This window comes from Ahaetulla prasina, chromosome 2 (genome assembly GCF_028640845.1).
Source record: "Ahaetulla prasina isolate Xishuangbanna chromosome 2, ASM2864084v1, whole genome shotgun sequence".
Classification (NCBI taxonomy): domain Eukaryota; kingdom Metazoa; phylum Chordata; class Lepidosauria; order Squamata; family Colubridae; genus Ahaetulla; species Ahaetulla prasina.
The window spans coordinates 57,507,656-57,579,744 of NC_080540.1; the positions used below are offsets into that span (position 1 = coordinate 57,507,656).

General features: G+C 37.6%; 1 protein-coding gene across 1 annotated transcript; it reads right to left on the reverse strand.

Annotated features, from left to right (window-relative positions):
• Positions 1-1,667: 1,667 nt before the first annotated feature.
• Positions 1,668-28,578, reverse strand: TXNRD3 (thioredoxin reductase 3). The gene is made up of 16 exons (XM_058170022.1): positions 28,290-28,578; positions 21,827-21,887; positions 18,879-18,988; positions 18,074-18,193; positions 15,366-15,438; positions 12,928-13,047; positions 12,183-12,325; positions 9,318-9,433; positions 9,006-9,231; positions 8,752-8,844; positions 8,379-8,455; positions 7,741-7,897; positions 6,793-6,900; positions 5,032-5,127; positions 4,273-4,407; positions 1,668-2,903 (listed from the first exon to the last, which is right to left on the reverse strand). The coding sequence occupies exons 1-16, from the start codon at positions 28,410-28,412 to the stop codon at positions 2,841-2,843; spliced, it is 1,821 nt and encodes a 606-aa protein (XP_058026005.1). The 5' UTR covers positions 28,413-28,578; the 3' UTR covers positions 1,668-2,840.
• Between the last annotated feature and the right edge of the window lie 43,511 nt (positions 28,579-72,089).

Sequence of the window (72,089 nt, forward strand, 5' to 3'; positions counted from 1 at the left end):
AAATCTGTCCTATGTAAATAAGCTTGTTCTTGCAGTTTTGCTCAAGTATATATTACCATGCACTTGTATATTTCAGCTGTTTTAATTTATTGATTGTAGAACTCAAGAAAGTAGCATGACATTCTATTTTTAATGAATTACTAATCCATTAATTTGCATTTAAGAAATAACACCTCCCCTATTTTAAAATGAATCATTTAAATTGTTTGAACTTGTTCTGAAGTATCTAAAATCCCTTGCCTCTGGGTACACATTCCGATTATGTTCCCTGTGTCATGGCTATGTGTGTATCAGAATTTTTTTAACTGCATAAGGTTCGTATGGCTCAGAAATGTTTACATTTTTAACTATCCTTACCATTGGCCATTCATTAGGTCCAATATATTGATTTGAATAAGTAACAGGCTAACTTCAAACCTTAAACCTGAAACATGATCAATGAAATCAAAATTCCAGAACTTAAAACACTTTTTAATGCAAGTACAAATTGGACATTGCCACAAAGACTTCCAGCCTTCATTATTAGTGCATTCATTAACGTAGAATATTTTCAGATATTTTGTATCTACAGTAGTCTTAAGAGAGGTTTTACAGCCTGGCTGAACTGTCAGCTACTAAACAAACTCCTTCCTTCTCCTGATAAAGTCTAACATTCCTCTCATTACTTTCCGAAACTTCTCACAATCTCTCACAATATGCAACTTTAAAGTATGAATTGAATCAACATATTTAGAATATGTCTATAGAGTGTGTGGGAGGAATTAATTTTTTAAGTAGGGTTACATTAGAAACAGATAGTCCATCTCTCCTAAGAGTAACCCCTTTCAAAAATACCCAGCTCTAAAACTAATTTCAAAATATCAAATTGTAGAACAGTTGAGTTGTTCTAATTAGCTACTGATGAAAGATTGTTTTTATCCAGTGGTTGGAGAGCTTGAACTAGATATGAGAAAGTAAGGACAAACATGAGGGGAAAAAAGCAGAATCAGGCATGGGGGATTTGTTTGGGTGAGGCACAGAGCCTTCATTCCCTATGGAATGTGGAAGATGGGTAAAATACTATACCTGCCCATAAGCATTGTAATGATTAATAAAGAAAATCTGAATGGAGTATCTCAAGAAAGAAGTGGATACATATCTGAAATATTAGCACATTCCTGAGAAACTCTTGAGAATATACAACAGTTATGATTCAATGGGGGTGAGAATGGAGAAGGCAACCAGAAACTCCTAACACCCATTTTAAGCTGGAGAAGGGCTGAAGGTTTTGGTCTTTTCTATACTGGGGTTGTTAAGTAACAACACTGGTGCCTTGAATAGATATATAAGACACTTATTATAAATATAGTAATGTAGAACACCCCCCCTCCAATGCTGGGCTGATTTTTCCATCTGGGGTTTAAGAGACAAAACTGGTATCTTAAATCACTGCAAAATTAATATTTGCAATTTCAAATGCATATAATTTAAAACTTCCTCCTCAACATGAAAGTGAAATCATTTTCAGCCCCATCCATTCTAATTATATCTGAATATCACTGCCCAGATCCCTGCACCCCTCCTCAGGCAGAAGAGAAAATCCTACTGTATACGCCATGGTAAAAAAAAAAAAAAGACATCTAAATCCCTCCTAGCACCAAACGTTTTTAGTTTTGAAGAATACAAATGCATACTTATTTTAGCAAAAGCTGCATTCTTTAATGAATGTAACAATTTACATACATAACATTGCTTATTGGAACTTCTCTTCCATGATGCATCATAGTTTAAAACTCTATGCAATACAATTTTTGAATTGAAGCATTTAGAACATACATATTTGAATACATAAGCCTAACCTCCTCAAGCTATCCCAAGTAGAGGATTGCCAAGGAGATCTCCGCAGATTAAAACTATTTACTGTAATAGGAATTTCACAAAGCACAAAACCTAATTGTCACTGCTATGGCAAAGTAGAGACAATGTACTTACAAAGTAGCAACCTAACCAAATACATTTCAATTCTATGGCTGAAATTATTTGCTTACTGCATAAACAGAAAACATCATAAACAGATGGTTTCAATTTTATTTGGGAATATTTTAGAATAGATAAATATGGGAGATGGAGGAATTTTTTAAAAAAGAAATGCCAAAATAGTAAATGTTCCCCAAAATTAGTAAATATAATTTCATGTGTTAACATTGCTTTTTCTGATAACTAGAATTATAGGGATTTTATTTTTAAAAAACACATACTACATTTCATGTCGTTGGAACTTTAATGCCCAGGGGAATACAATGCATTAACAGATTTCTGATAAATGAACTGGAATATTTATTTAAAAAATGCAAACAAACCATAGCATTCATATTAACAAGTAACAAAATGCACTAGTGTCTGAATGAAGTTAACGGGATGCTAGCAAAATTTATATCGACCATACATTCAACTGTGCCTGAGTGTTCATACAAAACCACTACAACTGAAAAATTTCACCTGTGCAATACAGAAGTTTCTCTGAAAGAAATTTTTCTACTTGTTTGCCTGGACGAATAGGTTTTCCCAACTGATATAGAAATCATCAGCCATGACTCGCCTCCAGATGAGGTTCAGAGCTATAACTTCAAAAATACACTTGCGTGCCATTCTAATCATGTTGGGATTACTGTTCACCCTGCTGTTTGACTATTTCTGGCAAAGACCACCATCTTTTATAAAAGTTTCAGAAATGCATCACCTGTAGTATTAAAATACTACAATCACATATTACTTATTTACCCGTGTATTTGGTATGCATTATGAAACTTCCAATAGGTAAGTGGCCCATCAGAAAATAGTTTAAACAGCAGGGCTTAACCTCAGCAACCACTCTGACTGATATCTTTTCCTGAAGCTTTGGTAATTCCCATTGTAGTGAATACCTGTAAGAGAATGAAATCGCAGAACTAGATTAAAATCCTAACAACAAAGCATATAAAAAGTTTTCAATTATATAGAAATATATTTGAACAGAAACATGGATATCCATATCTTACTCCTTAATGTCTCCACTGATTCAATGTAACTAGAAGGAAGCTCTAAAAATGCTAAATTAAAAAACAGCATCTATATGTGGGAGAATTATTTATTTATTTATTTATTTTTTCGTATTTTTATACCTCCCTATCTCCCTAGGGACTCAGGGCGGTTCACAGCCAGATAAAAATATACAAATAAATACAAAATAAAACATCCATTAAAAAACTTATTACAAATGGCCGAATAATTAAAATGACAATACAAATAATAAAATCCCCATTAAAACCAATTAAATTTAAAATCTAGTCCAGTCCTGCGCAGATAAATAGATGTGTCTTAAGCTCGCGGCGAAAGGTTCGAAGGTCAGGAAGTTGGCGGAGTCCTGGGGGAAGTTCGTTCCAGAGGGTGGGAGCCCCCACAGAAAAGACCCTTCCCCTGGGTGTCGCCAGCCGGCACTGTCTGGGCGACGGCACCCTGAGGAGTCCCTCTCTGTGAGAGCGCACGGGTCGGTGAGAGGTATTTGGTAGCAGCAGACGGTCCCGTAAGTAACCCGGCCCTATGCCATGTATGGAATGAATATTCTCTTGCTATTAATACAGGTAGTTCTTGACTTGGCAACTGACTCATATTTATTATGGTTGCAGTGTCTCAGGGTCATCTGGCCACTTTTGCAACCTCAATGGGGAAGCCAGATTCACTTAACAGCCGTGTTACTAATTGAACAACTACAGCAATTCACTTAATAACTGTGTCAAGAAAGGTTGTAAAATGGGACAAAACTCACTTAACAGATGCCTCACTTAACAACAGAAATTTTGGACACAGTTGTGATCATAAGTCAAGGACTACCTGTATTAAGCCGAGTTTCCTTTCCTTAAAAAACTACTCTTGTTTAAGATTAATGCACTATAGTATCTTGTTTCCTAATATAATGGCATGTGGGAAAGAAGTTGAAGAGCTGCCAAGGAAATAGTCAGGGAAGAGAGAGCATAATTTACAACTGAGGTTGTAGTTGGCAGGGCAAAAGACAATCCCTAGTTGTAAAAGAGATTGTGGGGGGAGGGTTGAACTTTCAAGATTTGCAAGATACTGTCAAATACAGCTTTACAATGAAATGGCATTAATTCATCTGGTTGTGATTTCTATCTGGTTTACCTGACACTTAAACAGCAAGTAATTCAACCTGAAATGATTACTATTGTTCTAGAAAACAATAGGGTGTATATATGCAACATCTTTTAAGCAATATTTTAAAAACGCTATAATTATTACCTCTGCACAAGTTGGATGTATGCCAATTGTTTCATCAAGTAATTCTTTTGTGATACCACATTTCATTGCTGCCCCAAAACCCTGGGTTATTTCCCCAGCATTAGGTCCAAGTACATGTAATCCAATCACACGGTTCTATAATTAGGAAGCGTGAGGTAGAGGAAGAGACAAGAATAGATATCAGTTACTTCATTTTTTCTCCCTTTCTACTACTACTCCACTAAAGAATGATGATCAAATTCCATAAGTTAGCCCTTAAATCTTGTTGAAAATAATATAAACATTTAACTTTTAATCTGCTCCCTCAAAAAAACTGGAACAAGTAAGATCAATTCTAAAGTAATAAAAGTCTACATAGATGTGTTTATTAAGGTCTACAAAGATATATATATTAACAGCTTTATATATAATGGTATTTCAAAGCAATTAGATGGATTTGGATAGGGTATTGGAAAAAGAATGAAATTCTACATATGATACTACTAATAAAATAAACATTGAAATTGTCTGATATCATGTTTTACTTTACTTTACTTTACTTCCCCAATGGAAAAACTGCTTCAGAATAATGGGAGGTAGCAAAACTTAATTTAACAATCACTTCTACTAGATCTCAGGCCTTTGAAAGAACCCTTCTGTTTAAGTATCCAACCTACAGCAAATATTTCAAGGTTATTGTACATATCAATAGAGCAGTACACATAACATTCATTTCTGAAGATACGAACATAAAAAATTATTTTAGCGCAAAATACATACATCATTAAGCTTATTGCAGATTATTTTTGCATAACAGGTATTGTTGTCTCTATTTGGTATTGTCCATTCAAGTGGCCAGAAGTAAGTGTGATATACCTGAAGAAAAACAAATTTCGGCTGTTATATAATGTTTTTTTTTAATCTATGTGTTTGACATAGGGCATTTGCTGACTAAAGCTAGAGGTCTGCACAGCAGAAGTCTAAACTATGAAATGAAAGCATGAAGTCTTCTGCTTTTATTTTATGAAAATGATGATTGCAGTGGTCTCATTCTGGAAAAAAAAACACAACTCCACTATTTTGGATACTTTAGTTTTTTAATAGATTACAATGTCTTCTTGGCATGATCTTCAATACTACGTTGTTTCTCTCATCACATCTTTAACAGAAAAACAGTGTTGGAAGGGGCCTTGGAGGCATTCTAGTCCAACCCTCTACTCAAGCAGGACACCCTATACCATTTCAGACAAATCTCTCTACTCAAATCTCTTCTTAAAAACCTCCAATAATGAAGCACACACATTCTCTGAAGGCAAGCTGTTCCCCTGGTTAATTCTAACTGCCAGGAAATTTCTACTTATTTTTAGATTGATTCTGCCTTGATTAGTTTTCAGTTGTCATATATACTTTCTTGCTGAATGACACTGGGATCCAATACAGCTAGTCATCAATGACAACCACAATTGGTACTGGAATATTGATGGTTGAATGAAATGGTTGTTAGGCAAGATGCCCATGTAATTGCTTCACTCAGTAACTGCAATCTTGGCTCTCCCATTTGTGGTCATTAAGTGGATGGAGCAAAAGAACTACCTGGCAAAGGAGGGCAGGCAGCTCCTCTACATGCGAGGAAAGGAACTCCTGCAGCGGGTCGCAGAAATAAACTATGAATCATCAGGTTTTCAAGATTGTTTAAATAATAATTGAATTATTATGGATAACCATTTGCAGACACTAGTAATGAGATATGCTTTGATAAAGGTATCTAGGAAAAAAAATTCCCCTGTGAATTCCATTACTGGATTTTGTTGATCCAAGAAGCAATCAAACTGGAAATTATTGGCTCAAAACATTTTACTGTAGGAGCACTGAATCAAAAGGACATGGAATGCTGAACGTTTTAGGCAGTGGGGGAAATACCCAGTATGTAAAGCAGATTTAAATAGTCAGCTTATGTAATGCAGATTCAAATAGTTAGCTTGTGTAAAACTGGATGATCTGTTGTAATATATAGGTCGACTTTTGATTTACAACCGTTCTTTCAGTGATTGTTCGCCAAGTTACATGAGCACTGAAAAAAGTCACTTATGACCATTTTTCACACTTATGACTGTTGCAGCATCCCATAGTCACGTGATCAAAATTCAGATGCTTGGTAATGACATGGATTTATGACAGTTACAATGTTCCAGGCTCATGTGATCATCTTTTGCAACCAATGGGGAAACCAGATTCACTTAATGACTGTATTACTAACATATCTGAAGGTATTAATTTGACAACTGTGGCAAGACAGTCATAAAATGGGGCAAAACTCACTTATGAACTGTCTTGCTTAGCAACAGAAATTTTGGGCTGAGTTGTGGTCATAAGTCGAGGACTACCTGTATATTTCCATCAATGATAGAATTTATGTCACATTACATCAGATCATACAGTTTTACACTCGCTAATTAAAAAGTATGATGGATTACATGACTGGCAATGTGTTATACATGTTCTTTTATGTAAAGTTTTTCAAATAAGAAGTTTCAAGTGTACCTCTATATTTTCTTGTCCAAATAGTTCAATAGCTTTTTCTTCGGGGAAGCCACAACAACCATATTCCAAAGGTGTAAACACTGTAGTTGGCACATTAACATAATCACACTAAAAGTAGAAGGACAAAATAGGTCTCAAACATGTAAGAAAAATAGCAAAGAAGCCAACAATTGTATTCTACCCTAAATACTTCAAAACCAAATGTATAGATAGTGGTCTACTCTGTAGTAAAAACAACAACAATTTTCAACCCTTTTTGGGATATTAGGTAAAGGGTATGCATACATATTTAAACTTTATGGAAGAGAAAAAGTTGAGATATTATCCAAGCTTATTTTTTCCTTGTTTAGCAGTGATGCTAGATCAGACAGAAGTTTTTAATGTAATTTTTTAATGTATTTTTTAAAAAAATTGATAATAAATACTACGTTACATGTGCTGCCAAATTTTGCTATTTTACTTTAAAAATAGATGATTTCTAAAGCAAAATATTATAATCATTGTTAGTATTTTTAATCATTGCAAATCTTAAATTGAGAGACTGCAATGTTTAGCTTTTTGACTATTTGTTTCTGAACATGGTGGCTTGATATCACAATACAATTTAATTTGAATTCTGAATGTTATTACTGGAGTAGCTTAAAACATAGACTTCCTCCAGTTCTATTCTCATAAGAATTTATACAGTACTATATAGGTCCTGTGTTAGATTTTATTCAAATAAATAAATAAAATAAATTTTTGAAAAAACAGTGGCTGATGTACTGCATTTCAACTAAATTTAGAATCAATAGATGGATTGGTTGTACTTTCCACCAAAATTATTAAGTTTTATACTAAAATCCAGTGCAATAGCTAATGGAAATTTCAAGCTCCTGAATATAAGATTGCCAGCCTTTTGCCTAACTTAAATGTCTTTGTCTACTATGACTAAGAATATACATTTACCTTTACAGAACTTCCTCCAAAAAGTCTGCGAGCTAATAGCTTGCCTGCCTGTATGGCAACTGGTGTAAGTTCCAGCTTTCCTTCCAAAATATCCCCAATTGCATAGACGTAAGGTACATTGGTTTGTTCTTCATCAGTCACAGGTATCTTCCCATTACTTGTTATGAAAGAAAAAGATAACAACTGAAAATCACAGCTCCATTACATAACTGCACCTTCCCCCACTCTCACACACAATTTATCTAAAGATTTATGCTTAATATGTTCAAGCAAATAATAAAATGTTTCCAAAGTAAATAATTTCAGCGTTTGTCTACAACAAATTGAAAATTAATTTAAGGAAGTGGGGTCTTCTACTTCATTCATAATACTCATCTAAAATCAGTAAAATAAAAAATATGAAAAATCTCAAAATTGAAAACAGTTGTGCATTTTCATTACTGGGAAAAAAACCTGCAAGCATTCAATCATAATCTGAACTAATCTAAAACTAATTACGATCACAATGTTTAAGATTCAGTAGTTAACCTTATAATTCAGGACTTCTAAGTAAACCTGTGGAAGGTATTCTCGTGTTTTTTTAATAGAATTTGAAACATGAGTAGGTTTTCAGGAAGTAAAACAGTTCAAATATTTACTTTTCATTCATTTTCACACCAATTTTATCCAAGCCAATAGTCCTGGTGCAAGCATCACGGCCAACAGCTATCAAAACCTAAATAAAAGAAATCATGTTTGAAATATAGTGTGGCAGTCCTATATAAGAAGTCTTTTGCATACTCAAAAGCAGTTTTGTTTAAAAGCAAAATAGATTTTGCTACAAAACAAATTCAAAAGTGTTAGTATAATTCATTTTTTTAACATTATTAATGGATAGATGTTAGCAATTAAATCAAAAGGAGCAATCCAAAAACAAAAGTTCAATGATTTTTGCAAAAACTGCAATGGCAAGCTAGTGCTAAACTCTAAGATTTACCAACCATATGCACAAAAAATGCAAAAGTGTCTTACAGTGTTATATTCTCCTTCAATCACTTGTGATCCTTCAGTGGATTTTGCAATTACTTTGAGTTTTCCGGGCATGCCATCCTCCAGCTTTATAATCTGCATGGAAGAAGAATGAACAAAAAACCTACAGCATACTGTATTGCTATAGTCTTTATTCTGATTTGTTTTTTAGCCATTCCAAATTAAACCATTTGTTTATGCTTATATCACCCAATCCTGGAAAGAAAGAAAAAAACCTTACACTGAAGAATACTTGCCTCAATAGGAACAAACTTTCTGATGAATTTTACTCCATGTGTTTCCATGTAGGCACCTGCTTTCTCTGCCATTTCTTGATCAAAGCCACGAAGAAGAATTGAGCGTACCATAACAGTGACATCCAAACCAAGGCTAGTAAGAAATCCTGCACATTCCAAAGCTACATAAGAGGCTCCCACAACTAGAGTCCTTCCAGGGCAATAGGGGAGGGAGAAGAGGTCATCGCTGAAAAGAAAAAATATTGGTGTAAATTATTCTGTCCAATATTCTGTACAACAAACCAAAAAAGTAATGATTTCATTTCAACTAACCTCGTGATACAATATTCTTTATCTCCTGGGATACCCAAATATCGCGGTCTTTCTCCAGTAGCAATCACAAATGTCTGTGCTGTATAGAAAGTTTCTTGTCCTTTTCTGTTGATTGCCTAGTAAAATGAATCACAGCATCACATCTACTATCCTTTTAAACATGAAATATTTTCCAAAAGCTATTTCCAGCAGCATATACATTCATACAACATTCAAAGGTTGCTATATTTTGTGCTTAAGTTGATCGTTTTATTTTGTTCTGACTTACATACAAACTATCCTACTTTGGATCATAATGTGAAGACCTAGCTCTCAGAAAAAGCTTTAATGATGGGAAAAGTAAAGGAAAGAGAAGGGACAAACAGAAGCAAGATGGCAGATCTCAGCTCCTGTGGCAATGAATGCACAGCTGGAAAACCTAAAAGAGTAGATTAAGATCAGACTGTCAATCTATGTGGTTGCTAAGAGTCTACAGTGAGTGATGGCACACAATTAATCATCAATGGATGACACAGAAAAAACTGTTGCTGCTTTTACTATCCAAACCTTCCTCTCCTTCTCTTATCTACATCCTTTACTATCTAAACCTTCCTCTCCTTCTCTTATCTACATCTTTTACCAGGATAGTAAAAGAAGGTAGAAGAGGGGAGTGTTAAAAAGGGGGGTGGTGACTGGGCAGGCCCGATTAAATGTATATAACTGTACATTGAATGAATTGTTTGACATGATTGTAAAAATAAAACTTTTTTACTAAAAAAAAACAAAAAAAACTGTTGCTGCTTTATTTCTGATGAGATTTGCAGGCAGGTAGTCATAGTGTCAGAGCTGCCACAGTCTGATCCCTTAGGGAAGAAAAGCCCTCAACTCCAATTGGTGGAAGTGAAAGGTACTTATACTAAGAGATGCTGGTTGCAGTAAAGTCAGGCGGAATCCGAGTTCCCCATGCAACAATACAAAACTATTTCCTTCAGTCCCATCCCTCCGCCTATGAAAATCTAAACCAAGCCAATGCTGGGATGTTTTGCGAATGCTGACGTGTTTGGGCTGGTTCCTTTCCACACTCAGGGCAAATGGCCTTGAAGATGCCTTGGCACCAACTGGTTCTATGTTGATCTGCTTTTCTTCAGCTTTCATCTCCCTTCCCGAATTCCCCCACACAAAAATGCATACAGGTTTATTGTCCATTTGTTCCCTCCATCTCTCCTCTCCCCGCCCCCCCCCCCGTTCTTTGACTACAGAATACAAGTGTGGCGCCAAGCCAAAGATGGTGGACCTGACACATACACTACATGCACAAATTCTCTATACACCTCTAGACAACAACTAAATAAGTATTGTTGATGTTGCTATGTTGTCCATATATGGATGTAAATCCTTAATTGTGAATTAAATATTGCTTCAACTCTTTCTGACAGGGATTTAAAAATATGTAAATTTTATATTAAAAAGTCACTTTCTTAACCAAGTTTTTTGTAAGAAGGAGACAGGCACCATACTTATTTTTGTTACACTTGAACAAAAAAGACTGACATAAGGTACTTGTTTTAACTCCTTCAGTGTTACTTAAGATGGGACATTTGAGAAGTTTAGAGTTTAATTGCAATGTGAATTATGTTATGATGGAATATTTTGAATAGTCCTGTTTGATTTTAAACTTGGAATATTTTTTCATTATGTATAGAGCCATTTTGTTTATAGAAGACAAAGAGAAACAGAAATTGTAAACAAATAAGGGAATCGATATAGAAATTAATTTTATTATCCTAATTTTAAAAACATGCATTTGAAAAATCAAAGTGTTCTTACTAACATAGGAAAGTAGTATTAATCTCTCTCTTCACATGCATTCAAAACATTTTTATTTAATTGCATGCTATCTAATGGGTTTCAAGCTTATTCTAATTACAGTTTTAGAACTACTTAGTTGGTTTTGGTTACCATAAGTATTATTCTTTATTGAAACAATGCCTAAAATGGTCTTAGTCCAATAAGAGTTTTAATGGACTAGATCACAACCTTCATTTCAAATTTAAATGTCCTTTTTCATTTTCTTCAAGTGCATAGAAAGTCTCTTTGAATTCTCACTACTTTACATTACTTGTATATGGAGGTTCACCACTCAAACTTATAGTAATAAAACTCAAGTAATAAAAACAGAATGTAACATTAACATGCAAAGCACAGCAACAGCAACATAATCAGATACTTGCATTTTTAAAAACTGATCTTTACTTCAATATTTATAACCAAATGTAGTTTCAATTTAATGCAGTCAGAAACACATCTCATTCAAATGCACATAATAAAATCAGCAATGAAAATTGCATAATGTAATATCAATTTGCAAATAAATATAAATGGTAGATATAAAAACCTTAAAACTATTTTCCTTTTAGCAAAGCTCCAGTTAAAACTTTGTACCTATTCTCTACAAGTGCCTCCAAAACTGATTAGAATATGTTCATGTATCTATTGATCAATGTCTTTTGAGTGAATTTAAGATAAATGTAGTCTGCAACTGCAAGCAAGGTTAACAAATTTCAAGTTTTTTCTGACCCACATTCATTTTGACCCATTTAATTGACTTTTTACACTAGTATTAAACATAAGGTTGTACCAAAAGTCAGACTCCATACGCCAATTTCAATGTTTCATGATTTTTTTGGTTTTCAAAGAAAATGTTACTGTACTTAGGAATATTCAAATATCATGCATCAAATGAATATGTTTAGAAATAGATGGCAACCAGTCTAAACATTTAATGTAATTTATGTGATAAATTATTTATGGGCCCTGGCATTTGGTACACCCTGTAGATTCAGCCAATTTGGGAAGGTTAAAACTTATGTAAATTTCTGCAAGTACCTTGATTTTATGTGGTCCAATAAATTCTCCATACGCATTGAGGTATGTCACAGTCTTCTCACGTAAAGCCACCCGATATCCCCAATTCAAAGACCCTATGTAATTTTGAATTCCTTCAACCATGGTTTCCCAATTGTGTTTAACTGAAAAAAGACACAAGAATCACAGGTAAAACGGTATGCAAACAGATTAATCCATATAACTTATAGCGAGCTTGTACAAGTACAGTGCAATATTTAATTGGAAAATATTTAAAATCCAAATGCTTTAGAAATAAGAAAACAATAATATCATATTGAATACACGAACAACTATTTGTTTGTCTCTCTCAACACACACTAGTTCTCTATATATGACCAGTTACTTATTGGGACCTTATAATCCAGATTTGAAGTAACAATGGCCAGATCCTGTGGCCATATGATAGGACTACCTGTATTCATGGATAGCTAATATACCTTTTGAAAAACTTTACAAAGAAAACTTCAGGGACTAGTCCAGGCAGTCTTTCATAAATAGATACTATTGAAAGGGAAAAAAAATACACACATATACATGCATATGAATGATAAGAAATATTCATTGTTTTTTAAGAGGCAATGTACAGAACAAGTCTATTCACATCAGATTGCCAAGTTTGAAAATATTCAATGAAGAGACAAACTTAGTTTTACATTATTTGCAAAATGTTACATCCTAGCATCACCATGAGTTCTTAGCTTGCCAGATAAATACGTTCACAAACCTTGCTGATCATATTCCCAGCCAAACTTTCTTGAATCTTGCAGTGCCTGACCTAATAAAGCTGCCTGATGCATCAACTTTTTAGGAATGCAGCCAACATTTACGCAAGTACCACCAAGCCCTGAAATGGAAAGTGCAATTTTAATTGTTTTGTTTAACATTACAAGTATTTAAGAAACGTTATTGTTAATGCATAGCCATGTTTATGTATCCTAGCTGCATTTTAACATGGTAATAATATTATCATGTTAAAGGAGGGAAGTCATCTATATATATAAAAGCAAAAACCAGTCATGCAGTAATCACGAAATCTCCAGAACTGTAAAGCCTACAAACTTGAATTTTGCCACATATGTTTCTCTTGGCTTCTAGGTACTCACTAAGAAAGGATTTTTCAAAATGACCATCACAGCATTAGTATTTCCTATATTATTATTAACACACTCTGATGCTAAGGAGTTCTACTCCCCCTCCCAACCTGAAAAGAAAACTGTTCCAAATGCAAAACACAAACAGAGGAGAGTAGTTTCAGTTTCAGTTTTACTTTCACAGCAGCAAGCAGCTTTACTACAGAACAGTTGAGTTAAACAACACCCAGCCTCCTTCCTGTCTCCTTCTTCCTCACACAACAAAAACTGTTGGAGTTTCCAAATACCCCTCAACTCTCTCACACAGTGACAGGATGCTAGCCAGATGAATACCAATGGATGCTGTGGACCGGGACATTCTATTTCCTCTCCCCCTCTGTTCCAACTGCCAGTTGGATACTATGGAGTTACACATTCTACATTAAGTTTCAGGCTATAAGTGTCAATTTATCAAGCCCAAGCATATAGTTTTGTAGAGAAGCACAGGCGTCCAGCTAGTTTCTTTATATATTTCTTTTTTTTCTTTACTATATTCTTACTTTTTTCTACACCTATTTTTTTCTTTTTATAATTAGGTAAAAATAACACCATATACCAGACTTGACTATGGGCCTAGAAGATGTAAGTATGAACTGAGATTAAGATGTAAGTATGAACTGAGATAACTATGGATAGACCATAACATTAGTAGTTTTATGGCTGTAAAAATATTGTTTTATTCCTTCCCAGTAAGATTAGAATCCAACTCTCAACAAATAAGAAGCATCTATGAGGTCAACAGTTTATTGTATGAGTTCCATGATGATACTAAAATGTTGCATGAGTAAGACGATAGTAATATTTTCCTAGCACAATATTTAAATACAACTTTTAATGTACTTATAGGGGAATGAAAAATAGTGGTTATTTTAGATCCCAGGAGGGCCTAGGCCCATGATGGCGAAGCAATGGCATGCATGCCAGAGATAGCACACAGCGCCCTCTCTGTGGGCACGTGAGCTGTCGCACCAGTTCAGCTCCGCTGCACATGTGTAGGGCCAGCTGGTCTTTGGGTCTCTGCCGTGCATGCGTGGGGGGGCAGAGCGCACACAATACGGGGCTGTGCGCACATTGCATTTTGGGGGTTTGGGTGCGCTTTGGGCACTCAATCCAGAAAAGATTAGCCATCATGGGTCTAGGCAATACAATCTTTTGGGGGAATGTTATTCCAAAGGGCAGGACCTTGGAAAAAAGTAACAGCAGAATGGTATAATTAATTCGAGCACTTAAGCATGAGTGAAAACACAATGTATGGCTTAAATATGATAGAATAATAAAAATTCACCTATACTCAGTTCTGATCATATTTTTCTATTGTAAACAAGCAAACAAGAATTTCTTCTTTACAACAGTTTATACCAAACTATAATTAATACCACTTATATGGAAAGCTTATTTGCTCTAGCAGTTAAAAACACTGAGTTGGACCCAGAGACTGGATTCTAAAACTGCTTTATTAAGGACAAAGCTCAATGGTAAAGTTTGGCCAGACACTTTTTTGCAAGAAAAATGCAATAGCAAAACACATCCCCCAAAAAATATTGCCTTATCCATGTAATCGCCAGGAAAGAGACTTATAGGTATGTGCACACATAAATTTATGTAATAACAGCAAGAATAATAATATTGTAAAAATGTTCAGGCCATTTAGCATATAAATATGTGACATAATACATAATCAGGAAGTGACATTGCAGGAGAAAGTCAAAGCATATCAAATATATCCACATGCAAAGTGCCTATCCAAGTAGATTTAATGCATCTGGGAAAAAAACTTTTTCCAGATTTGTAGAAAATGTTTTTAAATAACAATAGTTATATGAGTAACTGCTTTATGTAATTATATATATAAATATAGAAATGGGCTTGAAAAAGAATTGAAATATGCTAACGGTTTTTCGAAGAAGCATACATTTGTGAACTCATTAGACACAGTAATTTTACTGAACCGTTTAGAATAAACAGAATCAGGAATGTCAGCAAGTTAAGCAATACATGGCATTAATAAAGTTAATGCAAGCATGAAACATACCCCATGTAGTACCCAATGGTGTTGGCACAACGTAGTCTAAAACCATGACCTTCTTCCCTAAGGTGGCAGCTTCCTGAAAAGAACAAATGATAAGCAGAATAGATTATGACTTAAACTACAGAATTTAAGAGTTACAACATGTTAACAATAGTCACTAATTAAAATAAAATGCCAAACGTATGATTTCAGAAGTTACTTTAGCATGTATCAGATTTATTAAAAGGATGATAAATAGAATTAAACAGAAATAGAATATATACAGAAAGAAGTTCTGTGCAGTGCTGTTTCCTTACGTTATTAACCTTGAATTATTAAATTTAGTCAAAACCAATCCTGGAGATTTCCCCTTCTCTATAAACATATGCAAGTTACACACTTGTGTATATGGGTATGTATATGTTAAGAGTATATATGTATTAATAAATTTATATGCTGTCCATTTCACTGCTGAATTGACTCTAAGCTGCTTAAAAAGTAATAAAAAGATAATATAAAACAATTACAATTAAGAGGGATTAAATAAAGATTTAAAAATCATTAATTCAATTAGGTACATAAAGTGGTGTTTGTCATGATCATCTCCTTTTTTGCAGTGTACTTTCAGGCAGATACTTTTCTTGTTGGGAAGAGAACATTCTGGGAAACTCCAGAACATTCTGGGGTGGTCCTGAGGGTTTTGTTGTGGGGAGTTAATCCTCTGCAAATGGTTTGGGTACCTAGAACATTGTAAATAGCTTTCAGGTTTGAGGGTTAATTTCTGGAAGACTGCTGGATCATCTCTAGAATGGCTGGAACAATATCCTCAGAATAACAAGATTTTGAACACATACTTCTTAATTTTAAAGATTTTTAATCTTTATTTAATCCCTCTTAATTTTTGTTGTTTTATATTAACTTTTTATTACTTTGCAAGCCACCTAGTTACATATAACGAATCCATTTATGAAATTAATTTATCCTCAACTTTATATATAAAACTTTCTCTCACATACAATACATAAGAAAATGTATAGACATTTTTCACCCTGCTTCAAGCAAAAAAGAAAAATGGACATAAGACAATGTTGTGAGGAAGAAAAGAGAGAACATTAATTAGCATTACAAAAGGATTAAAATAACTAGGAATTAGGAAAAGGCCTATCGCTCCCAAAAGGCTAATTTTCTAAGGTGTCCTAGGCAACTATGATGTTTTTTGCATTTCTTCTATTCATTTTCATTCTCACAGGTATACATTTTTATTTTCCCCCATGGCCTCCAAGAAATACAGAAAAGTACAAAGGGTCAATTTTTTAAAAGAAAAAAAATGGATTAATTTATGCATGAACAATACATACTGGAGCTTAGAAAGCATAAGCCAGTTTTTGCAATATTGATTATGTGCTATCAAGTCCGTATTGACTCATAGTGACCATATAGAATTTTTCCGTATCTGTCCCAAATCTTGTCCTTCCAGTCTTCCAACAGTGCACCCATCACTGCTGTAATTAAATCCATCCACCTTGCTGCTGCTTATTGTCTTTTTCTCATTTGTTTAACCTTTCCCAGCATCATATATTTCTCAAGTGGTGTTTACACTGTAATAATTTGAACCTGGTCATTTTGGAGCTGAGTGAGAACTCTGGGTTTGATTTGTTCTATTACTTTTGTTCTGTTTTGTTTTCTTAGCTATTCGTGGAATTCTCAGGAGTTGTCTCCAATATTAATTGTAGTCTCCTTGATAAAATATAGGAGTGATTTGTCACTGCCATCTCCTGAGCAGTGTGAAATGAATCCTTTGCCATGATCAGTAAAGTGATATTCTACCTCCAGCCTCTTTCGTTATTCCTGATGCCCAATATAGGCGACTACTTACTTTACCTGAGCAGATGGAGTGTCGTTCACATTCACATGACTGCTCTTGGGATACATTTCCAGCACTCTTCACTCATCCTTCCCAGGAACATTCACTATCATGACAATGAAGTAGCACCACACTACTTGGGGCTTGGGAAAGAGTTTTTTTTAAAAAAAATTGCATTTATATCCCGCCCTTCTCCGAAGGCTCAGGGCAGCTTACACTATGTTAGCAATAGTCTTCATCCTATTTGTATATTTATATACAAAGTCAACTTATTGCCCCCAACAATCTGGGTCCTCATTTTACCTACCTTATAAAGGATGGAAGGCTGAGTCAACCTTGGTCCTGGTGGGACTAGAACCTGTAGTAATTGCAGGCAGCTGCTGTTAATAACAGACTGCATTAGCAGTCTGAGCCACAGAGGCCCCTAGTTTGCAAAGTTTGCAATATCTATAACTTTGAATTGTTAAAATTTTCATGATGGATAGGACTGAGGAAAATCTTAGTTCAATATGAAAATCACCTAGTCAAAAAAGGCCAATACATGAGTATCTGTATCCACTTGCTGCAAAAGCTGATGTGTAGTGGCTAGGGTACATGTTTCATAGTATTTGGTGAAATTTATGTGTAGAACTCTATGCAGGATTCTCGCTTCACTCTATCTCCCTAAGAGCTTCTTTAACACTATGATGTAAGCAAATTGGTTTGCCTCTTGGTTCAACATCCATATGAAATACTGATGAAGTCAGTCAGTCAGTCAGTCAGTCAGTCAGTCAGTCAGTCAGTCTGTCTATCGATCAATCAATCATAACCAGCAGGATAAATCAGGATTTTAAAAAACTAAAACACAGAAGTAACATTGAGTACATACCTTGGAACAAGCAAGTCCACCAGAACCACCACCAATAATAATTAGGTCATAATCATATGATTCCATCTCTTCACCCTTTTTATTCCCTAAAAGGTTCTGCAATGTGCCATCGTGGTAAGCCTGCAATAAAAACATGGCTTATTAAAAAAGGATGAATCTTTTATTAGTTTTCTTAAACTTCAAATGCATAACTGTTAGATTATATCTAATGGGTTTCTTCCTTTTGGGACTGGCTGTTTGATCCCATGAATATTTCTGGAAATGAAAGGGACTTTTACAATTTCCCCTTCAGAAGTCAGATGATCCTCTGGAAAAGTGAAGGCGGGTCTTAGTAGAAAAAGAAACCTGAAAATTGCCTTCATTCCCTTTATATCCATATAAACTCAACTTCTATGAGCAGAAGGACACTAGATAAATCTTGATGCTGATCCTCAAGATTTGTTTAGCTAACAGAATGCAACTAACCAGGTCAGCAACCATACTAAATATCAATGCTTTCTTCAGCTTTAAAAGATAATAAAAACTAGAACTGGAAAATTCATTTTAAAGCAATTAATGTAGTCTGTAGCTTTAGAGAATAACAACACAAAAAGATAATATTAGGAAAAGCTAAGACTATATTCTCAATCTACAAAAAAAAAAGAATATGTTGTATGCACACAACTTATTATAAGTGAGCAGGCTATTCTTTACATTAATTCATTTCAATAATAACCAGAATTTGTGAAAGTAATCTACTGAGGAACTGCTTAAAATGTGAGTTAAGAGTTATTTTCATATATAAGAGAAGGAAGTTGAAGATTACTTGAAAAGTTTGATCACATCCACCAATATGGTTTCCATTTATAAACACATTGGGGACAGTCCTTTGGCTCGTCAGTTCTAGTAATACTTCCTGGATAATAGGCCCATCATCTAGAATTAATCAAAGGGAAAATATTATTTATAATAGTAAAGTTCATTGATTTGCTATGCAGCATAAAGAGCACTATACAGCCTGTTAAGATCCATTCAAGTAGTAAGGCTTCTCAAATTAAAATATCCATGTCTATTACAAAATAAGACTTGAAAGAATTAATAAAAATGTTTATTCACTGAAGATACAACATTAAAAATTGGTTAATCTAAATTGAAATATGTTTTAAAACTCTACTAATAAAAAAGTCTTTCAGACTTGTAAATTTCTGTGGAGATGCTCAGTCATCCAGTCATAATTGTCTCAAAGGTGCCTTTTAAAAAGATAACTGGACTTCTTTCCCCCTTTAGATGTTTCACTTCACATCCAAGAGGCTTCATTGGTTCTGGCAGAATGGTAGGAGTGTTGGAAGGATTACTTCTACATAGTCCTGTCAGAGCTAATCCTTTCATCGCCCCACCATCCTGCCAGAACCGATGAAGCTTCTTGGAAAAGAAGCGAACGTCTTCCTCAGGGAAAAAGTCTAGGTGCATTTTGAAAAAACAGCTTTGAGACTTCAGACTTGTAGCATTTAAATGCTGCAAATCTAAAAAAAATAGTATTATTATTCTCATACAGTTTAGTCATAAAAAGGACAGACAATTCCACCTTGGGCTAATTTTGTTTCATATATTATAGTTATTCTCAACAATAGCTAGTAAAAGCACAAGACAGCTTTATTATCACTGATTCCCAAAACAATGTTAAAGGATTTATATACCAATTCCACCCTTGATACTATAACTGTCAAACTCTCCAGATTTTTAAAACATAGTTTTGGATCTTTGTAATTTAAAAAAAAAAGGAGAAGGAGGGAAAACTAGAATAAAATCATCACTCATTTTTACTTTTAAAAATGCTTCTGAGCTCATAAAAGTTCCTAAAAAACAGTTCCTACAAATAGCAAGGAGTTATAACTACTTATATGTACCTTTAAAATATAAATAACTTTCTGAACTTGGTTTCAAAAAGCCCAGTTACTGGTATGTCTAGTAACCCAAACAATTAAAAACCTTTAAGCCCCAGTTTCAAACTGGCTTGATAAAATGAAAGCAGATATAATTAATCAGTTTTACTAAGGTTCAGATAAGGCAAAACACAATTCATATAAAATATAATGGAAACAAAGTATCTCAAAATCTTTACCAAATTTTCAACTAAACAAGGAAGATAGGTGGAAAAGAAAGATTCAGACCTTCCTACAACTTTTCTTCTGAGTCAGCTTTCTATAGAAGAATCAGGGCGAATCATTTTCTTAAGAAGTATTTTCTTGCACTATAAATTTATTAGGAATTAAAAATTCCTATTTAATATTCCATCTCCAGATTTATACAGTAAAGTTGTTTTTAGGAGTGAGCTGTTCTGCAACATACTAATTTTAGAATCAATCACTTTTTGGATGCTAACTAAAACACAAATAAGTTAACAGATAAAAATCTTTCTTGCAGAATTCAAAATCTAGGAATGCAGAGATGGAGATTAAAAGTTTTCTGTACAGCCTCCAACTTAGTTACCACATCCGACATTTATACAGAAGACAGAACTTGTTTATCCCATCTGGCTGGTTTCTCAATTAATATATACATTAACACCCGAGACTTAAACAGATACCACCAAACAAAAGATGAAGAGCTAAACAGAAATACCATAAACATATTGCAACATAGGACAGAAATTTTAGCTTATGAAGAAAGCATTTCCTCAAAGCATTGGGTATTTTTCAGTCAAGTCCTTATGGCAAGTGCATTATTTTATTTTACACTGAAAATATATATCGAGAGAGCTGTAAGTCAAACTGTAATACACTGTATTTGAAAAACATTTTTAGATAATCTTTTAGAAAAATGCGATAAAATAATTTGTTATATTGTGTAGTATACAACATATAAAAGAAACAAATCAAAATATTTGGTTTAGTCTGAATATATGATACAGTAATAAAGATAATTTACCTGTTATCTGCAAATTGTTTTTTATTCCGATAGCTCTTAAAACAAACCTAATCTAAACATTTTGAGTAACCTACTCAACACAGCAAAATTTACAAAAATGTGCCAGGTATGTGCTAAAAATCATAATTCTTATCAGCAGTATTCCAGTCTCAGTTACTTAAAGGAACAAGCAGGGAACCTGATAGGCACAAAATAACTGTCCACAGGTACTATTTGGGAGTGACTCTAGTTGAGGTTATTTTATAACAAATTATCAAGCAACATACTCACTTTTGCGGGGGGGGGGAGGAGGAGGAGGAGAGGGACTATATAACTGCTATCCCCATGCTGTGGAAATGCAAATGTTCTGTTGGTTATTGGGCATCTCCCTTCCTGACCACATCACAAATGACACCATTCAACAACATTTTGGTATGGCACCAATTATAGAGAAAGTGAGAGAAGGCCAGCTCTGCTGGTATGGACATGTCCTGAGAGCAGCATCTTCCACTGTTGCCAAGACTGCCTACCGACTACTAGAAGTCAATGGCTGGCAACCTTGAGGGTGCCCAAAACAGAGATGACAAGACACCATCAACAAAGATATGCAAACCACAGGCTGGAGACGCAGCTAACCATGCAAAATGGTGTTCAATGATCTGAAAAGAGGACCCTGCACGTACGGGAATATGTTAGGAAGAAGGAGGAACTGTATAATTCCAGACACGAAATAAATTAACAAAAAGCTTCAGTATGAATTATAAGAGTTATTTGTTCAAAACAAGGTCTTGAAAAGTTGTGGCATTTTATTACACATTCTAGTTGGAGGAAGTTTGAATTATATATAGAGATTGATGTTATCCTTACCGATCTTGTCAAGCTCCAGAGCACTATATTCTACTCCCAGAGTATGAAAGAGATCTTTCACCTGTAAAAAATAAATTCTATAAGGAAATAGGAAAAGACATAAAACTAGAATTTATGCTCCTCTTGGAACAATGCTGCTCTTTAGATTAAGCAAGCATTTAAAATAAACAATTAATGGCAGCCTACAGTATTGCTTAAAATATACTGTACATAGGGATGCCAGTTTTGATCGTGTGTGTGTGTGTGTATTTATATATGTATAAAAATAAACAATTTGTACACAAAATCATTAGCTTTTAAAAAAAAATACACATAGCCATTTAAAAGTGTGGGGAAAATGCTCCCTTAAATAAGGAACCAAAGCATTTGGAAACAGATGCAACAAAGCATCCTTTATTTTCATGTACAACTACAGTGATTACTGGGCTCCTTGCCAGAAGAATGCAAAAGAGCCCTGAGGGTCACAAGGTTACAGATTATACACCTTCTTTAAATGATATGTAAGACTTACAAAAGCAGAGTAAATTATAACAAAACCTTTATTACAGGAATCTGATAACAATATGGGAGGTTCTTACTATGAGATAACTCAGCTCTTCTGGGGTTACATTCTGTTCTAAGAAAACTTCAAATCCACCTTTTTTACTGATGCTAGCACTTTTCTAGGATAAACAATGCCTTTTTTTGTACCCATAAAATATTGTTTGTCCCCCATAGCAATTTAATCTAAGGCCACATTCAAACAATAATATTCTGCTAGATCATCTTCCAGTTATCTATATACTACTAAAAGTCTTGTGTCTGTTTGTGACCTTCAATTAGTCCAGATCGTGCATCATAGAACAACAATTTTTGAATGAAGGTACCTAAAATCTGCTAACTTAAAAAAATTATGTACACAACCATGAGCCCATTTCACCCTTGTAATTGAAATTCCAAGGATCTTCACATCAGGTGCATTTGCAAAGTTGCGGCCACTACAACAACATCATAGCTGTGGTCACGTGATTGTGATTTCTAACACTTTGTGCCAGTTTCCCATAAGCAAAATCAGTGAAGATGAGGACTAAGGATAGAAACTACTATGCAGGAAAGAGTGTGGCTTTTTAGAGGAGAGAAGAGGATTTGAAGGGAAAAGAATATTGTGAATGTTCTAGCTGTGAGATGTTGCCACTAAATTCTAATTAAAGCCCTTGGTTAATTCTAAAATAAAATTAGTAATTACTTTACATAGCAACAGCTTATTAAAGACATTACACACTCTAATATTAGAAAAAACAAAACTATTCCAGATAAAAAGATTGTTAATCTCAGAATGATAGAGCAATTTGGCCATAAAACTATTTACTACATTCCATCTTCCTCTGAGTCAGAAGGGAGGTGAAACTGAAGTTCTTGCATGATATAGTTGAATGTCACTTGTTTCATTATCTGAAGCAACCAATCTCTCAAAGAAATCAACTTTCTCATCTCATATAAAGGAACTGACTGTTTTACAAGAATACTTTTGCATTTTGCCTTTTGTCTGATGAATCCAAAGTTCAATAAAGTTCTGCAAATGTTTCTAATTTAAAGACATAATTGTTTTAAGTTAAAAAAAGGGCTTTTATTGCTTCAATTTGTAAAAATGCCTTAATAGTAAACTATATTAAAAACCTATGATGTCAATGAAGTACAGAATTGCTTTTACATCCATGACCTCTTCAGAAATAAGCAATACAGAAAGTCCTTGGGATACAATCAGCAATTTTTAAGTTACGATGGCACTGAATATGGGGGACTTATGACTGGTCTGAAATACTGTGCCATTGCAGCACCAACGCAATCATGTGATCACGATTCAGGCACTTGAAAACCAGCTCACAATTACAACAATTACAGTTGCATGAACACCATTTGTGACCCTCCCTGTTGGCTTTCCATAAACAAAGTCAATGGGGAAGCTGGCAGAAGATCAAAAGTTATTCCCACGGCTTTTTCATCTGCCTGCCCACCACTGTCCATGTTCCACAGTGCCTGCCTGCCTATAGCTCTCATTTACCAGCCTACTTGTCTGAGACTCCCAGCTCTCACAACATCACAATCATATGTGGTCCTTACTTAACAACCTGCATGGTCCTGAGGTTAAAACAGCAACTGGGACTGCCAGCACTAAGCGATGCAGTCACGTGGCATCATGCAGTTCTGGTCCCAATTACTGTGGTAGCTCAAGGGCTAACGGTAGGCAGCAATTTGACACTTGAAAATACCGAAAGCTTTGAGAGATGCTCATTTTACTGATTATGAAATACAGATGTTAGATGAAGAAAATTATATCTGCACTTTAAACTGCCGGATATAACTTATATTGAATATAAGTACAACCATTCAGTAATTTAACATACAGAAAATGAGAACACAACTCCCTATTAAAAAAGTCTTTTAAAATAGAACTGTGTTACTCTGTGGTACTCTGAATGTATGGAATGAGAATAAATTGATGCTTGGTGTTTATGTAGTGAACCTTATTTACCACCTCTGTTTTAAGAATGCCATTCACTACATAAAATGTGTTTGCATAACTTATTTAACAGTTCTTAAACTTACATCCTTATAATAATAGCTCTTTCAATTTAATTGCTAATATGACTTTTTTCTGTCTTGTACAGGTACTCCTGGATAATCTTCAAGGTCTAATGGGTAATGGCAATTCCTTCTGCTAATATGACCAGGAGTTTTAACTGGGTTTTTTTGGGTGGGTGGGTAGTAGAATCCAATTGGAACCCAATTTAAAGAATAATTTAAAATAATTTAACTTTTTAAACATTTTATTTAAACGTGGTTCCAAGTGGTTTTGCCCAATGGGGAAACACTGGAAACTGGCACATGTGTACAACTATCTGAATTCTATTTGACTTCCACAAAAGCCTGGGAAAAAATTCAACTGCTTTGAGCACTGGACTAAGCTCATATACCGGTATGCACAAATTTCAAAGCACTTGTTCATAATCATTTTTGAAGCATGCACAGCCCTAAAGGTCACTTATACATTGCAGTTGCTTAAGGTGATAGCAAATATATGAAGCTTACCCCCAAACTACAGTACAACCTAGCCTACCAGCTGATATTCAGCAGTAACAATAGCAATAAATAAAGATATATAACAAATTAATTCCTAAATTATTTCACTTAAAATATGTTACGGTACCCAAAGCAGTATTTTCTTAGAAGTAGCAGCATGCTAATTCAAAAACAGCCTTGGAATTCCAAGTACTCTAAACCAATTCAAGTACCTTAAAATCTACAGTGATCTAAATGTTTGCTCTCATGCCTAAAGTTCTGAAGATAAATTAGGATTTTGCAACATTAAGTTGACTTGATGGGTTATTTTATTTAAAAATATATACATATCTAAATATTTTCACATTTAAAATTTAATGGCAAAATTTAAGATATGTCTTTTTTCTTTCCAATGTGTAGCGTTTCAAATAAACAATGGGTTTCTTATTATTAACCACACATTCATCTTTTAACATGGCAAAAGTATATTTATAATTTTACATATTCCATCTATGAAAAGGGAAGTTTCATATTCCTTCTGCAGCATTCTGAAAATTTTCTCTGCAGGACTGTGGGTCCTTCCAGAATAATGATAAATAAATAAATAAATAAATAAATAAAAAGAAAACTATTGAAAATGGGTCCCCCCGCCCCGTCGCCTTTGGATCCCAATTCTTTTATTGCACGCAGATAACATTTCTGTAAAGCAAATGGGCTGTGTATGCACTATACTTTTCTATTATTATAGAATAATAATGCTGCATATACAGAATTGTACTATAATCATTCATGACCATACCTATTTTTGGAGATTTGTTATAAATACCCCTTCTTCTGGATTATGAAAAATATGAACACAACAAAAATAGAACTATAAAAACAATTAGACTTTCTTAAGTAGATTTGGAAATAAGTCTTTCTGAATTCAACACATGCCTATCTATTCAGGACATTTAACTGATTTTATTTCAAACCTTCAGGAACATTTGTAAGGTAATAATATAATCCCATATTTTTTTAGTACTCGGCCAAATAAACATTTGAATTGATTCCTAATCCAATCAAGCCATCAGAAAGAAACCTCACTTTAAAGGTTTTTTTAAAAAAAATATCGTTATTAAATGAATAAGGAAGATCTAGTGGAGAATCTTTTAAACTGCATGCAAATAAGAATCCTATCTAGGAAGGAATTCATACTGTCAATATTAGCAAAAAGTCTGCATCCCACTATTTTGATATGGGAAACACCTGCATATCCTGAAATCTTTTAGTATAAAGCTCCTCCCACAGTTATTTCACAACAATGAGATTAACTGTGTTTAGTTGTTTTAATTTGTACTTATTTGTATTTAAATTTTGATCCGGTTCCACCTGTAGTTTAAATGTAGCCATTCAGAAGTGAAGCATGAAAAACTCTGTGCCCTTTTGATTTATTTATACTTTCTTAAACCTAATATTTTTCTTATTCAGTATAATTTCTTCCCTTTTGAGTTTACATTTCTAAAATCTATAGTTTTTTCCTTGTATAATTTCATTCTCTTTATCCAGTCCTATTTTCTACTTCTTTAGAGATAATGCAAGATTAATATATTCTAGTCAATGCTTATTCACATTAGGTCCTGTCAAGTATATCATGATAGTATTTAATTGCCACAGAGTTGAATTTCCACCATGACTCATCATATTAATGTCTTCCTAGGCCCACAATGATACCCAACAGAGTGCAGCATATTAATGAGAGTTGTACAAGACAAGTGTTGTACAAAGGAGTGTTACTCAATAATAAACTGTTTCTTCATAATTTCCAGAATTTCTTTTATATGGTGTATTAGTTTACAAATTAGTCATAATTAAAACCTGCAACAAACAATTACTAAATTAATGGAATCATATACGTTTGCTAATAATTAAAACTCCACTTCCAGCAATAGATCAGAATAACATCAGAGAAGGGATTCAACATTTCATTTCATCAATCTGTTTCTCTGGAATCTGTTTAATCATATACTTATTTGTCTAAACATTTACATTAACTACAGCCACAATCAATTATATTTCCATGAAGAAAATCTCTATCCCAACAACTTGAACGTGGAAGTTCAGAAATGATACACTAAAGGGAAAAAATTAAAAATATATCATATTTTACAAACAAAGGCAAATATACATGTCCCTGGATATTATTGCAGGATCCAATCTGGTTTGGTCATGGCATCAATGGTTTAGTTTCCCAAGCTTTCGGACTCGTGCTGGAGCCTATCCTCAGGGAGCTTCTCTCTCATCAGAATGATTGAAAGACTAAACCTCTGGTCCTGGTAACTGACCCAGATTGGATCCTATCATATTTTAAACCACATTTAATTACCATTATTTTAATTTCCATTATACAAGTATTGTACCTTCTCTCCTCTGAATATTTTAAATGTTTCTGAACATCTGAACATATGGCATAAGCCTGAGAAATAAGCTATGTAAATACAAGTGGAATTTCATGTGAGCACACATTTGCCCAATTGTCAAAGGCCACGTTTTACGTCCTTTCAGTGAAATTTATTTCCAAAGACAGCGCGGCACAACGTTCCTTAACAAAGGGCTCAGAACTCCTGGCACTGTGACTCCACCTGAGATCCAATTGAGATCAATGATGAATTAGCTCTTTAGACAAAACTTGATCAGGCAAAGCTAGATCTGGGCTCCAATTTTGTCTCCAAAAATTGCCTGGGCACTGCCTGAAGAAGACCCTATAGGTGTTTTTTTTTGGGGGGGGGACTTCAAAAGTGGTTTGACACTGCCTTTTTTGAGTGTTGGCCACCATGTTTCAAGTGTTACAAAGCCCATGCTGCGTGGCTCTCAAGAATGATTGGCCCAAGGTCACCCAACTGGCTTATTGCCTTAAAAGTGAACCAGAATTCATGACCTCCTGGCCTGATGCCTGCAGTGCAATCGCTATACAAAAGTTTACATTGCCAAATTATTACTTCGGAGCCTTAACCGGACGCCCTATTATGTCATTCCTGCCGGCCGGCCGGCTGGCCCGCCCGCCCAAACTTGCTGGCGCGAAAGCATTGGGGAAACCACAGCGAGGAGGGCCTAGCCTGCGCCATATATATGTATATGTATCCCCCATATATCCCCCATGTATGTATATATATATATACCCCATTCCTCCAGACAGCGGAAGAGGTTGCACAACTCCTCCAGGGGAGAGAAGAAATCGCTCACGAGCAAGAAGAAACGGGAAACTGCAACGGAAGCGAGAGTTTGTGTGTGAGAATGTGTGTGTGGTGGGGCTGAAGCCCCGACCAACCTGACAATATCGGAAACCGAAACGGCGGCCTCACGCGGCAAGACTGGTCCGGCAGGACCGTTGCCACGGCAACCCCTGCTTCCTCTCTCTCTGCCCCCCCCCCAGCCCCCGACTCACCTTCCTGCAGAAGGGGCAGTAGCTCTTGCTGAAGATCATAACCCAGTGGGTGCTGATCAGGCTGCGGACGCGGAGCTTCACCGCATCCAGGTCTGGGAGGCGGACTTGACCCGGAGGCGGCATGGCGGGGGCCCTCGCTTAACACACACACACCCCGCCACCGCCACCCCCACCACGGAGGCCGAAGAAGCAGAGATGACTACCCGGCGGGATCTCAACTGTGCGGTCACCTCCGTCTCTAGGCGCTCCGTTTTACTGCCGTGCATGCGCGGCCCGGTCGGTGGGAAGCTCCGCCCACCTACTCCGCCTTTAACTCCGCCTCCTTCTTGTCCAATGAGAAAGGCGGAAAAGAGGCGGGCGGGGCTGGGGGTGTGGTAAGAAAGTGAGGTTTTACTTGGCGGTTTCCGAGAAGGCGGGCTGGGAGGGCGAACTCTCGGAAGGCGAAACTGGAGAGGGGAGGAGAGGAAACGGGCGGTGCGGAGTTGGTCATTTGCGCTGCCCTTTCCGGCTTCTGAAGCTCATGAAATGAGGGATACGGTCGAGCCCCATCGAGTATAAATTGTATTTTTTTAATTTAATTTTATTTATTTTTATTTATTTATTTGTCACAAAAGTATATATAAGCATAAGCATGAAATAACTATACGATATATAAGCCTATATATATGTAATAACTATAAGAAATTGGATACAATCAAAGGGAACATTAGGACAGGAACGGTAGGCACGTTGATGCTCTTATGCACGCCCCTTACAGACCTCTTAGGAATGGGGTGAGGTCAATAGTAGACAGTTTTTGGTTAAAGATTTGGGGATTTTGGGAAGAGACCACAAAGTCAGGTAGTGCATTCCAGGCATTAACAATTCTGTTACTGAAATCATATTTTCCGCAATCAAGATTGGAGCGGTTCACATTAAGCTTAAATCTATTGTGTGCTCGTGTATTGTTGTGCTTGAAGCTGAAGTAGTCTTCAACAGGAAGGACATTGTAACAGATGATTCTATGAGTTAAACTCAGGTCATGTCGAAGGCGGCGGAGTTCTAAGTTTTCAAACCCAATATTTCAAGTCTGGTGGCATAAGGTATTTTGTTGTAATCAGAGGAGTGGAGCACTCTTCTTGTAAAATATTTCTGGACACGCTCAATTGTATTAATGTCGGAAATGAAGTATGGGTTCCAAACAGGTGAGCTGTATTCTAGAATTGGTCTAGCAAATGTTTTACATGCTCTGGTTAGTAGTGTAGTGTTTCTGGAGAAGAAGCTACTTCTTGGGGGAGAACATTTGGGTTCTAGCTTCTCTCCAGGAATAACTCCGTTTGATTTTGGGGGGATTTCCCCCCCCTCTCAAAATATGAATATTTTGGGTATAACATGGAATAACATGGGTATGAAATGGGAACTTACTTGATATATGCCCCTTTACAAGTATACCGAAGAACGCCCTGCAAACCATTATGATTGTACTATACAGAACAAACTTTTTTGGGGGTGTGGGTGCGTATTGCAAATAGTAGTAACAAGTAATCCAGTATAAGGAACGTGGGAGATTTTTATTTGATTATGAAAGAGAAGAGAGATTCTCTTGGATCTAACACTTTTGGTGTTATGGTCTCTAAAATATAGAAATATGTTTTCAATCCAGGTTTTCAGTATGAAGTATTTAGAGATGTCTTTTTTTTATCTCTCAGTATCTGTTTGTTTGATAAGATGATCCATGCTTGTTTGCAGGATTTTTCCAGCTTATTCTATATGCATAATAATTGCTATTATATCTTTAATAACGACTTTGAGCAGTTTTCAACAACAGTATCTACAATCCAAAATACTGATGTCATACAAATGTGGAGGGAGTTGAAGGAAGGTCTGGATAAGGAAGTTTCCACTGAGCAAGTTTATGAATCCAAGCTTCATGCTACATAAAAGTTTCTGCGTATCATTTATCCAGGTTTTTTTAAAAAAAGATCCCAGAATGATTCTAAAGATTTAGAAAATGCAGAAGTTAAATTTATATTCTAAACATTAAAACTAAAACACAGGACAGGAGTGGGGCTGGAATATGAGTGGAAAGACAGTCTACATAGAAAATTCAGACTAAACAACATACACAAAAAAACTCCCCATGTACTGGAAACATTTATCTCGTGATTATGGGAAGGCTGAGCTGCAGTAAGGCCAGCTTTGAGAAAAGAATACTAACTAGTTCCTTCGCTTTAGTAGTGGTAGCACTACAAATAGAACTTCAAGGTCTCCATAGGTTACTGAGAGTACAGGTTATCTGTAAAAGTCAAGATAAAAAGAAAGGCTCTCCCCATAATATACAGTGCGTAAATTGCTAGGAAGGAAGTGGCACTCAAAGGAGTTAAAAAAAGCCAAGATGGAGGCCTTGCCTGTACAATCAAAGTCCTAGACCTTGTATGTGCATCAGCCTCATGCATTCACATACTCATGGTCAGGGTTTTGATCACACATGCAACCACCAAGATGACTTTGGGACTCTTCCTCCCCCCTCCAAACTCTATAAAGGACAAGAAACAGGCATAGAGTCCTTGGTCTGAGGTCACATACAATACATTCCAGAACTGATAAATTAGTGTGAGTACAAAATATGCAAAAAATGATAATTCAACACACATCTCTCATCTTAATGGTGGGCAATTTGTTTTCTATTTACATTTCATTGGATAAGTTGACTTTATATTAACTGTAATCTAATACCCATTGCTCTGGTTAGTTGCCTGAATTATTTCCTGCTGTTTATTATGAATCACTTCCTTCAGTCACTCTTCACTCCAAGCTTTTTTTTATTTCACTGTTCTGTCATTATGCCAAGCCTGAATCACACATTGAAAACTGTTCAACCCCACGGCCAAGACCTGGCTCTGCCAAAACTACTGGGTCCCTAATGGAATATCACATTTCCAGGGTGGTTGTTGAATTAAGAGGCAATCCCCCACTGCACCTGTTCCCTCCCCATCTTTTAACTATATTTTATCTTGATTGGGATTTCTGTTTTTATTCCTTTTAACAGAATAACAGGGACCTAGGAGATATTTTAATTACCATTAGCGTGGTTCCCTTAATGTCAGATTTAATGTGTCATGTTTAATATTTTGAATGCTTCTAAATAGCTCTTTTTTGTAAAAACAAAACAAAACCCAAAGCAAATTTAAATATTGAATCATTTGTTTTATTTAAATACATTGAATGAAATACTGTGTGAGTTTATGATATGCTTATTTGGAAAAAGGAAGTTCAGATAGTCAGATATTTTAGTTCATGCTTCTCCCACTGAAAAGCAAGTAAAAGGAAGTTAGAGAATTTAAGGCACTGTTTAAGTAGTAATTTTTGTGTTCCCTCAATTAATTGTCAGTAATTTACTAAAATAGGAAGTGGATATTGAATAGTGACTATTAGTAAACATGAGAAGAATATCTGATTTGTAAAGCATCAGAAACTAAACACGGGCTTGATATAATTTAGATATAATTTAGAGACCTCCTGTGTGGCCCACTTCAGGTATTCATTTATCACCAATTCGTCTGTATCACCATCTCTATATTTTTGCTCCTGATGCCATCAGGGATTCCTTCTCCCAAGCCTGGTTCCTAACATGGCTGCATTCCAAGCAGTCCTCCATATGGAAGTTTCATAGCGTGTCAAGAGCCATCTGATTTGTGCTGGAGGAGTGGAACTTGAGGAATGTGTTTTTTCCAAGATTTATCATGATTGCTATAGGGAAAGCATTATTTTGATTTAATTTATTTGCTTGTATTCTGCCTTTATTATTTTTACAAATAACTCAAGGCAGCGAACATATCCAATATACCTTCTTTTTCTCGTTTACCCCACAACAATCACAACCTTGTGAGGTGGGTTGGGGTGTGAGAGAGTGACTAATCGAAAGACACCCAGCAGGCTTTTATTGGCTGAGACCTGCCTTGAATTCACAGTCTTCTGCTTTCTTGCCTGGTGCCTTAATCACTAGAGCAAAATGGTATCTGTGCAATATCAGAGCCACTTCCTGGCAGTATATGTGCAAAAGGCTGTCCACCTTTAATAAAGACAAATTGAAGCAGTTTCTGAGAACGGTAACAAAATTGGCACAGGAAAAACATTCTCCTATGGAGGACTATCAGTGTACTAGATCTAATCTGAACAGAAACAGACTAGATTACAATTTATGAGTGGAAAACAATCTTGACAATGAGAAAAATTCAACACCAAATCATTAAAGAGGTAGTGTGCTGTTCCCCTTCTGGAAGTCTTGACGACATCTGATGCAGAATTGTGAAAGAAAATTCTTTGCAATGGTCTAATTATACAAGAATGTCTGCACAGAACAGGAGGTCAGATAAAACAGCTTCAAGGGAATTTCTAATGCTTCAATTCTACAGTTTAGTATATCTAAAATTAACTTGGTATATAGATGTAGCACAAGGAATGTAGTCCCCCACTCAAGTGGTTTTTTTTTTTACTTTTACCATCTTACCTGACAAAGATGTCTTGAAAAACTAGCTTGAGTAAACAATTGGTCTACTAAAAATATTGCCCCAATATAAATTTTGTACTCAGATATAAAAATGTACTTATTGCTATATTAATTTAACTAGCTGAATACTCATGCTCCCCTACCAAACTATGTGATCAGGCTTAATAAATCGACACTTACAGCTTGAAAATTAATGAGTAGTTCACGATCAGCCTCTCCACTCCCCTTCTCTCCCTCAGCCTTGCCCCACAGAAGCCTCCCTTATCCTATCCCCTGCTTGCTGCTGTAAAAGTGAAAGTGAAACTCCTGTTTGTGTTTTGCATTTAGAACAGATTTCTTTTCAAGTGGGGAGGGGGAGTAGAACTCCTTAGCATCAGAAGGCTGTTTGGAAAGTGAAACAGTATTTGGTGTGTGAGCAATAAGGAGACAGAAAGGAGCCTGACCGTGGCTTAGCTCAACTGTTCTGTAGTAAAGCTGCTTGCTGCTGTGAAAGTAAAACTGAAACTGAAACTCCTCTCCTCCGCTTGTGTTTTGCATTTGGAACAGATTTCTTTTCAGGTGGGGAAGGGGAGTAGAACTCCTTAGCATCAGAGTAATAATAATAATAATATTATTATTATTAATAATAATATAGGAAATACTAATGCTCTGATGGTCATTTTGAAAAATCTTTTCTTAGTGAGCATCTAGAAGCCAAGACGAACATACGTGGCAAATTTCAAGTTTGTAGGCTTTATGGAGGTTCTGGAGATTTTGTGATGATGCGTGAGTGGTATTTCACTTATATATATATATATATATAGATAGATAGATAGATATACCAAATTTGCTTAGAGTCAATGGAATGACATATAAACTAAGTAAGTAAATAAGTAAATAGACAACGAGGGAAATAAATAAATAAACAAATGTTTGGTACTACCAAATAGCAAAAGTCAATAAATAATGCAAGATTAAAATGCGGGGAAAAACAGATAAGACACAGGAATTTTGTTTATCTGCCTTTGCCTACTTATAATTTAACCATGATTTATGGAATTAACCTAATTTTTTGGATTTGCAGAACATATTGAGACAAACTAACAACACAGGTTATAACAGGATACACTAATTTGCCTTTGGTTAATTTGTTAATTCATTGTATTATGTGAATATAGCCCCTGTGACAAGCAATTGGTATTGAATAGAATAGAATAGAATAGAATAGAATTTTATTGGCCAAGTGTGATTGGACACACAAGGAATTTGTCTTGGTGCATATGCTCTCAGTGTACATAAAAGAAAAGATACGTTCATCAAGGTACAACATTTACAACACAATTGATGATCAATATATCAATATAAATCATAAGGATTGCCAGCAACAAGTTATAGTCATACAGTCATAAGTGGAAAGAGATTGGTGATGGGAACTATGAAACGATTAATAGTAGTGCAGATTCAGTAAATAGTCTGACAGTGTTGAGGGAATTATTTGTTTAGCAGGGTGATGGCCTTCGGGAAAAAACTGTTCTTGTGTCTAGTTGTTCTGGTGTGCAGTGCTCTATAGCGTCGTTTTGAGGGTAGGAGTTGAAACAGTTTATGTCCCGGATGCAAGGGATCTGCAAATATTTTCACGGCTCTCTTCTTGATTCGTGCAGTATACAGGTCCTCAATGGAAGGCAAGTTGGTAGCAATTATTTTTTGAACAACATCTATTAGCAATCCAAAGGTGCTTTTCAAAAGGCAATTGGATTTTTTTGCTTCCCCCCCCCCCCAAAAAAATGTTTCGCTTCTCATCCAAGAAGTTTATTTAGTTCCAGAGCTTCAGAACTTCATTTCAAGAACTGAAGAAGTTTCTTGGATGAGAAGCGAAACATCTTCAAGAGAAAGAAAAAAGAAAGTCCAGTTGCCTTTTGAAAATCACTTTCAGGACAATCATGACCTGGATGATTGAGAATCTCCGTAGACATCTATTAATAACAATTGTATTATGTTATTTCTTCCTTTTTCATTATGGGGCTGGATATTCTGGAAATTATTGTCTAATAAAATTGACAAGGTAGTAGAAGAATGTTTAAATCTTGGATAGGGCAAGGAATCAAGAACTTTTGGTATAAATATACATGATAACTTGATAAATCCCATTAACTGAAAACCTTTTTTTAGACTTTGGATGAATATAAAATATGATGTAATTCAATGGAACATTTTACTAAATGTATTGCATCATTAGGGTTGAGTCCATAGGATGAAGGCTGGAGGGTTTAAAACTTTCCTAGAGATCTGTAGACTAGCTTGGTCCCCTGCTTTGGATTAGCAATTTGGTAGTTACTCCTGTTTCCCCCTGTCTTCTAGGGGGAAGCCATTACCTGGCATGCTTTCACTATTCCTGGCATGGAAGAAATAAGGCCATCACAGCCAACCTATCTTACAGAAAAAAATAATAATAATGAAAATGGAATTATAGAGTTCCTGGCCTTTTCAACACTGAGGCAGGAGGCTAGGAAAATCATCTCTACTATTCTGGGAGGTAGATCAATCTCTCAAGTTCTATTTATAGTTTTGTTTTAAACAAGAGAAGAGAACGGGTAAACATTTTTTTTTTTTACTTTCAGTAATCGTATGTAAAACATTTAGTATCGGAGGAGATAAAATACAGAAGTACTGACATTACAGAATAATGCTGCTCTTTTGCCTAATTTAGAAACAGCTATGATGTAATGAAGTTCCACATTTCACAAAAGCAAGCAAGTTACCTGATGTATCTAGAGAACATAAATATTGGTCAATAAATGAGATTTAAGCGCCCACAGTGAAAACTAACTTTAGGCAATGTTTTCAGCTAAACATTTACTAGTCTTTTCAAAGGCAGCCATTATTCTTGAAACAGATTTCTCTCTGCCTCGGTTGCTTTTACAGTTCCAAGCATTCCACTCAGTTAATTCTAGGGAGATGAAAGATGCCGTGTTTCTTCTCAAGCCTCAGTTCTCAGCTTCGTTTTAAAAAGAGAAAGTGGTTTTTCTTTCTAGCAAAATATGAAAGGAATTAAGAGATCTGTTTGTCACACAGGTGGTAAAATTCATGCCCTTCTGCTCAGCCAAAGAAGATGAATATTCCCTGTCGGGAGAACATCTGTCAATCTTGTGAATGCCAGATGGCATCATAACACATCAGTTTCATCAATATCATTTCTGAGTAAATACCAAGGTCCAATTTCTGGAAAACCATCACTTATGAAGGATGTCGACAGAGAATAAAGTGACATTCATTTTGGCATTCTTATTGTTTCAGAGACCCTCAGAGACTCCCAAAATTTATTGAACAAATTTCTCATATGATAATAATGATTATTAAGCCTAAATCCAGGGTAATTTATACCAGCGGTCTCTATCCTTTGTAGCTTGGCGGCCCAGTGAGTGGGGGGGAAGAGAACCAGGGTGCGCAATTGGTGGGCTGGAATGCATGCAGCTGAACTCACTCAAGTGGTGGGCCAGTGGTTATATACACACAGCTCAACTGCAAGTCGAACTGTATGTGTATATCCATGTCTGTTCACACCAGCCCATTGCTTCCACAGCCTGATTCCGAATAGGCCACGGCCTGATAGTGGGCTGCAGCCAGGGGGTTGGAGACCTCTGTCTTATACAATACTTTTTAAAAATGCAACAAATAATTAGATAAAAAAAAATAGCCCATATATGTCTAGAGCAGAGGGCTTCAAACTTGGCAGCTTTAAGACTTGTGGACTTTAACTATGCTGACTGGAGAATTCTGGGAATTGAGTCTTAAAGCTGCCAAGTTTGGGGACCCCTGGTGTAGAGTAAAAATGATATACATGAAGCAAAAGAAATATAAAATATATGAAATAAAATATAAACCTCTTGGAGAGAGCTGTAAACAGAGGTGGGCTTCACATAATTTAACAACCGATTCACCCCAGCACAGAAAATGTGAATGCGCTTTGCCTTCTGCGCATGTGCTTTGGTCGCGGGCTTGCACACATACACGTTGCTTAAAAATCCAGCTAAATAGGATGACATAGTGCCGGGGAGGGGAGGCTTGCCTACCTGCAGGTCACAACTACCGGTTTGTCCGAACCGGTCCGAACTGTCTGAATCCCACCCCTGGCTGTAAAGCACTGTGAAGTGGTATATAAGTCCAGTTAAGTGCCATTGTTATATACAACCCTAGTTTTTTCTTTTTCTTTTTATCACTCATGTCAGATTCTCAGAGAATTCCTGGAAAAGTCCTTGCAATTCTCTTGGCAGATTAAAACAAAAAAACAAAAAAAAACCCTGCCATTCTTGACATTGTCTCCTCTCTAGGGCTGACAGAAAGTGACTGGCCTATGGTCATCTAGCTCGCTTTGTACCCAAAGTGGGACTAGAACCCACAGTGCCTTAATTTCTAACCTCGTGCTTTAACTACAACACCAATCACTTGCACATAGCGCAGCATGCACATCAGTGCCTAGGTTGCTATTGTACACTCTGGACCAGCTGTAGTTTCCGAATGGTTTTTATGAGAAGCCCCATTACAGCAATCCATTTGTGAGGTGACTAAGACACGAGTGACTGTAAAGGCTTTCCTGATCTAGGAATAAACAAACATTTGGCACATTAGGTGAATCTGTGCAAAGGTCCCTTGGGCCACAGTTTCCACCTGCAGCTCAGGCAGACACATCCCTGCCTCACTGGTAACAGAAGGAGGACGCCCAATCAGGCATACAAGATTCAGTTATTGTAGCTCATCTCAATAAAGTTAGTTGTAATGTTATGTGGATGGTCCTAGTAAAGTCTACTGATTAGGACTACCACCACCAGATTTTTAGGAAAAACCCAAGCACCCTTTGGAACTTTATCTCCAAGGGGGTGTGATAACACCACCAGCAAAACAAAGGCAATCAAAGAACGATTGCCTTCAATGTTCTGAAATGTCACTGAAATGCCCTTCAGTGCCAGATCGTGTTGCAGCTACTCCAAGATAAAAACAAGGCGCAATGACTGGTATGCACTGAGCCTTCTTCAGAATAAGTCCATGGTTGCCATGGAGGCCATGAACTCCAGGGTTGCTCTGGGCTCAATGTTACTTGGCAGCAAATTGAAAATCCCTGAGGACTAACACTCTTGGGGTCTCCATAGGCCACCACCATAGCTTGAATGCAGCAGGTCTGGCAGAGATGATATGCAGCATGGAATGGTTAGAAAAAAACTGTTTCCAGAAGCTCACATTTTGTTATTTGCAGAGCAGATTCTCTGAAAGTCCTTAATGTTTCACAGATTACAAAAGCCACTCATGCCTCTCCACTGGGCTCTCAGGTGGGCACATTTTCAAAAGAGGAATTACATTGTGCATGGGGTAAATTTATTACAGACTGACAGCATTCAAGGGCAGCAACCAAAGTTCAAATTTGGAAATGCAAAAGTTCATTTTAAATCACTTATTTCACAATAATTAGATTTTCTGTGATGAGTTCAGTGAACAAATTTTCCCAATAAAAATATATTTCCTATATAAACTTTCTCAAGATACCAGTAGTACTGCTACAATACTACTAGTAGTAAGAGTGTCATATATATCACATCTACTGTATGTTAGAAATTGGAAATGAAATATTTATATGACCATATATAGAATTAATTATATGAAAGAGGAAATGGTTAGTATCTAATGGAGATCTGTTAGATTATAACACTTGTCATCCAGTGATGGATAGCCCTTGCCAATATGTTATTTGCCTTAAAATGCTAAATTTCACCTACATATATTGTCCACTGTAATTCATTGTATGATTATGCTGCATAGAGAAAAATATATAAAGCAACTGGTTAAGATTCCATCAAAACTGCATCTTAAAAAAATATGACATAAATTTAAATTTCCAAACTCATTTTATATTTCTTTCTTTCCCATGAGGTATCTGTCAAAAATAATGTTCCTGCTTAAGCGTGTAATTGCAAAAAGCATTTTGAAGAGAGACTCCAGCACAAAATTAGAATTTACCATGAAATAATTCTGTTAAATTGAATCAAGATAAGGGCTGTGGATTTTTTTGAAGATCTTAATTAACATAGAAAAATGGAATGTTTTGTAATATCAGTTGTTCCTTTTGTGAATACTGTGGCCATTTCATATATCTAAGTTTATGCTCATCACTGATATAAGCTATTCTTCTTATATCTTATTGTGATTTGACCCTAATGACGATTAATAGAAAGGACTCTTAATTTGTATTTTCCTTTTATATATTTTTTTCAACAAGCCCTTGTTTTAAAGGCAAAATCTCTGTAATCTTGTGAAGGATGCTTTGGATTTATGCTTCTATAATATAGGAGTATTATGTGCAGTTTCATATGCAAATTATGAAATTATATTTTGCTCATATAGCAAATGGAAGCATGCAGCCAATCTTAGGTGATCCTAGAAGATAAGCAGAGTTAGATGAAGGTGACGTGGAATTCCAGGGAAATTGGCTAGACTGGGGTGGGGGATGGGAAACGGGACATTCCAGAAGATGTAAATGGTGAAACTGGTGAGATGTGAATCAGTGATTCCCAGGCCAGAAAAATCTATTATGCAAATAGATTTAATTTATTCATTATGTATGGCACGGATATTGCACAGATGCCTCTAAATTTCAAAGCAAATCATTTATGTATTCATCATTTATGAAACTTCTACATCACTTACAGTACAATAAACTAAGCAGGACACCTGTAATATAGAGCGCATAATACATCAGCACTGTATAAATGCCCACAAGACAATAAATTGCAATAGCATCTCCTAATGACAATACAGTACTACTTGCTGAAGTTCTTCCAGAACAACCAAGTTTGACCAAGTTTCCAGAAGATCATGAGGAAGGAGGAGACATCCTCACTTCTTCCCTACCATACCCTTTCCCTCCCATGGCCCGATACAAGGGAACCTCAGAAGCAGAGTTGGGTTTCAGCAGGCTCTGACCAGTTCTGGAGAACCGGTAGTGGAAATTTTGAGAAATTTGGAGAACCGGTAGTAAAAATTCTGACTGGCCCCACCCCCATCTATTCTCTGCCTCCCAAGTCCCAGCTGATCGGGAAGAAATGAGGATTTTGCAGTATTCTTCCCCTGGAGTGGGGTAGGAATGGAGATTTTAAAGTATCCTTCCCATGCCATGCCATGCCCACCATGCCACGCCCACCAAGCCATGCCACACCCACAGAACCAGTAGTAAAAAATTTTGACACCCACCACTGCTCAGATGATATTCACAGTAGGCATTTGGCAGACCAATTCTGCTCGGAACATGTGAGTGCTAAGATCTCAGGCTCCAAGCTGTACTTGGTTTTTCTATCTTAAGGGATGAAACCTTTATCTTGAATTGTAGGAAATGAGTACCCAAATGAAGTTACAAAGTTTATTCAGCAAAGCAAAACAACTTTAATTTCAGAATGGAACATAGATTGGAAATATTTTACAGGCAAGACAATAAAATAAGACATGGCAATGTTCAACAGGAGAATGTCCTTTGGCCTGGCAAGATACCTGATCATTCTGGTTAATATATAGCATCATTAATAGGCATTGAATCTATGCTGAAATTCACTCTAGTATGGGTTTCCCATCTTATAGACCATGCTATTGTACTTACTTATTCTTCTTATTAAGTGCACACATCGTTTATACATGTATGCACATAATAAGAGGCATGAGTAAGCGCTAGCAAAATTTTATGTGAGAGAGCAGCAGCTCATCCCTCAGCCTGTTTTTTGCAGAAGTGGTTGACCTTGGGGTTAAAAGGTTGTGATTCTTGAGCTAGACTGCATAAGAAAACATTGAAGAAGAAGAAGAGACAGGGAAATTGAGAGGCTTGTTTTTAAAAATCTAAAAGAAAGCTGTTATATACAGAACAGTACAGCCATTCATTCAACAAGCCCCATTAAGTTACTCATGTTCGTGGCATATTGTGTGAACCACATTTGACACCCTGCTTATATCTGATGAAGGAACTGCAGCCCACAAGACTCAATGCTACTATAATCTCTGATTCCAGAGTGTGATAAAATATGTTCATTTATTTGCTGCAGAGGTACAAAATATATATGTGGTACTTGGGTTTTAGCGGCCTGGCCTGACGGCTGTTCTAGTGTGAGCCAGCCAAGGAAGTGAGTAAAAGGAGAAAAAGTAGCTCACTTTAGGCCTTGGAGAACAGCTGCTCTCTCATGGCCTGATGAGCTATTGATATTTTGAGTCAACAGTTAGTGCCTTGAGATAAATAGTGGTGAAGACTAGGGTCCTGGGAAGGTACTCAATTATTGCAGGAGATCCTGCCAGTCTAATCTAAAATTGAAAGAGAAAAGAAAGAGAGTAGAAAGAAAGAGAGAGAGAGAGAGAGAGAGAGAGAGAGAGAGGAAAGACTATAATTTGAGTGAACTGAATAGCTGAGAGAACTTGGAAGAGAAAAGCAGAGGTGGTATTCAGCTGGTTCAAACCGGTTCTGGTGAACCAATAGTAGCAACCTGTGGGTGGATCCGCCCGGGTGCAATCCCATCCTATATTGCTGTGTTTTTTATGCCGCACACATGTATGGACAGCGCGCACGAGCGAATTGACATGTTGTTTGATAGCGCATGTGCAGAGGCGCATGCACACAAATTTCCTTGTTTTGTGATGCTGCACACATGCACAGACGGTCACATTTCCGGTGCTGGGCGAACCGTTTGCTCCAGTATATGAATTCCACCTCTGGTATACAGATTAGGTATTGGTTCCTGGTTGGGAAGGGAGGAGGGGCTTCCCCGAAAGAAAGGAAGTAAGGCTTGGAGAGATGAGAGAGCTCTGTGAATTTAAAAATCCACTTTTGTAAAATGATTTAGATCAGGGGTCTGCAACCTTGGCAACTTTAAGACTTGTGGACTTCAACTCCCAGAGTTGAAGTCCACAAGCAAAGCTGGCTGAGGAACTCTGGGAGTTGAAGTCCACAAGTCTTAAAGTTGCCAAGGTTGCAGACCCCTGATTTAGATGTATATAGTACAGTATGTGGAGTAGGAGTATGCAGAGTGAGAAACTAGCAAAACCTGCCACCTGGAGGATTATCTCTGGCACTGCATTTTCACTATAATTTCTAAATTTCTGTCCTGGGGAAATAATAATAATAATAATAATAATAATAATAATAATAATAATAATAATAATAATAATAATAATAATAATAATAATAATGATAATGATGATGATGATGATGATGATGATGATGATGATGATTATACTTATAATTATTATTTTTAAAAAACTCAAAAGTATAAAAAAATTACTCCCAAAAGATAGAAAGAAGTTGAAGAAAATGCAAAATAAAATCTTTTTGTCAGTTATACATTATTTATTTGACACCATAATCTTGCATTCAGATGACAGGTTTAATTATATAGAGAACTAACTATAATTCAACACTGGATTAGGTTGCATAAACACAATGTGATATCCATCAGTTTAATAAACACACCTTACTTTCCCCAGGAATTGGCCCTCGATCTTTACATAAAACAAGGAAAATGGAGTGGGTGGGGAAGAGAGCCATTGTGCAATTAGGACTATTTGAGATATGAGAGAGTTGGTATGCATATGCTCACAGAAAACAAAATCAAAAAGCTATGCAGATCGTTATATGTACAGGCCTGAAATGCATACAGTTATCCATAAAAAAACTTTTGGGGCCAGAAACTATGATTTCCTTCACAAAATTAAAACTACAGTTATTGAAAAAAGCTAGAGAACGAAAAGAGTTTCTCTAGATACATACAACCGAAACAGAATATTTTTCTTCTACTGGTTCTCATAGTCTCTTCTATCTTTATCACCTCCCTTAGCTTGCTTATCCTTCCAGGTTTGCTGGATCTTCTCAAAGTGAGCTCAGTGATTTGGACCACCTTTTTATTAGCTTAGGTCTAACCCAGTTTTAATGTCCTGTACTACCTCCTTCAGCTCTACTGTTCTCGATGTTAAATTGTAACACCAAACATCTCTAACAACCTTCGCCAATCTAGTATTTTCCAAACATGTTGGAGTTCAGTCCCTATTATGCTCTGCCATTATCAGTTATCGGGAACCGAAGACCAACACATTTCAGGAGGGTCAGATTGGAAAAGCTGTACCTAAGCACTTGACCTTTGTCCAGAATCTGCATTTGAGTTCCATGACATATTCTCATTTATGCGCAGCTTATTGATTTGAGAGAATCAAATGCCATCTTTTTTTCATTTGGTTTGACTATATTGGTTTTTTTTCCTGAGAAGGTAGCCAATCTTGCTTTATCTTTAAATTGGTGCATCACTTGTATTTTTAATGACAGCAGTCTCTCTTTGTGTCCAAACTTATGCAACCAAAGAAAACAATTCCTTTCAAAGATAAAAAGAATAACCATACTGTAACAAAATGGCCATAGAGAACATTAAAATGATATTTCTTGTGATGAAAGCATGAAGAAAAAAAGGAAGAGTTTCATCAAAAATTAAAAAAGAAAAAATCCAGACCAGAGCTTTTTAAGAGTTAAATCCTGTAGTGAAATTTGGTATAGTTGTGTATCCAGTTCTGGTCAGTTTCACTACTCAGTTTCACTACTCAGAAAGTTGTCCTTAGCTTTCATACAGAAAGCAAAAGTTCAAACAACAACAACAACAACAACAACAACAATAAAGAAACAAAATTAACATTAAAATACAGCAGGCAATTAGAGTAAATCATCTTTCAACCACTCCTTAACTTTTAAAAATAAGTATCAGAGGGGGCGTGGCCATGACCGTGGTGGGGTAAGGACCTTTCCTTCACTTCACAGGGCTTAATAATGAAGATTTATGAGGATTAATGCTGTTTGGAATGCACCGTTATGGATGAAAGTTAATAAATCATGAAGTGGAAGTGTTAATAGCCCAGCAGACTGAATTTAAAACTGGTAGGTCATCTGAAACTGCTTGAATTAAGGAGTTTTTACTGCGTGGGATGACCGAACTGGCAGACACAAGGAGTTTGGAATAAATTGCTGTCTTTTGCTTTCCTTATTATAATTATTGTGTTCTGTGTTAAATGCTGAGGCTAAGGAATATCAAAGACTAAATTTGTTAATGAGAAGAATTTTAATTGAAGAGATCGATCTTTTGTGCTGGACTGACTGGCTGATTGGCTGAAGAAGATTTTATTAGGTGGATAATTTTTTTTATTATTTTTCTTTTGAGAGGAAATTAATAGCTTGTTTATATTACAGAAAACAAAAAAAGGACTTTGTTTTGAAGTTCAAGCTGGTTTGTTTTTTTTTTCTCTCTGCCGACGTGGAGAAAAAATGGCGCTGATTAAGCTGTGAGGTAATTGTGTTTCTTTGTGGAGTGAATATGACTCATAAGTTACTGATAAGCTACTAACGAGTGCAAATAAGCCGTTTCGCTTCAATTAAAAGATTGTCGTCCCTTGATCTTCATCAAGACCCTCTGTAAAATTGGTTTGACTGCTGTCCTTTGATCTTCACTAAGACTCTTTGAAAAATTGGAATCCCAGTTTGAGAAATTTTTGGTTTGTTTTTTTCAAAATGACTCAACAACTTTCAGAAACGCAGCAAATTGCTGCAGCTTTAAATAAAATTGGGGAAAAATAGCAGCACTATCAGGCGTATAGATAATTTGACATTTAAACTGACATCCGAAGTGCAAAATTTAAAGCAAGATATGGATGATAACTTTGCTAAACAAAAGAGGAAATGACAATGATTAAAGATGAAATGGAGCAGCTGCATGTGCATGAGGCAAAAGTAGATCGGCAAATTGGCAAAATATTTTATAAAAATGAGCAGCAAGATAAGAGAATTTGTCTTTTGGAGGAAGAGATGAGGAAATATAATTTTGTTATCAGAGGAATCTCGGAAGAAAGGGAAGATAAATTGAAACAGCGGGTTTTGAAATGGATTAATGATTTGGATACGCAACTTACGTTCACAATAGCAGACCTGGCAAGCGTTTTAGAATTGGATATAGAAGGCAAAATGGTTCTAACAGGAATGTGCTTGTCAGGTTCGCAAATCTTGGTGATAAGTTGGAAGTTATGGCCAAGTTAAGAGAGTTGGGAGATGCTTTGAAGTTTGAAGGGAAGACTATTCAAGTCTTCCCGGATATATCAAGAGAAGAAAGGGCATGGAGATTTTTTTTAAAACCAATTACAAAAGTTTTGAGAGATAATGGAATTAAATACAATTGGAGGCCACCACAACAATTGAAATTTTTTTATAAAGGAAGGATGCGTACAATCACCCCAGATATAGATGCATTATTATATTTACGGAGCTTGGACTGATTGAGATGGAGGATTTAATGGAGATAAAAGATCAAATGCTTCAGATGGGTGGAACATACGTGGAAACATCAATCTCAGAAGAAGAAAAAGGGCTATTGGAGGCAAGACTCCAAAGGGTTAAAGAGGAAAGAAATATCACCTGTGTTGGTTGAACAGAAGAAGAGTCGTGAGGATACAGTAGGAGAAGAAGCAGATAAGAGTCTTGGAAAATATGAAGCTGAATGCGGGTCATCGCTATCTTTTTTTGAGTGATGAATTTAAATAGACAGCCCGAAAGAAGTGCCCGGGCATTGGCACGTCCCTCTCCCCATTCTCTTTATAGAGGCGAAACCGATGAGGATGTGGGGAAGAAGATTGTTGTACTTTATTGTTTGTTTTGTTTTGTTTTTTTGTTTTCTTATTGTTGTTTATATGGTAGTTTAATGTCGGGTGGTGGGGGGCACAGAAAGGAAGATGCGGGGATAGGATTAAAAAATTTATATTTTAAATGGGAGTTATAAAAATAATGTCATGGAATGTGAAGGGTACAGGGAATCAGATTAAAAGAAGAAGATTGGAGCTTAAGATTAAAAGGGATTTACCAGACATTTTATTTTTACAAGAAACTCATCAGAAATCTGAAGATTCAAATAGAATGTATATAAAAGGTATGCAAATATATGAAAAAGCATTTGGGGATAAGGATTAAAAACACATTGAAATATTTGGGTATAGTGCTTTCACTTAAGGTTAAAGAATTGAAAAAACTTAATTATGATGTGGTGATTAACGAAACTGAGAAGAAGATAGATAAATATAAAATTTTAAAGTTGTCTTGGTTTGGTAGAATTGCAATGTGTAAGATGCTGCTGCTGCCCAAGTTCAACTTTTTATTCGAGATGCTACCACTAAATCTGACAGAGAAAGATATTGAAGGATATCAGAAAAAACTGGATAAATTTTGCAATGGTAGCAAAAGACCCAGATTAGTGAAGAAAATGTGGTATCAAAATCAAAAGGAAGGCGGATTAGGAATCCCCAAATTATTTAATTATTACTGTGCGTATGGTATCCGGATAGTGGTAAAAATACTTAAAGGTGAAGATAATTATTGGAGAGATTTAGAGTTAAGGGATATAGAGAAATTTGGATCAAGGTGGTTTTAGATAAAGCAAATTTAAAATGTGTAAGTAGAAGTTATTGGTTAAAGGATTAAGTAAAATGTGGAACAAATTTGTTAAAATTTTAATTCGGATATAATCTTTTTGGGGGAGACAACTGGAATTTGGCCGATAATAAATATAATAAAACGTAATGAAGTGATTAAAGAGGAAAATATAGAAATTATTAAAGATTGGATAAAAGTTATGGGAAATGAAAGGAGGAATAAAGAAATTATTGAAAATTAGGGTTAAGTTGGTTTGAAAAAATACAGATAGAAAATGGACAAAAAACTAAAGGAAAATTATTCGATAAATAGATGTGAAACTGAATTTGAATATTTAGTATCTCGGATTATGAAAGATGAAATTGGGCTAAAGGGACTCGTTAGTAGGGTTTATAAGATTATAAATTCTGATGAAAAATTACAAAGAGTGATGAGGACAAATTGGGAAAAGATCTTAATATTGAAATACCAGAATCAGATTGGAATGTGAATTGGAAGAGTAGAATTATGAGAACTTTATCTATAAGGATTAAAGAGCACAATTATAAAGTTGTTTGAAATGGTATTTGACTCCAGTAAGATTGTCACAAATGGATAAAAAACTAGTAAAAATGTTGGAGATGTGAGTTGGAATTGGGGACTTATGAACATATGTGGTATAATTGTGATAAGGTTAAAAGTTTTGGCAACAATTGGAGAAAATGATATTTGAAATGATGGGGAAAGTAATAACATTGAGAGTGGAAACTATATTATTGTTGGTAATTAAGGAAATAGAATTAACAAAATATGAAAAAGAATTGATTAGAATTATGATTATAATAGGTAGAATTATAATAGCTAGATATTGGAAACTGGATGTGATTTTTAGAATAGAAGAGTGGAATTCTGAAATGTGGAAATTAGCTTTAAATGATAAAATGACATGTGATATTAAAATTAGAAGTGGTGTGTATAAAGAAGATATTTTCTGGAAGACTTGGAAACCATTTGTGGACTTTGCGCTTGGAACATTGGACGCTTCAGTACCTGTACCTCGAGAACGTGGATTTTGGCAATCATGAGGATATATCCGAAGACCCAAATCTTCCTTTTATGTATAGCACAAGGGTGTAATAATGTATTTTCTTTTTGTTTGTTTGTTGCAAAAAAAAATAATAAAAAAAAAAAGAAAAAAAAAAAGAAATTGTCCTGAAATCACAAAGAAAAAAAAAAAAAAATAAGTATCAGATTAAAAGAAAAAAACCCTTTGAAGCCAAGTGTGCTTAAAAAAACCAAACAGCTGAGATGGAAAGATAGAGACCAGAACTCTGACCGCCTCTATTGGGAATTGCAACCTCCAGGATTCCTCTTCCCAAAGGTGTCCATGTTCACTCAAGAGTTGTCTTGGATCATTCCTAGCTGCTCCCATTCAATCTAGGGAACTGGCTGCCAAGAAACCCACTTTGGCACTAAAATCAGATGTACTTGTCTTTGGTAAACATGTATATGATTTATTTATTTATTTATTTATTTATTTATTTATTTATTTATTTATTTATTTATTTATTTATTTACTTACTGGATCCCCCCACCCCCTGCATTTAGTTTTTGCCAACGCACAACAATGAACATACCAAATGCTCCATATGCTTCTGGATTCTAATTTCATGATGGGAGCACAGTTGGACGCATAGTTTTTCAATATAAAATGAATTTCAGTAGACCATCCAGGAGGTGATGAAAGGATGAGTTACAGTATTTGGATGCTTCTGCACCAGGTAGAATTTGCATGTGGTACATAACTGTAGCTGGGCAAAGGCCCCGCTAGCCACAGCCTCTACATAATCTTCTAGCAGGAGCCATGAGTCTTCAAGGACCTCCTAATCAATGAACCTGCTTTTTCGTGCGTAAGAGAAACAACAGAGATAACATGACTGACAACAGAGAACCTAATGTACAAAGAATGACTCTGACTTACTTGGGTTCAGATTTGGTCTTTTTTGCCTTATCCAGACCATCATGACCTCCAATTGCACAATGCTCCTTGCCAAATCTCCCTCAGCCCAGGTCTACTGGGATAGAGTGCTTATGGAATTTTTAAAAAAACAACTGGTTGCATGCTGGTCCAGCAAAAAAAAAAACATCCCCAAAGAAGCCAATCCACCATCAATACACTCCATTTGAATCTGCTGTCTTCTCTTGGTAATGGTGATACCACAACAGCAATGCTTGTTTTAGTCACTCAAACAATGTTCCTATTGAAAGTCTACTGCTATGGCAAGTTCTTTAACTTGTAGACCACCAGGGGAAAGGACTGGTATAAACTGAGGGAATGGGGGTTGGGTGGGGGAATACAGTGTTCCAAAAAACAAATTCATGAGGACAGCACCTGCAGATGAAATCACATTCCATCACCTCATATATTTCCTCTTCTCCCTACAATAGAATAGAATAGAATAGAATTTTTATTGACCAAGTGTGATTGGACACACAAGGAATTTGTCTTGGTGCATATGCTCCCAGTGTACATAAAAGAAAAGATACCTTCATCAAGGTTCAACATTTATAACTCTTAATGATAGTCATAAGGTACAAATTTAACACTTAATGATACAACACTTAAAGATAATCATAGGGTACAAATAAGCAATCAGGAAACAATCAATATCAATATAAATCATAAGGATTACCAGCAACAAAGTTACAGTCATACTGTCATAATTGGAAGGAGATGGGTGATGGGCATAATGAGAAGATTAATAGTAGTGCAGATTTAGTAAATAGTTTGACAGTGTTGAGGGAATTATTTGTTTAGCAGAGTGATGGCATTCGGGAAAAAACTGTTCTTGTGTCTAGTTGTTCTGGTGTGCAGTGCTCTATAGCGTCATTTTGAGGGTAGGAGTTGAAACAGTTTATGTGAGGGATGTGAGGGATCTGTAAATATTTTCATGGCCCTCTTCTTGATTCGTGCAGTATACAGGTCCTCAATGGAAGGCAGGTTGGTAGCAATTATTTTTTCTAATTATCCTCTGAAGTCTGTGTCTTTCTTGTTGGGTTGCAGAACCAAACCCAGACAATTATAGAGGTGCAAATGATAGACTCAATAATTCCTCGGTAGAACTGGATCAGCAGCTCCTTGGGCAGTTTGAGCTTACTGAGTTGGCGCAGAAAGAACATTCTTTGCTGTCCTTTTTTGATGACGTTTTTGATGTTAACTGTCCATTTTAGATCTTGCGATATGGTAGAACCTAGAAATTTGAAGATTTCTACTGTTGACGCTGTGTTGTCTAATATTGTGAGTGGTGGAAGTATGGAGGGGTTTCTCCTAAAGTCTACCAACATTTCTACGGTTTTGAGTGTGTTCAGTTCCAGATTGTTTCGGTCGCACCACAAGGTTAGTCGTTCAACCTCCCGTCTATATGTGGATTCATCATTGTCTCGAATGAGACCTATCACAGTTGTGTCATCTGCGAACTTCAGTAGTTTAACAGATGGATTGCTAGAGATGCAGTCATTGGTATACAGAGAGAAGAGACGTGGGGAGAGCACACAGCCTTGGGGGCGGGGCTGTGTTAATTGTACAGGAATTTGATGTAATCCTGCTTAACTTCACCTGCTGCTTCCTGCTTGTTAGGAAGCTTGTGATCCACTTACAAGTCTGTTCCGGTACCTGTAGCTGGTTTAGCTTAGTTAGAAGAGTGTCTGGAATGATGGTATTGAATGCTGAACTAAAGTCTACAAAGAGGACCCTTGCATAGGTCTTTGGAGATTCAAGATGTTGTAGGATGTAGTGCAGAGCAATATTAACAGCATCATCTGTTGATCTATTTGCTCGGTATGCAAATTGCAAGGGGTCTAACAGTGGATCTGTGATGGTTTTCAAGTAGGAAAGCACTAGCCTTTCAAAGGTTTTCATGACTACAGATGTTAAAGCAACTGGTCTATAGTCATTCAGTTCCTTGATGGTGGGCTTCTTCGGCACTGGGATGATGGTAGAGCATTTGAAGCAAGAAGGAACATAGCACATCTCTAGTGATTTATTGAAGATCTGGGTGAAGATGGTGGCCAATTGGTCAGCACAGATTTTTAAGCAAGAAGGAGTTATCTTGTCTGGGTCTGGAGCTTTTCCTGGCTTTTGTCTGAGCCCACTCCAATAATGACAGAAAAAAATCCAGTGTGAGCAGCAGCAGCAGCAGGGCTGTCTTAATGCATGGGCCTGATAGGCACTTGCCCATGGGGCCCACGAGGCTAGGGCCCCATACTAATCTGTGTATGTTAACCCTTCAATGCACCTTGTAGCATATAAATACAACAACGTATTTATTATATTTTACTGCACTTTTTAATTAATACTAACATGCAAATATATGTTTAAGTTTATCGACCATTTACGTTTTTATTCCTGTGAGTAGTTGTCGTAGGGGCCCCAGTAAACGGCTTTGCCCGGGGCCCATAATGCTGTTAAGACCGCCCTGGGCACGTGGCTTGCTCAAAAAACCCCAATTCTATCACTCCAAGAAAACAAAAACGAAAAACAAAGAACCAAGAGAAACTCATATAATCAAATGGACTAACAGGAATAGCAAGATTTTTTTCACACCCCTAGTTGATTAAAGAAAAAGATTCTGTGCTACTTGGAATTTGGGGAAAGGTTTAGGGAGCTGTGAATTCAATGTTCTGCAAGACCTTGAGAAGAACTGGCCTCGTTGTTTCCAAATTCCCTTTCAGGACTGAAGGACAATAAATCATGCTTCCTATGCTGCAGGGTGCATTCATTCATATGACAATTTAAATGTCTAATGTAAAACAATGAAAGGCTCCATATACTGGAAAGGATAATAGGGTGAATCAGACATAAGAATGCTATGTTATGCATATTTCCATTTTCTCTTTCATCTCAACTCTATGCCCTCTCAGCGGACCTTCAGTAGTCCTGGCCTCTAGTTGCTCCTATTGAATGCAAGGTCACTCTGTAATAAGAACTCCGTAATCCACAATTTGATTCTGAACGAAAGGGTCAACCTGACATGTACTACTAAGACCTGTCTGGGTCTTGAAACGGGATTGCCCTTTCTGAAATTTGCCCAGCTGGGTTTTGAGTATGGCATCAACTGAGACTCCAGGTCAAGGGTGAGGTGTGGCAATTGTCATCAGAATCTCATGGCTTTTAGGAGCACTGCCCCACAGCTCCCCCGTTGTGAGACCTTGTTCATTAAGTTGGAGTTTAGAGAACAGCTGGGATTGTTGCTGTTGTGCCAACCTTCCTGCTGTATAACAACTTTCCTGCCTGAACTCCTCGACTCCATTTCTGAGTTGGCAGTGGAGTTCCCCAGATTTATGGTTCTAGGGCTCTGGGATGTAAAGCCTGCCTCTTGAAAAGACCATGTTCCTTTCAGACCAACGTTCTGTCCTTCAATTTTCACATTTGCCAATTTCATAAATCATTCTATCAACCCTAACAGCCAGGTCATTAATAAAAATATTGAATAATATAGTCCCAAGATTGTTTTCAGCTCTCCAATACAGTGTGTAAAGCCATTTATGCCAATTCTCTTGAGTGTAATTAACTACCCACCTTATGGTAGTGCCATCCAAGCACTACTTTAATAACTATGGTATTTTTGGGAGTATAAGACGCACCCGAGTATAAGACGCACCTTAGTTTTTGGGAAGGAAAATAAGAAAAAAGCTGATTGGCAGGTGGATTGGCTCCCAGAATACCCCCAATCAGCTGTTCCCAGAAGTGAATTTTAGCAACAGGTTCCTTGGTCGTGAGCTCTGTGCCTTACTTTTTTTTTTGCATTTTTTTCTGCCTCTGAAACTCCTGAAACTGTTTGAGAAAAAACTTTTTTTTTTGCCTCTGAAAGCCTCCGAAACAGCTTCAGAAAAAAAACCTCTGAAGCTCTGTTTGGGGGCTTCTTTTCTGATGCTTTTTCAGCCTCTGAAACCTCTGTTTGAGAAGCTGGGTGGGGCTACATTCAGAGTATAAGATGCACCCAGATTTTCACCCTCTTTTTTTGGGGAAAAATACTTCTACTCTGAAAAATATGGGTACATGCCAGTAAGACTGTAGAACCTTGTCAAATGCTTTGCTGCAGTCAAAGAGGATGATCGACAAGTATTGATACTTGACAATCATCATAAACTACACTAGAGAGCCAGTTTGGTTAATGATTAAGGTAGTAAGGTCAGAAACAGTGAGTTATAACTCTGCCTTAGGCATGAGACCAGCTGCGTGACCTTGGACTAATCTTTCTCTCTCATCCCTGGGAAGCAATCAAGGGCAAACCACTTTTGAAATCTTGCTAAGAACAGTGCAGGAATTTGACCAGGCAGTTGCTAGGAGTCAACATTAACATGAAGGCATCCTTCTCCAAAACCACACTGGGAAGATTTTATTCTGATTGTTGGAACATGGCTATTTATAGGAAACAATTAAATTAAATTAAATTAAAAATCAACATTAAAACAAAAGCAGTCACATGACCTTATGCTACAACTATAATAGTAGAAACATTTAAGCTCTAAATGTCAAGAATAAGGTCATCAGAAGGGGAAGGATTGACTTCAGTTGAAATGAAGAACCACTTTGAGGCTTTCTTCAGACAAGCTCTTGTTTAGAAGAGTATTGCCCTGCTTCTACCCACTCCTATGACCCACAAAAATAGTTCCAAAATCCTTTTTATAAGTGGCAATAATTTGGAAGGGATAAAAGAGGAAAGGTTTCTTTTTCAGCCATCATCTTTTCTTTCCATCACCTAGGATAAGAAAATGACAGCACATGGAAAACTTTCCAACCGAACCCCTCAAATTTTGGGAAGAACTGTATCTCCAATACAATTGTCCACTTTTAAACACTTATTAATCAAAATTACAGAAGAATGGTAGGAAAGGGGGAATCTCTTCCTTTTTTGTCATGGTCATGGTTTTCCCAAAGGTTCTTTTTCAAGAGGCAGCTGGACTATCTGGTTTTTCTTTGAAGATGTTTCGCTTCTTCAGAGCTGAAGAAACTTCTTGGATGAGAAGCAAAATGTCTTTGTAAAGAAAATTCAAATGTCTTCAAAGAAAAACCAGGAAGTCCAGTTGCCTATTGAAAAAGCACCTTTGGGACTCTTCCTAGGAAATTCACTTCTCATAATGTGATATATGCACATAAAAAAAAACATTGCACCACACCATTTCTCTTGAGCACAAAAGAAGATTCCAATCATAGCTAACCACTTTGTTGAGAGCAACAGTTCCTTTTCCCCCTTCCTTTCACCTACTATATGATTTTTCCAAACCTACTCATCCATTTCCCTAAACTTGCATCTCCAGATATGTTGGGAATTCTAGCTTTCATCTATGATTTCTGGAAGTTATATCTCAAAACTACCAGAAGGCTGCAGGCGGGAAAGTCTCCCCATTCAATCCGATGTCGTGTACCGTATGGACTCAGCAGATAATCCACTATGGTACTTCCTCTCCATGAAGAAGTTCCAGTAATGCTTTAATTTTGGTAGCACAGCATGCAAGGTAGCAAAAATGTTGGAATCTTGAGAAAGTGGACTTTTGTGAGATTTTAGCGTTCATTTTTACTTTATTTTCAAATTTTGAACCCTGCTTTAAATAAAATAGGGGAGGCGGGATAAGCAAGGGTAAAGATTTCCTTTACTTAAGCTTCATTCTTGGTGGCTATTTGGACATGTGCATATTCTTGGCAACAATATAGAAATGGCTGATCATGGCTTATTGGCATACATTTCTTCCAGTTTTATAGACTCGGTTAGAGTCCTGTGATTGTCTAATGGCTTCCCATCCAAGAAGCAACTTCAAGAGCAGGTGGTCCTGCCACCTGTTATGACAGAAACTTCCACGACACATTACCTTTTATAGATGTCTTTTTTGATTGAAACATCTCCATGTTCCTCCATTAACTAGGAAAGGCAAGCTCTCAAAACCCTATGATTGATGGTGACTTGCAAAACAAAACAGGCCCATTCCCTTGCTTTTGGAGTTACTGAAATATCTTGCTTAAATCCTTCATTCATAAACATGATTGGGTGATGACGATAATGATTACTCAACAAATCACCTGTTATAATCAAATCTGAATTTCTATCTCTAGGTAGGTTGATTTGTTTTGTAGAAAGTTAGCAGTCACTCCTCTCCTAGAAATATTTTAGGAAATATTAAAAAGGCAGAATATTATATTTCCCCTAAAGGAGAAATAGAAATAGAATATATTTCCCCTAAAGGAAGGCAGAAACTCAGAGCCTCAGCTCCCTGCCCCCAGCAGATATTTGGTGCCCATTAAGAAGGACTGGGCCAGCCTATCTACAAGACAAAAAACCTTCAGCTCCAGGGTGATGGGATTAAGATTCCAGGACATAATAGGATTATCTATCAGCAGAGCTCACCACATGGCACAATCATCTGAAGACATTGCATCACCCTCCAGGCTTCAACCAAACTTGATTCAGACAAACATGATTCCACATGGCCCCATGGGAGTCTGACTACAGCCAATAGAATACGTTTCTTGTACAGGAATAGGAAGTTCATGTGCAAAGTCCAAGGGAGGGGCTAAATGCCTCTCTCTCTCAACTCCATGTGTTCAGCTGCATCAGGACCGTGTGCTTGATAGTTCTGCTTCATTAAACCATCTTTCCAATCAGCCTCCATGTTTCCAGTGTCTTTCTCCCCACTTGGAACTGAACCAGATGGATATTTCTTCCAACAGTTTCTAGTTCTAAACACGTTCCATGCCCAAATCAGGGTCTTGGATTGGATAGCCAGGCCAACTCCAATAAAATGTTAAGCTATTTGGACAAAAGAATAGTCAAATATTTTCTGCTTCTTTGTTTTGCACAGCCAATTTATTTTTTCTCCTCTAGTAGCTTAAGCATGCACAGCAGGGAGGTCAGCTAATAATTCAGAAGCAGAGATTTTTACATTGCTTTTCGTCACAGATGTATTCGCAGTGGGTCTCTTAAATTATATTTACTGGACTTTTTCTCTTTGGTAGGTAAATGATCCCCCATTCAGTGCACTGGCTCAGAAACAATTTTGTTTTTCAGAGAGGAATGAGCAGACAACCCATCAACACAATTTACTTTTTAAGTTGACCTTCATATTTTTGGTGAAAATTCTAAATATAACTTCCTGACTGCTGTCATCAGTTGCAAGTTAGAAGAAAATATTGAAAGCAGCATTCAGAGATATCAACTTTAGCCTTCTATTATTTACATATATTTGGAAGTTGGCTTCCTGACTTACTGCTTAACGGATGTGTAGATCTTCTCAGCTGTACTCAGTGGGATTTAATGGCATTGGTTCAAAAACAAACTTGCCATTTCAGGATTGAAATGTCAATTCTCTGGAAGACAGGAGTTGGGAAAGGTTGGTTTCACCCAGTGGTGGAATTCAATTTTTTTTACTACTGGTTCTGTGGGTGTGGCTTGGTGGGCATGGCAGGGGAAGGATACTGCAAAATCCCCATTCCCACCCCACTCTGGGGCCAGCCAGAGGTGGTATTTGCCGGCTCTTTGAACTACTAAACATTTCTGCTACTGGTTCTCCAGAACCTGTCAGAACCTGCTGAATAGCACCCCTGGTTTAACCTTCCTTTCTCTAGCATTCCACTGCAGAACACTGAAGTACAAGGTGAAAAAAACAACATGCTAAAATTCAAAACCATACTTAAACATAAGCACAAATTAAAAGTGTTGCAATGCCTTCCTGAACACAGTAATCAGGTCAACCATTGTGCTTTGTATCCAACAAAGTAGTACTTCTGGTGGTGGAGAATATTGCATTAGAGTATTTATAGCATCTCTATTTTATGTTAATGCACTTAACTATAACCTAGTGAAAGGAATGTAAGTGCTGTATGACAAAGGTCAACTGCCCAAATAAAAGCTAAGAGAATTATGGATTGATTTAAATAAAATTAAAAAAAAAACATCGCCAGTGGTCAGAATAGGCCTTATGACATCTACCATAGACTCTTAATAAGAGTTTTATTCCAGTCTTATGACTTTTACCAAAATCTATTTAAAACCTCCAAGAATTGCAGTTCAATATACCTGAGAGATATCAGTGTAACAAAACCTTGTTGGAAGAAATATCCATCTGGTTCAGTTCCAAGTGGGGAGGAAGGCATTGGAAACCTGGAGGCTGTTTGGAAAGAGGTTTAATGGTGAACAGCACCACCAAGCACATGGTCCTGGTGCAGTTGAACACATGGAGTGGAGAGTGAAGGTTATTTATACCGTCCCTTGGGCCTTACCCCTGAGCTTCCTGTTCCTTTGCAGTGAGCCCTGCTGCTAGATAATCCCATTATGTCCTGGAGGGTCATATCTTAAACCCATCACCCTGGAGCTGAAGGTCTTTTGTTTGTAGATAGGCTGGCCCAGTCCTTCTCAATGGGCACCAAATATCTGCTGGGGTTTAGGGAGATGAAGTTCTGAGTTTCTATTTCCCTTAAGATTTCTAGTTCTCTTTTAGGGGAAATATAATATTCTGCCTTTTTAATATTTCCTAAAACATTTCATTCTTCAAGGAGGGATGGGTGCTAACCTTCTACAGGCTGTACTAGAAGAACTCCTCCCTGCCCTAGTTCATGAATGATAGGCTGTAATTCTTTCCCTATAGCTAGAAGTCAACTGCTGCCTCCACTGATTAATTGCATGACTAAGCTCTTAATTGCCCCAAAGCCTTTCTCCACACTACTACTATCTGGCTGGGTCATGCTGCACAATGAAGCACAAACAACTCAACCACGTACAGAACAATGTATTATACAAACTCAATTCATGTGGTTAGCTTCTCAGTATGTGAAAAAGTTGGTGTGTTGAATAAATTAAGGATAAGCATGTTGTGCAATCAGCCACAGCCTATGTGATCATTTCAGTTTTATGCATTTTTTCAATCTTGGGGTTGAGTAAAAATCAAAACCTGTTTGTTTGTTTTTTGTGTGGGGGTGTGTGTGATTGAGAATCTCCATAGACTGTTTTTTTGGGTGCCCCTTGAAAAGCAGCTCCTAGAGTTATTGCTCAAAAAGAGTAATTCTTCCATTTTAACAGATTTTTATTTTCAAAAAAAGGAGAAAAAGCAAAAGCTCCAAGGGTTTCTGCTGTTTTATTTAGTACCAGTTGGGTGTCTTCGGAAGTTTGATAACAGGGTGTGAAAAGGAAAAAAAAACAACAAGACAGAAATTCTTGTCTCTCTTTCTCCCTTTTAATTTGCCGTAGCTGTTTTAGCCAAAAACCTGTGAACCTCAACCTACAATCCTCGCTGGCTACACTTTCCTATTTTTCATGCAGGAATGGATCCTGTAATCGATAACCTTTTCTGCCAGAAGCTTGAAGGTTAGTGACCCATTTATAAATGCAAACAATCTAACTGCTTGCGTCCACTTAAAAACAAGTACAAAAGGAAACAAATGGAGCTTTCTTGTTATTTTTCACATGTAAGGAAGAGGCACCAGAGGGCAGCATATCATCAAATTTAGTGAAACATGCAAAGAATTATCTTGCAGCCAGGGATCGGAGCTGAGCCATGTTAATGCCTGAAGAACTAAATAACAGAAAATTAAAGTACTTCCAACAAACATGAGGGTTTCAGAGGATTTTTTTTTTTAGAGCGGTCTTTTTATGCAGCGGTGATTTGACTGCTTTAATTTTTATAGTAATAGGAAACTGCTAGCATCAGTATCTTTTCCCATTATGTATGGTTCCTAACAGCAGCCTCATTAAAGAAGGAATCATGAAGTACAGATGGCAATCATGCAGGCTGGCTTCCCATCATAATGTAACATTTTATCATTGAGTGAATGTAGGGTTTTCAAACTGAAGCCTTTCCTAAACAAACAGCCCCAGTGACAAATGTTTTCCGGGGGTATGACAGCAAGGAAGCAAGCAAGGAAGCAACTGGGATTACATGATAGCAGGCATCTTTCGCAAGATGAGAGAAAAGGCAGATGTTGAGACTAGGCTTTAGTCGCTCTTAAAATTCTTCAGAACTGTATCATCTCCTTGGGAAGCCCAAACATTATCGCTCCAAGTGGTGTCTCTGTTTACACTTTCAAAAAAAAAAAAATTAATTCTCATGAATAATCCAGTCAAGAGAATAATGATATTTCTAGGCAGCATCTGTGGATCTCCCACATGAAATGAAAAACTAAATTTAAAAATATCCGAAATCTCTCGAGATCCAACAATCCCATGTATCAACTTTGAGTAAAGTTATCACCAATCTGATGAAGATACTTAATCGTGTGTCACCACTATGCGTTGAGCTGGAGATGCTATTGAAGTCCTGAACTGGTGCTTGTAGACTGCGAAGAACTGGATGGAGCAGAACAAGCTTAGGTTACAGCCATAGGAGATGGAACTGCTGATCATCAAGAGATGCTGTTCAATCCCCATACAGTTACACTGAATGTGTCTGGGTTGGACATATGGCTCCTGCATAAATAGGTGGTGAAAGGCATGGCAGCAACAGGGGATGTAGCTTCTCCCAGCTTTGAAAGGTATGAAAGTCATGGCCTTACTCACACCTAAATAACTTGATGACAGTAAACTTAATTACTGTTTAGCAGGATTACTGTAATGTATTCTGATTGAGGAAGCTTTTGGCACCAACTAGGATACTACAACTGGTACAAAGTACAGTGGCTACAATGCTTCCAGGCCAATCTCACCTGTGCACAGCGACAGCTGATCTGAAGTCACCGCATTGGTTGCCAGCACGCTTCCAAGCCTAATTCAAGTCCTGAATATTATCTTTAAAGAAGCAAAAGGTTACATTGAGTGTAGTGTAATGTAATGTTCTAGGTGGAATCTGACCATCTGGTTTGGTCATTATGAGAGGGACTGCTGAAATATCTCCCTCAGTTTTTCAATGAGAGAGCCCACCTCTCTCTCCCTCTGGAAAGACATACAGCTCACATTCTGGCTTTTCATAATAAGTTAAAATTGACATACAGTATTTCATTGTGTGGTTGGCTAATGCGAGTGTCATGGTAGCCTTTTTTCCAAAGAAATGTTACTGTACTATTATTTTTAATACTGTTGTTGTTTTATTGGGAATCTTTTTGGGTGGGGTTAGGCTTGAAATGCCAAAGTAGTAGCATTCTCATTCAAGAGAATGCTTTAAAGATTTCAGCTTTCTTGTGAATAGGATAGGATAGGATAGGATCGGATAGGATCGGATAGGATAGGATAGGATAGAATAGAATAGAATTTTATTGGCCAAGTGTGATTGGACACACAAGGATCGGACATACAATCTTGGTACATACGCTCTCAGTGTACATAAAAGAAAAGATACCTTCATCAAGGTACAACACTTACAGCACTTAATGATAGTCATAGGGTAAAAATTTAACACTTAATGATACAACACTTAATGATAGTCATAAGCAATCAGGAAACAATCAATATCAGTATAAATCGTAAGGATACAAGCAACAAAGTTACAGTCATAAGTGGAAGGAGATGGGTGATGGGAATGATGAGAAGATTAATAGTAGTGCAGATTTAGTAAATAGTTTGACAGTGTTGAGGGAATTATTTGTTTAGCAGAGTGATGGCGTTTGGGGAAAAATTGTTCTTGTGTCTAGTTGTTCTGGTGTGCAGTGCTCTATAGCATCGTTTTGGGGGTAGGAGTTGAAACAGTTTATGTCCAGAATGTGAGGGATCTGTAAATATTTTCACAGCCTTCTTTTTGACTCGTGCAGTATACAGATCCACAATGGAAGGCAGGTTGGTAGCAATTGTTTTTCTGCAGTTCTAATTATCCTCTGAAATCTTTGTCTTTCTTGTTGGGTTGAAGAACCAAACCAGACAGTTATAGAGGTGCAGATGACAGACTCAATAATTGCTCTGTAGAACTGTATCAGCAGCTCCTTGGGCAGTTTGAGCTTTCTGAGTTGGCACAGAAAGAATATTCTTTGTTGTCCTTTTTTGATGACGTTTTTGAAGTTAGCTGTCCATTTTAGATCTTGCGATATGGTAGAACCTAGAAATTTGAAGGTTTCTACTGTTGATACTGTGTTGTCTAGTATTATGAGAGGTGGAAGTATGGAAGGGTGTTGTATCATTAACTGTTAAATTTGTACCCTATGACTATCATTAAGTGCTGTAAGTGTTGTACCTTGATGAAGGAATCTTTTTTTTTATGTACACTGAGAGCATATGCACCAAGACAAATTCCTTGTGTGTCCAATCACACTTGGCCAATAAAAAATTCTATTCTATTCTATATTTGCCTTTAAAATAGTCCTACTTAAGAAAAAGGAAGACAGATGTAGACCTGTCTGGAGAGAGGCTTGGAAATCAAAGAGAGATAGCACTCTGTTAACAATTGAAATTCCTCTGCTGGTTGATGTGTTACAATAGCAATAGCAATAGTACTTAAACTTATATACATCTTCACAATGCTTTACAGCCCTCTCTAAGTGGTTTTACAGTGTCAGCATATTGCACCCAACAATCTAGATCCCCATTTTACCCTTCTCAGAAGGGATGGAAGGCTGAGTCAACCTTCATCCTAGTGAGATTTGAACTGCCAAATTGCAGGCAGCCAGCAGTCAGCAGAAGTAGCTGCAGTACTGCACTCTGACCACTGCACCACCGTGGCTCATTTATGATTGTCTGTTGTGCTCAATCACCATAGCAATTTTCACCTCACAATTAATGTAACTTGTAGTCTGTTAGGTGGAGGGCACTGATCATAGACAGCTGCTGTAGGTTGAAAGTACGAAAGATCATCTCACTGCCTTCGACACTGCAAGGTAGGTTGTTTTTCTTAGGAGCAAATATAATTGGTGCTTAGTGTTCCATCATTAGCTACATTTCAACTGGGATGTAATTGCTACTGAAGAAGTGTGAACGCTGCAGGGGTAGGGGCAACCCCAGTGGGTTAATTATATTATCAGACACAGTAACAGAATTTATGTGTGGAAACAGACTGCAAAAAAGTGAATCAATCAGTAGGAAGCTCCTGCCTTTGTCTGGCTCTCAAGCTTTGCATTGATGCTTTGGGAACTTTTGAATTTCTCCTAAGCCCTTCCTTTCAGGTGGGTCCTAACCTGTGAGTTTTTCAGTCATTCTGATATATTTAGATATCTATAGCAGGGTTGTCAAATTTCATTGAGGACCGCATCAGGGTTGTGTTCAACCTCAGGGGACTGGATGGGTATGGCCAGGGTGGGCATGGCCAGCTCGATGTCACTCATGTCAGGGGCACCTGAGGTGGTCCGAGCGCTCTGCCAGTGAAAACAGAGCTCAGGAGAGCCACACACGGCCCTCCCGAGCTCAGTTTTCATTGGAAGAAGCACCATGGGTCAGTCCTTCGCTGTTTCCAGGGCGGCCCTGCAGGCCAGATCTAAGCCCCCCATGGGCCAGATCTGGCCCACAAGCCTGGAGTTTGACACCCCTGATCTATAGCATGCCTACTTTGAAATAACTCTCATTTGCAAGACCTTCTTGTTTTCAGAAGTTTGAGTTGCCCAGTTCAGATGGGAGTACTTAGCTGACCTTGGCTGATTTCAGAAACAGCTTGTTTCCCCAATGTTCTGGGTGCTCCATCATTGGAGGTTTTCAAAAAAATATTGGACAACCATTTGTCCAGGATGGTACAAGGACTTTTGCCTTGGGGTTCCAAGGCCCCTACTGTTGTGGTCCACCACCAGCCTATGGAGCTGGCAATGGAGTCGGACAGCGATGAGGCTGAGGTGAGGCCAGGGCCATTGGGGAGTGAGGTGCGGACTCCAGAGCCTCCAGAGACTGATAGTAGTGAGGCAGAGGAACAGGAGGAACCTGTTCCTAATGCATGCATGAGAAGAGCTGCCAGAAGGCAAGAGCAGCTCAAGTGAAAAGGACAACTCAGGAGTAGGGCCAAGAGATGATTGGCCCCTCCCATAAGGCTTAAAACAGACCAGCACCAGCATTTGAGCTTTGCCAGAAAACCACATTGGTAGCTGCGTCTTCTGCTTCATCTTCTGCTTCATCTACGTCTTGCATTTATTTTTGTGACTTCTGAACATTTGCCAAGAAAGGCCTTTGGCAGTTTGCCTAATTGGACCAAGATTTGCGATAGGACTGAGGAATTTGTGTTGGGAGGCATTTGTTTTACTTTGAGTTGAACGACGCTGGGAATGAAGTAATTCTCAGCTGTTTGAATAAAGTTGTTTGTTTTTTCACAGACTGAGTTTCCTACTACCTACTTGGGCCTGGGTCACAACACCTTCTAACCCCATGATACTATGAGAGTGGGCATATTTCCTGGTTTTCTGAAGTAACAATTTAGGGATTTATTTATTTATTATTTCAACTTTTATACCGCCCTTCTCCCGAAGGACTCAGGGCGGTTTACAGCCAAGTAAAAACAATAATACAAAAGTTAAGAGCAATTTTAAAAAACTAATTTTAAATTGGCCGAAATATAAAAATTTGCTAAAACCCATTAAAAAACTAATTAAAACTATTAAAAACTATTAGGCCAGTCCTGCTTGATGAAATAAAAGAGTCTTCAGCTCATGCCGGAAGGCTCGGAGGTCAGAGAGTTGGCGCAACGTTGGAGGTAGTTCGTTCCAGAGGACTGGGGCCCCCGCAGAAAAGGCCCTCCCCCTGGGGATCGTCAGCCGACATTGTCTTGCCGATGACACCCTGAGGAGACACTCTCTATGGGAGCGCACTGGTCGATGGGAGGCCACCGGTGGAAGCAGGCGGTCCCGTAAGTATCCCGGTCCTGAGCCATGGAGCGCTTTAAAAACGGTCACTAACACCTTAAATTGCACCCGGAAGACAACCGGAAGCCAGTGCAGCCCGTGCAGGATAGGTGTTATATGGGAGCCTCGAGCCGCTCCCACTATCACCCGCGCGGCCGCATTCTGGACCAGTTGAAGCCTCCAGGTACTCTTCAAGGGGAGCCCCATGTAGAGAGCGTTGCAGTAGTCCAGGCGGGAAGTGACGAGGGCATGAGTGACTGTGCATAGGACATTCCGGACCAGGTAGGGACTCAACTGGCATATCAGGCGAACCTGATAAAAAGCCAATCTGGCGACAGCCACCATATGGTCTTCTAACGCCAGCCGTGCATCCAGGAGGATGCCAAGATTGCGGACCTTCCCTGTGGGGGCCAACAACTCGCCCCCCACAGTCAGTGATGGAATCAACTGATTATACCGGGATGCTGGCATTCACAGTCTCTCAGTCTTGGACGGGTTGAGTTGGAGCCTGTTTTTCCCCATCCAGACCTACACGGCCTCCAGGCACTGGGACATCACTTCAACAGCTTCGTTGGGGTGGTTAGGGGTGGAGATGTACAGCTGTGTATCATCAGCATACAGATGACAACTCACCCCAAAACCACGGATGATCTCACCCAGCGACTTCATATAGATGTTGAACAGGAGAGGCGAGAGCACCGACCCCTGTGGCACCCCACACAGGAGGTGCCTCGTGGTCGATCTCTGCCCCCCATCAACACCGTCTGCGTCCGGTCAGAGAGGAAGGAGGAGAACCACCAAAAAACGGTGCCCCCCATTCCTAACCCCTCTAGCCGTCGCAGCAGTATACCATGGTCGATGGTATCAAAAGCCGCTGAGAGGTCTAATAGGATCAGGGCAGAGGAACAACCCCTGTCCTGGGCCCTCCAGAGATCATCCACCAATGTGACCAACGGTGTCTCCGTGCTGTATCCAGGCCGGAAACCAGACTGGAATGAGTCCAGATAGACAGTTTCATCCAGGTACCGAAGAAGCTGATGCGCCACCACACTCTCAACAACCTTCGCCACAAAGCGAAGGTTGGAGACCGGATGGTAGTTTGCCAAAACAGTTGGGTCCAGGGAAGGCTTCTTGAGAAGGGGCCTCACCACCGCCTCTTTCAAGGCGGCGGGGAAGACACCCTCCCTCAAAGAAGCGTTAACAATTCCCCAGAGCCAACCTCGTGTAACCTCCTGCATGGCCAGTACCAACCAGGAGGGACACAGGTACAATAAACATGTGGTTGCGTTCAGCCATCTCAGTATCCTGTCCATGTCCTCGGAAGCCACAGTGTCAAACTCATCCCAGATGATATCTCCAAGATCTGCCTCCGTCTGCCCGTCCGGATCTACCCATACTGCATCCAGCCCGTCCCGGATCTGAGCGACTTTATCATGCAGATAACATCCAAAGTCCTCAGCACATCCCTGCAAGGGGTCCTCCCCGGCTCCCTGTACAAGAAGGGAGCGGGTCACCCTAAACAGGGCGGCTGGGCGATTATCTGCTGATGCAATAAGGGCAGCGAAATATTCATGTTTCGCTGCTCTTATCGCCACTAGATAGGTCTGAATGTGAGACCTCGCTAGTGTTCGATCAGATTCGGAGCAGCTGGCTCTCCAACTACTCTCTAGGTGTCTTTTCTGGCGCTTCATCTCTCTCAGCCCCTTGGAGTACCAAGGGGCTGGTCGAGATCAGCGCCGGGTCAGAGGCCGCAAAGGCACGACTCGATCTAAGGCCTCCACCGCCACCCATTCCCAGGCGGCAGTAAGTTCCTCGGCCGAGCCGTGAGCCAGATCCTCAGGGAATGGCCCAAGCTCTGTCAGAAACCTCTCAGGGTCCATCAGGCGCCTGGGACGGAACCACCGAATCAGTTCCATCTCCCTGCGGTGTGGGTTGGCGGTTCGAAAATCCAGCCAAAGGAGAGAATGATCAGACCATGACAACGGTTGAATAACTAAGTCCCCTAATTCCAGATCATTCAACCACTGTCCAGAGACAAAAATCAAGTCCAGCGTGTTCCCCCCAATGTGAGTGGGCCCATCCACTAATTGGGTCAGGTCCAGGGCCGTCATGGAAGCCATGAACTCCCGAGCCACTACAGATGCTTCGCCGGTCGATGGCAGGTTGAAATCCCCCATGACCATAAGTCTAGAGGTGTCAACCGCCACTCCGGCTATCACCTCCAGCAGCTCGGTCAGGGCTGCTGTCACACCACAAGGAGCCAGGTACGTGATCAGTAAACCCACCTGAATCCCATGACCCCACTTCATAGATGCATCTGACCATACTCCATTAAGAGCAAGCAATGTGTTGCCTGTGGCTTCAAGGCAATGGCCCAGCCCTATTGTTCTATTAGTTGAGCAGTACCAATTGCTGACTTCTGACAGCAAGTTGCTGATTTTTTACTCTTTCCCCCATTTGCAGTGTTCTGGTGGGTATCACACATCGGCAGTTGTGACACATATTTTTTTTTTCATAAAAAAGTTTTATTTTTACAATCATATAAAACAGCTCATCCAATGTACAGTTATATACAATTAGTCGGGCTTGCCCAGTCACCACCCCCCTTTTTAACACTCTTCCCTCTTCTACCTTCTTCTACTTTCCAGACCTTCCTCTCCTTCTCTTACCTACATCCTCTCCACCCTCCACCCTCCACCTTCCTTCTCCCTCTTCTACCCCTGTTGTGACACATATTTTGAGTGACAGGGAGCCGCAGCAGAGGTATGAAAGAGCCACATGTGGCTCCAGAGCCGCGGGTTGCTGACCCCTGGTATAGACTCAATATGTTTGAGACCTTGTCAATTAACAAAACTGTAGTCCAGTTTAAATCCTATGCTGGTATCTGCTTCTTGTTTTTCTATTGCAAATATATATCTGAAGGGAGAGAGTGAAGACAACTTCAAGGAAGTGATGAATTTGTCCTAGTAATGATGACAGAGCTCGTTGGAAGATGTTATTTAGCTGAATGGTTTGGTTTTCCAATCCATTTCTGTGTGCTCAGATAAAGTTCAAAACGACCTTTTAAAAAATCCATTCTAAAGATTCTCTTTACTGTGGGAAGGTCTGGCTTTAGCAGCTTAAATTTAATTTTGTTCTTGTGAGAGACGGCTGCAGGGGATGGTGGGTAGCGTTGAAGATGCTCACATTATCCAAGTGGCAGAGAAAATGTCATTAAAAAAAGCAGAAAAGGCATGTGCCAGTTACAGAAAAGTAATTAATGGATTTCACTTTCTCCAGCTCTCTCTGGTTTGATATTCAGACTCTTGACTTTGTAATGACTGACACTCTGCTACTGCTGCTTATGTTAACACAAAATTGTTAATCTAATTAAAGGTATCTATAGGCAAAAGTGCAGATTCCACAGTGAGCAAGTCTAGGCTTTCAAGGCTACATTCCCTCTTTTCTTAACCCTTACCCATTCCCAGCTGTGCAAGGAAAAAAAAAATCTAAATTCTATTGGTTTTTTTCCCAAATAAACACTACAAATTTAAAGATGCCTAACTCAAGTAATCCCAACTAAGCTAAAGTGGCTTTGATTTCTTGGCTAATATGTATAGGGTTATAACCTAAGAAGACAATACAGATGAACCTCATTACAGGTTGGAACAATGTCCAATGTTATACAGTTTAGGAGGGAATTTATTTGGGCTTTTAATAATGGTAGTATGAAAATATTAATAGTTAGAGCTGGAGACAAGAAGCTAATGAATTTGCCCCCCAAGAGTCTTTTGAATAATTAATATTCTTTGAATCTACCCCTTCCTTGAACCTTTTATACTCCTTTTGAAATTTGTGGAGTATTTATGTCACTAATTGCTGGAAGGGAAGCATTTATCTATTTTTCACTCGCTCTTTTAAGAGAAAGGGGGTAATAATGCTTTCTTATATACCTATTTTTCTCTAAATTAGAGCACTGTTTGCTATTCTTTCTTAATTGTATCCAATCAAGAACTTATCGATTGATTCACTTCATCCCTCTCTCCTCTTCTCTTACATGGGGCAGGGGGCTCTTTTAATTTTGTCCTTTCATCAACACATTATGAAATAGATTGGTCCAATGAAGAGTAACCAGCCTAATGAGCTATGCGATCAAGCAGTTACTTGACTCTGAGTCTCTTTATCCATTCTCCTACAGTTTTTTTCCATAAAAAAACCAACAACAAAGAACTATCTTCAGCAGACTCTCTTTTATACTAGATTTAGATGAAATTATGGTAGGTTTGAGGGTTTTTAATTCAATCTTTGAATAAATACATTTATAATATAGGGCTTGTTTGGAGGATATTTCAGATACCTAATATTTCTAGTTACCCTGTCACATAGAGACAGCGGTTCTGTCCAGGTTCTAGAAACATAGGAAAAACATTTAGACTAAAATTACTTAGTTCTGCTAGTCAAATCCTAGGATAGAATAACCAATATTGACATAGATATGTAGGACTATAATTACAACAGCCATGGGTATCATTGTGTGCAGGTAACAAATTTTGGGACAACAAGGATCAAACTTCTGAACTACTATCAAAACCAACCCATCCTCCTTCTCCTCCCTTTTTATTGCATACAGTATTAATTATACTACTATCATGTATTCTGTGATCCATGGAGTCCCTGGCTTAAATTTGGTCTTACGTTCTTAAAACAGGCTGTGTATAATGTCTTTTTCTGACTCTGCACATAAGCCAAAATGTATTACATCTGTTTCCGCTTAATACAAATGCAATCCTGGGCAGTATGGCTTGTAAAGTTCAGCTTATAGTTTATTACAGTATGTGAAACCAGCAAAATATGGGTTAAGTAGCAAACCGTATCAGACATGATTTAGTGTAATATATGAACCCAGACTTAAGTATCTCAGACCTTTTTGCCATACAAGTAATACTAACTCTAACCCTAACATTTATTAGCACTAGTGAGATCGCATGTGGGAAACACTTTGGCCCATAACATCAAAAGCAAAGTTGTATATCTTGGAAACTACATATTAAATTGCATGGCAGGGAAAGCATTCAGCTTGTAGCTTTAAAAAAAAATTTTTTTTGTGAAAACGCAGCAAAGTTGAGCGCAATTAGCTTTCAGTATGGGACTATGCAAATCTCATTTATAATAACACATTGGTGTAGAATGCTACCATTTCAATTAAATTCAAATCAAATCTTTATTGTCAGTGCACAATGTATATACAATGAGATTGGTTGAACTCCCTCAGTGCACCCCACCCAACATAACACAACTCACAGTGAAGACAGTAAATCCCTAACCCAATCAATCATATTAACAAAACACCCAGTCCTATTGCACCAGTGTGAACATGTTACACATTGCACCCGCCCTGCAGTCCATCATACTACATAGTTATGATGTTATTTCTCATTCAGAAGTCTGACAGCCCATGGATAAAAACTGTTCTTCAGCCTGTTTGTGTGGCTGGCTATACTTCTATATCTCCTTCCCGATGGTAGGAGGGTAAAGAAGTGATGACCAGGGTGAGAGTCGTCCCTGAGAATTTTCCTCACTCTTCTAAGGCAGTGAGCCCTAGTGATCTCATCTAGTGGTATCAGGGGACAGCTGTGCTCACCACCCTCTGTAATGTTTTTCTATCCGCGGCTGTCAGACCGGCATGCTATACTGTGATGCAATAAGTGAGGACACTTTCTATTGTGGACCTGTAAAAGGAGGTCATCAGTTATTGTTTCACTCTGTTTTTACGCAAGAGCCTAAGGAAATGGCGTCTCTGTTGGGTCTTCCTGGCCACCTGAATTGTGTTGTTTTTCCAGGTGAGGTCTTTGCTGAGATGGACTCCCAGGAATTTAAAGGAGGAAACTATCTCTACACAGCCGCCCACAATGTAAAGTGGGGCAGGTTCCTCTCTCTTCCTCCAGCAATCCAACCCATCTCCTGGTCTTGCTGATGTTTAGGTGCAGGTTGTTTTTTAAGCACCATGTGGAAAGTTTTTGAACCTCCCCCCTGTATCAGTGGTGAAATCCAAATTATTTTACTACTGGTTCTGTGGGCATGGCTTGGTGGGTGTGGTGTGGCTTGGTAGGCATGGCTTGGTGGGCATGACAGGGGAAGAATATTGCAAAATCTCCATTTCCACCCCACTCCAGGGAAGGGTACTGCAAAATCCCCATTCCCTCCACACTCCCGGTGGAAAGATATTGCAAAATCTCCATTCCCACCCTACTCTGGGGCCAGCCAGAGATGGTATTTGCCAGTTCTAGAAACTGCTCAAAATTTCCGCTATTGGTTTGTCAGAACCTGCTGGATTTCACCCCTGCCCTGTATGCTGTTTCACCTCCACCATTTAGGTGGATATGTAACCATTTAGTTCTTGTCAAGAAATCACACATTCAAGGATGGACAAGTATCAATAGAAGAGAATATCTGTAGCTCAGGGTTAAACTGTGAGGACCCTGTTGCTCTCTGGGCTTGGTGCAGATGTTTCATTACCAAACTAGACAGCATTAGTGCTAGTAGGGAGCAGCATTTGGTCTTAATTTATATTCCAATGGCTTGCTCTGTTACTGGGACTAGTCTTTTTGGTTCGTTGGTTGGGCTGTTTACAATATTATTAGCTTATTTGGCAGTTCCTTGATTGGGGTATTGTTTACTTCTTGATTATTAGTATAAAGTTAATCTACTCATCTGAGTGTTGATTGCTACTGATGAGGTTTTAGGCCTTTTTGTTCCTTTTTTGGCTTGTTGATTGTCTCCTCATTAAATACTTCATCAAAATCTAGATGTTTAGGCTTAGTTGCTCCTATTGGTCCTATTGATTCAGCTAATGGGAAAATAGAATGATCACAAAGTGTATATCTGGAGATGTAATGCTTACTCTCTAAAGTCAGTTAATCTGGTTTCTGAGGGATCTATGTTATATTTACTCGTTTTGGTTTACAATGTCATTTTTGGTTTTAAATATTTAGGTTGCTAATCAACATTTTCAGGGTCCTTATTTTTGTCCCATCTAACTTTTTTTTCCAGACCAACTTTCTACAGTACATGTATATCTGTGCCCCATCTTTAATTGTTCTACCTGACTTACAACATTTAATGTAGAGAATATTTTATAGTCCCCTTGCTAATATCTATTCTTTTAAAAGGGTCCTTCTCTGGATATTTTGTAGTTATTTTGTTTACATGAACATACGGTATATACAGAACATAGAACAACTCAAAGTAGGAGTGCAAGATTGGGAGATGTGGAAAAAATTGGCCCATAGTCGGACATGACTGAATGGGTAATATCTCTCTCTCTCTCTCTCTCTCTCTCTCTCTCTCTCTCACACACACACACACACACACACACACACACACCTAGATTGAGCCGTAATATTAATCAACTGGATATAAACTCATATATTGAGCAAAGTTTGTCTCTTCTCATATGGAAACACTAACTGGAGAAGTCATTCCTAAGGAAGAGCATCTATATATGTATGTCTTCTGCCTCTAATTATCAGTGAGGAGAGGAAAGAAGTATTATCTTGCTTAAGGCATTAGAACATGATCTAAATTTTAGTTGTAATCAGCAAACTGCCTTGATAAAGGATATTTTTATCATATGTATTTGTGCTTGTATGTATTATTGGGAATATTTCAGGTCAAATGAAGTTGTGTACTGCTCTGGGCAACTTACAAGGAATGGTAAAAACATAATTAACACCAGTTTAAAACATAAGAGATAAAACCCAACAGATAAAACAGTAGCATTATAAGCCTTGAAAAAAGCCTGAGCCCACTCATAAATGGTCATAAAGAGGGAACAGACTTCAACTCCTGTAGCAACTTATTCTATAATAGGTTGTGAAAATAAGTCTGGACGTCCAATGTATTTGTTGCCCTCCCAATATACAGATTTTAATCCTCCAAATTCCCCATTCAGCAGGGTTGCCAAAACTGGGGTGCAAAAGTTTGCACAACGTCTTAGTGGCAGCAAAGAGTTTTCAACAACTTTATACTTTATAGTTTATTTATAGTTTTTTATATTTATAATATTTATAGTTATTTCATGCTTACGCTTATATATACTGTGTGACAAAAATAAATAAATAAAATAAAATACTAGCAGCTGTTATCTAGCCGTGACTCATACTACTTCAAATCTAGTAGTCAAACCATGCAGCTTGCTTAATGCCGAGGATTCTGGGTGTTGCATACAGCCACCAGAGATCTGGAGAAAATGCAAATTAAGGAAGGTTGCTTAGGTTATAATTTAGAAGCTAGATCTGTGACAGCAAAGATGTCTTATCACATACAGAGGGATGACACTCACCAGATATCAGAGAAGAATTCATATGTGGGTGTGAGCCTTGATCCTTATCGTAACAGTCATTGGAGAAGGGAAAGACCATGTCAAAGCTCACTTCCTTAACCTGGCACCCTCCAAATATATTTATCATCTCCATTTCATCAGGGTTAATGGAGAAAACTGAGCTGTTGGGAAATGCTACATTAGAATAGAATAGAATAGAATTTTTTATTGCCAAGTGTAATTGGACACACAAGGAATTTGTTTTGGTGCATATGCTCTCAAAGAAAAGATACATTCATCAAGAATTCTAAGGTACAACACCTAATGATAGTCATAAGGTACAAATAAGCAATCAGGAAACAATATCAATATAAATCATAAGGATACAAGCAACAAAGTTACAGTCATACAGTCATAAGTGGAAGGAGATGGGTGATGGGAATGATGAGAAGATTAATAGTAGTGCAGACTTAGTAAATAGTTTGACTGTGTTGAGGGAATTATTTGTTTAGCAGAGTGATAGCATTCGGGGAAAAAACTGTTCTTGTGTCTAGTTGTTCTGGTGTACAGCGCTCTATAGTGTCGTTTTGAGGGTAGGAGTTGAAACAGTATTTATTTATTTATTTTATTTTATTAAATTTCTATACCGCCCTTCTCCCGAAGGACTCAGGGCGGTGTACAGCCAAAATAAAACACAGAATATATACAGTTAAAAGAATTTAAAATGAACTATTACTATGCGGCCGATAATTAAAACATTTAAAAAATTTAAAATATTATTAAAACCCCAATTTAAAAATAACTATTTATGCCAGTCCTGCCTGAATGAATAAATATGTTTTAAGCTCACGACGAAAGGTCCGAAGATC

What these genes read in the sequence shown, in the direction of transcription:
- TXNRD3 (XM_058170022.1), bottom strand. Translation starts at nt 28,412, where the DNA reads ATGCCGCCTCCGGGTCAAGTCCGCCTCCCAGACCTGGATGCGGTGAAG. An exon ending in GAAAGTTTGTTCCTATTGAG is followed by an intron (nt 8,845 to 9,005) that starts GCAAGTATTCTT and finishes TCTTCCATGCAG; the next exon opens with ATTATAAAGCTGGAGGATGG. An exon ending in TACATCCAACTTGTGCAGAG is followed by an intron (nt 2,904 to 4,272) that starts GTAATAATTATA and finishes ATTCTCTTACAG; the next exon opens with GTATTCACTACAATGGGAAT.